The 72,089-nt window shown below is 42.3% G+C and overlaps 1 protein-coding gene and 1 pseudogene across 1 annotated transcript; both read left to right on the top strand.

Annotated features, from left to right (window-relative positions):
• Nucleotides 1-23,598: 23,598 nt before the first annotated feature.
• Nucleotides 23,599-26,292, top strand: LOC123483030 (annotated as a pseudogene).
• Nucleotides 26,293-46,304: 20,012 nt separating this feature from the next.
• On the top strand, nt 46,305-54,880 carry LOC123483029 (NLR family CARD domain-containing protein 3-like; the record flags this gene model as incomplete). Its single annotated transcript, XM_045212442.1, has 4 exons — nt 46,305-46,524; nt 46,955-48,749; nt 49,011-49,170; nt 54,302-54,880. Coding segments are annotated over 4 exons (2,691 nt in total), but the record flags the coding sequence as incomplete, so codon positions are not given.
• Between the last annotated feature and the right edge of the window lie 17,209 nt (nt 54,881-72,089).

The following is a 72,089-nucleotide window of genomic DNA, read 5'->3' as shown; positions in this document are numbered from 1 at the left end:
ATGGGTGACATTATCTGCCAAAGTAACACCTCGATCGAGCGTTCTTTTTGATTATTATTACTGTGTGAAACCTAGCAGTACTACTTATTTCTCTGAGAGTGAGGCAGATACATATTATTACTGTGTAAAACCTAGCAGTACTACTTATTTCTCTGAGAGTGAGGCAGATATATATTATGACTGTGTAAAACCTAGCAGTACTACTTATTTCTCTGAGAGTGAGGCAAATATGTAGTATTTAGCAAAAAACATGATTATTGGTCTCTCTGAAATGAAACCATCAAGTGATAGATTTTAAACAAATACATGTATTTCAATGAAACAACCCCATACCATGATTAGATAGTGAAAAAACACACCAATCTCTTTCATAATTTCTTTAAACTATAAAAGCTAATTGACCAACATTTCTGAAAATGGATATATAGCGTTTTGGAATGAAACTCTTGTTTCCCCATCTGAGCTCAGAGTACATGAGAGACGTAATGTTTGTATCTGTTGTGTTGAAGCCCAATCAAGCAGGAGAGACCAGCCTCCCCTGTACCCAGCTGTGTGTCCACGAAGAGTGACCTGTCTATGAATCTTCCTATACTGTTTAGAGAGGGAGACTTTTCTACTGAACAAAGGTAAGAAGAACTCATGGGTCATGGTCAGTGAGTTAACCAACACTGTCTCTAGTCATTTCTCCTCTCCCATTTTCCCATTTATTTTTGTTGTTTTCATAATCCATAGGCTAAACCTTTTTTCAATTTTAATAGTCCTGAAACAATATTAAACAAACACAACATTCCCTCCATGTGTGTGTGTGTGTGTGTGTGTGTGTGTGTGTGTGTGTGTGTGTGTGTGTGTGTGTGCGCACAGGAGATGTAATCTATATCCTGATTGCCTAGTCACTTTTACCCCTACCTACAGTTGAAGTCGGAAGTTTACATACACTTACGTTGGAGTCATTAAACTTGTTTTTCAACCACTCCACAAATTTCTCGTTAACAAACTATAGTTTTGGCAAGTCGTTTAGGACATCTACTTTGTGCATGACACAAGTAATTTTTCCAACAATTGTTTACAGACAGATTATTTCATTTATAATTCACTGTATCACAATTCCAGTGGGTCAGAAGTTTACTTAGCTTGGAAAATTCAGAAAATGATGTCATGGCTTTAGAAGCTTCTGATAGGCTAATTGACATCATCTGAGTCAATTGAGGTGTACCTGTGGATGTATTTCAAGGCCTACCTTCAAACTCAGTGCCTCTTTGCTTGACATCATGGGAAAATCAAAAGAAATCAGGCAAGACCTCAGAAAAAAAGGAGGAAACAGGTACAAAAGTATCTATATCCACAGTAAAAACTAGTCCTATATCGACATAACCTGAAAGGCCCCTCAGCAAGGAAGAAGCCATTGCTCCAAAACCGGCATAAAAAAGCAAGACTACGGTTTGCAACTGCACATGGGGACAAAGATTGTACTTTTTGGAGAAATGTCCTCTGGTCTGATGAAATAAAAATATAACTGTTTGGCTATAATGACCATTGTTATGTTTGGAGGAAAAAGGGGGTTGGCTTGCAAGCCAAAGAACACCATCCCAACCGTGAAGCACGGGGGTGGCAGCATCATGCTGTGGGGGTGCTTTGCTGCAGGAGGGACTGGTGCACTTCACAAAATAGATGGCATCAAGAAGAAGGAAAATGATGTGGATATATTGAAGCAACATCTCAGAAATAAATCATTCTCTCTACTATTATTCTGACATTTCACATTCTTAAGATAAAGTGGTGATCCTAGCTGACCTAAGAAAGGCATTTGTGAAAAACTGAGTTTAAATGTATTTGGCTAAGGTGTATGTAAACTTCCAACTTGAACTGTATGTAGGATCTTAATTTGAACCAGTTTGCTACAGCAGGAAAATATTCCTGCAGCAACAGGAAATGTGGATCACAATTTATGTAAATGTTTGTAAGGTTGATATATTCTTCATATTAAAAAATATAGTCTGAAACTTTAGAAGCCGTTTTAAACCTCAAATACATGTCCTGCATCGCATGGAAGTTATTCTGCAGTGGGGTGATCAAATTAAGATCCTACAACTTTTCTCAGAATTGTACTTGGTGATATGGTGCTGCTAGTGATAGACAACATTTAGAGACAGAATACAGACAGAGGAGTTTACACAAAGTTTACGTACAGCATTATACACACAGAGCTAGAGTGAGCATTGAGCTATAAGAGAATGAGCAGTGGATATACACATTTATACAACAGGTGGGTCTAATCCTGAATGCTGATTGGTTAAAACCGCATTCCAGCCGGTGTCTATTCCACAAATTACCACCGGCTAAATCTATGACATTAAATGCCTATTTACTCTGTTCCATCTGACTGCGCAATCCACTATCTCATCAGCCCACCCATATAAAAAGTATCTAGACATTATCTCACATTTCTTTTAGACTAACATTTAGTTTGCATTTACATTTGCAACATTGTTTCAATATTCAAATTTGATCTCCAGCTGTCGCATAGTAATGAACGTGTCAGGAGTCGGGATGAGACAGACTGGCAGGCAGCTTTTCTCAGCCTGTCGAAATCATGAATACAAAGAAATATCAATAGAAAACAGGTCAAACTAAACGAAGTGCAGCTAGTTTGCAGTTTTTTCATTTCACTTCACCATTTTGGACTATTTTGTGTATGTCCATTACATGAAATCCAAATAAAAATCCATTTAAATTACAGGTTGTAATGCAACAAAATAGGAAAAATGCCAAGGGGGATTAATACTTTTGCAAGGCACTGTATTTGCACAGTTTGCTTAACAAAACCCATGCCAATATATCTTACAAACACCTGCTTCTCAGGAATTATCACTTAAATACAGTACAGTGGGTATACAGGTGATTTACATAAATATATCTAAGAGAGATGAACAGAGTGCTAATGCAGTATAGTTCAGTTATTTAGTGTACAGTTCAGAGATGGCTTGATGTGGTGTGCAGCATAGAGTGTATAGTCCTTTAGTCTCTATGGACCAGATGGTAGTGTACAGCTCAGAGATGGCTTGATGTGGTGTGCAGCATAGAGTGTATAGTCCTTTAGTCTCTATGGGCCAGATGGCCAGTTGGTGAGGGCTACAGCATGGGGAAAGAAACTGTTCAGATGGGGGTCTATAACTTCCAATCACATAGGTTTACAGCAGCTGACAGTTGCAACGTCATTGTTAATAATGTAAACTGCCTTGGATTAGATAAAGACAAGCTCTTAATTTAATCATCCTGTTGCAGGATAACTAAAACGTGTTGTGTATGTAGGCTATAGCTGAGGTATAGACCTCCATCTGCATATCACTAACAAACCTCTGTTATATATTATAACCTAGCCTACTTTACATAATATAAATCTCCTACTTGTTGCAAAAATGATAATGACTGAAAACACAACCGTGGACAAACGAGTGACACATTTCAGGGCAAGGGCGGTCCATTTAAAATTCATTCATTCTTCCCTCACCCTTTGCCCTGCAAGTGTCCACTCCATCATACGTCATGATACGTCATCAGAAGTGTCCACTCATCATACGTCATGATACGTCATCAGAAGTGTCCACTTAATTTGAGGGCTGAGGGGAGAGTCTTTTAAGTGTTTGAAATGCTGCCATGGATAGTTTGCAAGCAACATTACCACATGATCAATGACATCCGAAGCTTTGTTTGATCTCATACTTTTTCGAACCATGTGTTGCAAAATGCGAGAGATCTCACTGATTTCTCCCTGGTGCCGGTGCTTTTTTCGAAGCAAAGTCTTTTTCAAATACTGACCTCTACTGGACACCTTATTTACACATTTAGTTTGATGTCTTCCAGTTTGTAGCCCCTGAATGGGAGCTCAGCAGGTAGGGACGAGGATTGGGATCAGACATCAACATAGGCACAAGATTGAATCCCTTCTATAGCTGAACATTTATTTTCTGTGGAACCACACTATCTTCCCATTGTTGTCTAAATAATGTGTTTTATTTAGTGTAGCCTATAACAATATTCTGTCTTTAGTACCCTAAATAATACCACATATGCATCGTTTTTGAAAACATAGTGAACCTGGAGGCAAAAAGCGAACCCCACATTCTAACTAAATGTTGTTTATTAGCACTCAAATATATCAATGGCATTTTCGGCACAATTCTGGTGAAAGCCCCAAAGCGTTCAGAAAGCCTCTGATTCCCATCACTAGTGGACACCCCCATGAGTGTCTTTCAGAACCCCTCCTAAAACCACCTGTTTCGTTTTGGTTGTTGTTAGTGACTCTTTGTTAGTTCCTTCTTCTGTTTGAGAGACAATGTTTTATTTATTGTTGAGGAACGTAACAATGTTCCTGTGATTAAATTAAATCACCCGACTGTTTGGATGTGTCTGTTAGTAAATGTTTTATTTCTAAGAGGTCATGAGTAAAAGAGAACAATTGACATTCTAGAATGAGTTGTCACTGTGTTCACCACAACCAACATGCTGCATCTCTGTTTAGGGGTCAGTGGTCTAAAATGAGTCTCTCTGGAGAGAGAGAGGAGGGGGGCCCTGCCTCTAAAATGAGTCTCTCTGGGGAGAGAGAGGAGGAGGGCCCTGCCTCTAAAATGAGTCTCTCTGGGGAGAGAGAGGAGGGGAGCCCTGCCTCTAAAATGCGTCTCTCTGGGGAACATGACACCAAAGCTAAGAGGTGAGATGACAATTTTATGAAGAATTTATTACATTTATTTACAAAATAAATAGCTATCTTAAGATGAATGCACTTCCTGTAAATCACTCTGGATTAGAGTATCTGCTAAATCAGGAGTTCTCAATCCAGGGTCAGCGGAGTACTGCAGGGGTTCTGCAGCACCCTGACTGGACTCGTTGCAATGGAAGACATTTGATAGAATTTTCACAACACAACCACTTTGCCTACTCTTCATTATTGCCTAATATAATGGAATGCATATTTCTTTAACCAATTCTGATGGTTGTTACAAGCGGAATTTTGACAATATTACCGTTATACCAACACACTCTTCACACCCGTTAACAACTCTAAATAGCTTTGGCATTGTAGGCATCAGGGTCCCTTGTCAATAATGTTGCCTACAACTTTGCATACAATGTTCATTTTCATCGAACACATATTTCGCCCTAGATGCCTTCAATTACCCAATTTATAGCCATGGCCAATTTAGGAAAAAAATTTAACAACGTGATGTTGCACTCCAAAGGGATAACTTGAAATAACATGATGTAGGTAATTAAATAATCAAAAGAAAAGCGTGTTTATTATACACTTAGAAAATAAGGTTCCTTATAGAACCAAAAAGGCTTCTATCACTTCCTTAATATATGGAACCACTAAAAGTTAGATATATTTTTGGGTTCAGTGAAGAAGAACCTCTAGAGTTCTGTTCAACGAAAGGTGAATGTTTTGAGGATGTGAACCCAGCAGCCCTCCAGTGGTCAGATCAAGCCCGCCCGTTTTTTCCAGCGCCCGGCCCGTGATTCGAACCAGCCACCTTTCTGCCATAGGTCCAACTCCTGCCACTGCTCCAACTCCTTAGCCGCTGGGCGAAAACCTGAGTTACTCTTCAGAAATAAGCATGAGTTAATCTGCCAAACCGAAGACAAAATGCTATGCATTCATTTATACCCATAAGTGTAAAATGCCTTAATTCTCAGCACTTATACGACCAATTTTCTACTCTGAGATACTTTGTGGATATGGGCCCAGACAGATCTCAAAATATTGTTTAAAAAAAACTTTGAATGTTTGTTTTACATATAAAAATAAATAAATGAATATTACTAATGTAAGCCACTGTAAAGACTGGGTTTAGTTTATTGTGTTGCTCTGCTCATGTCCACGTTCTGGAACTGCCCACGTCCCCGTACAGAACTGTCCGCGTCCACGTACGGTTTGGCGCCAAGCATATTGTCCAGTTACGCGCAGAGTGTGCTGAGGTGATCTTGGGGAACAACGACGGAGTTTGTTACAGTGTTGAGACGCCAAAGTTTATTGTTCAATTTCCTTTTTGGTCATAGAAAGTATGAGTGTAGCCAGATCATTTTCAGTTGCTATTCTTGTTTAATTGTGTGGTTCACCGGATTCGTCATCATCCTCGAGGGACAGACGAACGACCTGCTAGTTAGCCAAGCTAGTCGGTACAGCTAGCTAAGCTTAGCTACTCTACCAGCAGCATCCTAGTTATCCTAGCTACCACTACATCCTAACCAACTGCCTGCATTTCTTGTGGACCGATGGAGCTCCCTGGTTGTTTCTTCCACCTGTTAAATACCGTGGAGGGCTTCTCCCTCTCTCGTTGACGGATGCTGGCTTCCTACACTCCCCTCTGTCCGGTTCTCCTCTCTTCACTAGATGGACGGTAACTTTAATGTTCCAAGGACTGAACTTTTGAATATTATTTTCGGGGAGCCTCAAGTGACATTTTTTACAACGTTTATTTCTGATAAAATTAGTTCATTGCATCCGCCATGGAGCCCAGTTTCATAATATTACCTTCTGTCCCTAGTTATGAAGTAATCGCGAAAAAACAGGCCTTGTGTTTGGTCATTTTTCACCCTACCAGCTCCTATTAGTTCTATTGAGCTCCGTGGCACCGACTCGCCTTCATAACGTTCTATTCCCAGCCCATTGTTCTGCGTCACAATGCCAGCTTCACTATTGTTATCAATGAGACCTGCCTCAAGTTAACCCTGTAGGTTTACCTCAGGTAACTTATTATTAACAAGGTTATGGCTGCTTGATAGGTGTTAACCCTGTAGGTTTACCTCAGTTAACTTATTACTAACAAGGTTACAGCTACTAAGTGAGCATTAACCCTGTAGGTTTACCTCAGATAACTTATTATTTACAAGGTTACAGCTACTTGGTGAGCACAAACACTGTTCACCTGAGTACATGTTGTGGTCATTGCTTGTAGTGCAAGTGATGGAAGGCGGATAGCCATCAAACATTAAACGTTTTCTGGTCATGGTTAACCATATTTGTTTTAAGAAAAAAGTGTACAATCTAAAACAAAACGCATGTCCCTGTCCTCTTTTTCAAGATATGTCCGATTTAAACAGCCAGAAGACATTTTTTAATTAAGAAAAACCATTTTTTTGACAACTTGTTGTTTCTAAGTGGCTGCTGGGTAATTTGATATGCATCGAACTCTTTGTTTCTAGGCATCAAATTGAGCAAATGCTGCGCAGGTTCACGGAGTTGCAAACCAAATGGCTATAATGGGGTGATTGTTGTCTAATCGGGTGGTCTAGCTATTGGATTTGTAGATCTGATGCAGTTGCTACCTCAGATTATGAGCCTAGCAAGTGTCATAAATGAGTTATGTAGTACCCACATACGGCCACAAGGAGGAGCAAGAGTGCCATAAACCCATACTGTTTTTTGCCATATAAACCCTAAACCTAACAATCAATCAAATGTATTTATAAAGCCCTTTTTACACTAGCAGATGTCACAAAGTACTATACAGAAACTCTTACCCTACTTATAACCTATTTTAGCCGTAACCCTAACCCCTAATTCTAGGGTAGGGTAGCCTAGAACACTTTTAGAAACTATTTTAGTGATAATATTATCTTAGTAAATACAATTATAGTATTAAATAGCGTTTTGATTATTTTGTTGTTATTTTATTATATGTATAATTGCAAAACAGAACACTTGATAAATAAGAGACATTTGTTTTATTTTTCAAATGTGGTTTGAATTGGGTGACCTAGTAATCTCTGTGTGAAAGTCCAGCAATTGGCGTGGGGCAGGTTTGAGACTGATCTAATACACTTTATTTCTCAGCTGACTCACCAACGTCTGTACGTGAATTAATAACTTTTAATTGTTAAATAATGCCAATAGATGGCAGCATAAGACCACAAAGCATCAGTTTAAGGCTACAAGCAGCAATATGATTGACATAAAATAGCATGCAACCAAATACTATATATCCCATGATTTTCTAAAATGGTCACTCATTACTTTAGTTAGCTATATATATCGTATTAGGCCTGTGATGCTTTTGGAAGAGCAACAAAATAGTGCCTATAGCAGGTGTTGAACCCCGGGTAAATAATCACTAGTCAGATGCACTAACCTCAACCCTAGTTTACATGCATTATAGAAAATAAACGTAATATCTGATATTGGGAGTAAATAACCTCGGAATAGAAAAGACAAGAGTGCATCTTCCAGCCCGCCAATAAATTACATCAAATCAAATCAAATGTTATTTGTCACATACACGTGTTTAGCAGATGTTATAGCGGGTGTAGCGAAATGCTTGTGCTTCTAGCTCCGACAGTGCAGTAGTATTTAACAAATAATATCTAACAATTTCACAACATATACCCAATACACACAAATCTAAGTAAGGAATGGAATTGAAGAATATATACATATATGGACAAGCAATGACAGAGCGGCATGGACTAAGATACAGTAGTATATTATAGAATACAGTATATACATATGAGATGGGTAGTGCAAGATATGGAAACATTATTAAAGTGACTACTGTTCCATTCCTTAAAGTGGCCAGTGATGTCAATAGGCAGCAGCAGCCTCTAATTTGCTAGTGATGGCTATTTAACAGTCTGATGGCCTTGAGATAGAAGCTGTTTTTCATTCTCTCGGTCCCAGCTTTGATGCACCTGTACTGACCTCGCTATTGGATGATAGTGGGGTGAACAGGCAGTGGCTCGGGTGGTTCATGAATCTGACAATGAATGTACTAGGAAAATACGTTTTTCTCGACCAGAGGTGACTAAATTAATGTTCAGGCTTATTGCGTTAGCAGTGTGGAAAGGGACAGTAAAGCGTGTGCAGGAGTTTTCCTGTGAGGGGAGTGGTGGTGTATCCAGGGAGAAAACTAAACTAACCTTCTGAAATGTCATTTGTGGTCTTATGCTACATTCTATTGGAATTATTTATTAACTGCAGTAGTACTGAATAAAGTATATCCTTACTAAAGTAGTAATTACTCAGAATTTCAAAATCTGACATTTTCTAGTTCATTTTACCACTTACAACAATAAAATAACAATTTATAGCATAGCACAATGAAACTGACAAAAACCAAAAACTACATACATTTAGTTAATTATAAAAAATAAATAAAAAACGTGACATTATGATGGGTGACATTATCTGCCAAAGTAACACCTCGATCAAGCGTTCTTTTTGATTATTATTACTGTGTAAAACCTAGCAGTACTACTTTTTTCTCTGAGAGTGAGGCAGATATATTTTATTACTGTGTAAAACCTAGCAGTACTACTTATTTCTCTGAGAGTGAGGCAGATATATAGCATTTTGCAATAAAAACATGATTATTTGTCTCTCTGAAATGAAACCATCAAGTGATAGATTTTAAAAAATCACATGTCTGTCATTGAACAACAATGCCATGATTAGCTACTGAAAAATCACGCCAATCTCTTTCATAATTTCATTAAACAGTAAAAGCTAATTTACATTTCTGAAAATTGATATGAAGCATTTTGGGATGAAACTCTTGTTTCCCCATCTGAGCTCAGAGTAGATGAGAGTTGTAATGTTTGTCTCTGTTGTGTTGAAGTCCAATCAAGCAGGAGAGACCAGCCTCCCCTGTACCCAGCTGTGTGTCCATGAAGAGTGACCATTCTATGGCTCCACCTCTAAAATTTAGGTAAGAAGAACTCATGGGTCATGGTCAGTGAGTTAAACAACACTGTCTCTAGTCATTTCTCCTCTCCCATTTTACCATTTATTTTTGTTTTTTTCATAATCCATAGGCTAATCCTTTTTTTCCATTTTCATAGTTCTAAAACAATATTAAACAAACACAACATTCCCTCCATGTGTGTGTGTGTGTGTGTGTGTGTGTGTGTGTGTGTGTGTGTGTGTGTGTGTGTGTGTGTGTGTGTGTGTGCGCACAGGAGATGTAATCGATATCCTGATTGCCCTAGTCACTTTTACCCCTACATACAGTTGAAGTCGGAAGTTTACATACACTTAGGTTGGAGTCATTAAACTCGTTTTTCAACCACTCCACAAATTTCTGTTAACAAACTATAGTTTTGGCAAGTCGGTTAGGACATCTACTTTGTAATTTTTCCAACAATTGTTTACAGACAGATTATTTAACTTATAATTCACTGTATCACAATTCCAGTGGGTCAGAAGTTTACATACACTAAGTTGACTGTGCCTTTGAACAGCTTGGAAAATTCCAGAAAATGATATCTTGGCTTTAGAAGCTTCTGATAGGCTAATGGACATCATTTGAGTCAATTGGAGGAGTCCCTGTGGATGTATTTCATTGCCTACCTTCAAACTCAGTGCCTCTTTGCTTGACATCATGGGAAAATAAAAAGAAATCAGCCAAGACCTCAGACATAAAATTGTAGACCTCCACAAGTCTGGTTCATCCTTGGGAGCAATTTCCAAACACCTAAAGGTACCACGTTCATCTGTACAAACAATAGTACGCAAGTATAAACACAATGGGACCACGCTGCAGTCATACCGTTCAGGAAGGAGACGCGTTCTGTCTCCTAGAGATGAACGTGCTTGGTGCGAAAAGTGCAAATAAATCCCAGAACAACAGCAAAGGACCTTGTGAAGATGCTGGAGAAAACAGGTACAAAAGTATCTATATCCACAGTAATAACTAGTCCTATATCGACATAACCTCAAAGGCCGCTCAGCAAGGAAGAAGCCACTGCTCCAAAACCGCCATAAAAAAGCCAGACTACGGTTTGCAACTGCACATGGGGACAAAGATTTTGAATGTTTGTTTTACATATAAAAATAAATTAATGAATATTACTAATGTATAAAAAAAATAATCCTGCAACAATAGGAAATGTAAATTATTATATGCATTGTAATTCATGAACATTTTTTGTTGGACCAGCAGTTGTAATGAGATGTTGGACCAGCAGGTGTAATGAGATGTTGAACCAGCAGGTGTCCACATACTTTTGATCATGTAGTGTATGTTTGGTAAAGTAATAAAGAAGGTGTAATATTTTGGGTAGATGTTCCTAGACCAGATTATAACTATATATGGGCATATTGTAAAGTATGTGCATGAATAGACTCTTAATGATTAAAGTGGAACTGAGATGAGGAAGTGAATCAGTAGGCTCAATATTAGGAGGGTGTTCTTAATGTTTTTTACACTGTTTGTTTGTTGCTTTATGTAATGGCATATATTTAAATGCTTTATGTAATGTATTTTATCTATTGAAATATAATTTTGATATATTTTAAAATGTAATTTCATGGTGATTTATTATGTTTTTCAGAATCTCCAACCAAACTCTGAGATCAGTCTCTCCAGTACCAAGTCATCTGTCCATGAAGAGTGACATCTCTATGGATCATCCTTTCCATTTTAGTGATAAATCAGGGACCTTTGACCCCAGGTAAGTTACTGGTCAGAATTGATGATATTACTATTGAAGATGAGAATCTTCTAGATCTGAAACCAGATGTATTTTGTGTATCTGAGTATATACTGTAAAGCATCTGCTTATAATTTGTTGTTTATGTCATATATTTTTATACACTGAGTGTACAAACATTATGAACACCTGCTTTTTCCATGACATAGATTGACAAGGTGAATCCAGGTGATAACTATGATCCCTATATGATGTCACTTGTTAAATCCATTTCAATCAGTGCCAGGCGCACCGATTTGTATCAAGAACTGCAACGCTGCTGGGCTTTTCACGCTAAACAGTTTCCTGTATGTCTCAAGAATGGTCCACCACCCAAAGGACATCCAGCCAACTTGACACAACTGTGGGAATCATAGGAGTCAACATGGGCCAGCATCCCTGTGGGAACGCTTTCGACACCTTGAAGAGTCAATGCCTTGACGAGTTGATGCTGTTCTGAGGGCAGGGGGAGAGGGGGGGGGGATGCAACTCAATATTAGGAGGGTGTTCTTAATGTTTTGTACACTCAGTGTATTTTGTTGCTTTATGTAATGGTATATATTTTAATGCTTTATGTAATGTATTTTATCTATTGAAATATAATTTTGATATATTTTAAAATGTAATTTCATGGTGATTTATTATGTTTTTCAGAATCTCCAACCAAACTCTGAGATTAGTCTCTCCAGTACCCAGTCATCTGTCCATGAAGAGTGACTTCTCTATGCATCATCCTATACATTTTAGTGATGGACCAGTGACCTTTGACCCCAGGTAAGTTACTGGTCAGAATTGATGATATTACTATTGAAGAGTAGAATCAATGATACAATGATCCGTTTTGATGAACAGTTTATTTGTATTCTGGGGTAACATACTATATTGTTAAAATTCTATAGGTGTTATATTTAACAGCTCAGTCATTTAACATATGCTTTTATCCAGAGCAACATAGAAGCACAAGTAGGGTTAAGTGCCTTGCTCAAGGGCACATTAGCAGATTTTTCACCTAGTCAGCTCAGGGATTTGAACCAGCGACCTTTCAGTTACTGGCCCAATGCTCTTAATGCTAAGCTACCTGCCGTGACCAGTTGAATCAGATGTGCTAGCTCTCAAACTGCTGCGGGTCACTGTAGTGACGGGGAAACAAAGCTTCCTGAAGCAATGAGGCTTTCCAGCCAATTGTGTCAAATAGGTTAATTGCTCTGAGCTTCTTTATTCATTCACAATGCACATTAGTGACATCTGCTGGTCAGAAATAAATAACAATGTGTGATTATCAGATAGAGGTATTTTTTTTCTCCACTGATTTGATCAAAACGCTTTAGCGGTAAGTCGTTGGCTTTAATAGCCTCCAGTCAGATCACATCTTTACATCATGCTGCGTTTTCTGCCTTCAAGTGGACTATTTTTCAAAAAATGGAATCTATGGCATTATTGAGGATGTTTAAGAGAGAAGCTTATACTATACTAAATAAAACAAATTATTTGAACAACAGTGCAGAAAGTGTGGTTTCACAAAACTATTTTCAAAATAGTGTCTCTTCAACGGGATTCGAACTCATACTCCCACGTCCCAGAATGTTCCATAGTTCCCTACTCTACCAGCTAAGATACCAGTCAGGTGAAATTACTTGTAAAAAATCCTAACTAAATGTATAAGTATGATATCCAGTAGCGGTCGGTGTTTGAAAGCAGCTTAATCGAAGAAAGCAACAGAACCACGGTGAAATCAGTGGGATCTCGCATTTTGCAACACATGGTTTGAAAAAGCATGTGATCAAACGAAGCTTCGGACATCATTGATGACGTACTTCTGATAAAGTGATACACGCATCAGCACATTGATTCGAAGTTAGCTGCTTAGCGATTTCAACGCATGCCTTGGAGCTTCAGTATGAAACGTAACATCACTAGATCACTGAGGAGAGAATTGAGAACCACTGACTTAGTCAACCGTTCTCAATTGACACAAGGCCATACGTGAGTCGTTCACAAGACACCGTCACTGGCCATAGTCCTACATAACTGTGTGTATTAACAGTCATTGCATAACACAACACATTAGATAAACGTCAATGGCACTCACTCACTGTTACACAAAAAGAGCTTTGAACAAACCACTCCGCAAAATATTCTAATGAGCCACTGCCCCTACATTTTAATTATCACTAAAACGCAAATAACCCTTTTTGTGAACTGCAAAGAACCATTGAATGGCTTGAAGGGTTCTTTTGAGTCATTATGGTTCCACATAGAACCATCACCCTTCCCAAAGAACCCTTGCGGAACCCTCTTTTCTTAGTGTGTACATTCGATACTTTTGAAGATTTCTACAATCTGAGTTCATATAGTTTAGTAATACCACTGTGGACATGTTTCTACAACCTTCTGAGTTCATATAGTTTAGTAATACCACTGTGGACATGTTTCTACAACCTTCTGAGTTCATATAGTTTAGTAATACCACTGTGGACATGTTTCTACAACCTTCTGAGTTCATATTGTTTAGTAATACCACTGTGGACATGTTTCTACAATCTGAGTTCATATAGTTTAGTAATACCACTGTGGACATGTTTCTACAACCTTCTGAGTTCATATAGTTTAGTAATACCACTGTGGGCATGTTTCTACAACCTTCTGAGTTCATATAGTTCAGTATTACCACTGTGGACATGTTTCTACAACCTTCTGAGTTCATATAGTTCAGTATTACCACTGTGGGCATGTTTCTACAACCTTCTGAGTTCATATAGTTTAGTAATACCACTGTGGACATGTTTCTACAACCTTCTGAGTTCATATAGTTTAGTAATACCACTGTGGACATGTTTCTACAACCTTCTGAGTTCATATAGTTTAGTAATACCACTGTGGACATGTTTCTACAACCTTCTGAGTTCATATTGTTTAGTAATACCACTGTGGACATGTTTCTACAATCTGAGTTCATATAGTTTAGTAATACCACTGTGGACATGTTTCTACAACCTTCTGAGTTCATATAGTTTAGTAATACCACTGTGGACATGTTTCTACAACCTTCTGAGTTCATATAGTTCAGTAATACCACTGTGGACATGTTTCTACAACCTGAGTTCATATAGTTTAGTAATACCACTGTGGACATGTTTCTACAACCTTCTGAGTTCATATTGTTTAGTAATACCACTGTGGACATGTTTCTACAACCTTCTGAGTTCATATAGTTTAGTAATACCACTGTGGACATGTTTCTACAACCTTCTGAGTTCATATAGTTTAGTAATAACACTGTGGACATGTTTCTACAACCTTCTGAGTTCATATAGTTTAGTAATACCACTGTGGACATGTTTCTACAACCTTCTGAGTTCATATAGTTTAGTAATACCACTGTGGACATGTTTCTACAACATTCAGGGTTCATATAGTTTAGTAATACCACTGTGGACATGTTTCTACAACATTCAGAGTTCATATAGTTTAGTAATACCACTGTGGACATGTTTCTACAACCTTCTGAGTTCATATAGTTCAGTATTACCACTGTGGACATGTTTCTACAACCTTCTGAGTTCATATAGTTTAGTAATACCACTGTGGACATGTTTCTACAACCTTCTGAGTTCATATTGTTTAGTAATACCACTGTGGACATGTTTCTACAACCTTCTGAGTTCATATTGTTTAGTAATACCACTGTGGACATGTTTCTACAACATTCAGTGTTCATATAGTTTAGTAATACCACTGTGGACATGTTTCTACAACATTCAGAGTTCATATTGTTTAGTAATACCACTGTGGACATGTTTTTACAACCTTCTGAGTTCATATAGTTTAGTAATACCACTGTGGACATGTTTCTACAATCTGAGTTCATATTGTTTAGTAATACCACTGTGGACATGTTTCTACAACATTCAGAGTTACTATAGTTTAGTAATACCACTGTGGACATGTTTCTACAATCTGAGTTCATATTGTTTAGTTATACCACTGTGGACATGTTTCTACAACCTTCTGAGTTCATATTGTTTAGTAATACCACTGTGGACATGTTTCTACAACCTTCTGAGTTCATATAGTTTAGTAATACCACTGTGGACATGTTTCTACAACCTTCTGAGTTCATATAGTTTAGTAATACCACTGTGGACATGTTTCTACAACCTTCTGAGTTCATATAGTTTAGTAATACCACTGTGGACATGTTTCTACAACCTTCTGAGTTCATATAGTTTAGTAATACCACTGTGGACATGTTTCTACAACCTTCTGAGTTCATATAGTTTAGTAATACCACTGTGGACATGTTTCTACAACCTTCTGAGTTCATATAGTTTAGTAATACCACTGTGGACATGTTTCTACAACCTGAGTTCATATAGTTTGTTAATACCACTGTGGACATGTTTCTACAACCTTCTGAGTTCATATAGTTTAGTAATACCACTGTGGACCTTTTTCTACAACCTTCTGAGTTCATATAGTTTAGTAATACCACTGTGGACATGTTTCTACAACCTTCTGAGTTAATATTGTTTAGTAATACCACTGTGGACATGTTTCTACAATCTGAGTTCATATTGTTTAGTAATACCACTGTGGACATGTTTCTACAATCTTCTGAGTTCATATAGTTTAGTAATACCACTGTGGACATGTTTCTACAACCTTCTGAGTTCATATTGTTTAGTAATACCACTGTGGACATGTTTCTACAATCTGAGTTCATATTGTTTAGTAATACAACTGTGGACATGTTTCTACAACCTTCTGAGTTCATAAAGTTTAGTAATACCACTGTGGACATGTTTCTACAACCTTCTGAGTTCATATAGTTTAGTAATACCAATGTGGACATGTTTCTACAACCTTCTGTGTTCATATAGTTTAGTAATACCACTGTGGACATGTTTCTACAACCTTCTGAGTTCATATTGTATAGTAATACCACTGTTGACATGTTTCTACAACCTTCTGAGTTCATATAGTTTAGTAATACCACTGTGGACATGTTTCTACAATTGAGTTCATATTGTTTAGTAATAAAACTGTGGACATGTTTCTACAACCTTTTGAGTTCATATTGTTTAGTAATACCACTGTGGACATGTTTCTACAACCTTTTGAGTTCATATAGTTTAGTAATACCACTGTGGACATGTTTCTACAATCTGAGTTCATATTGTTTAGTAATACAACTGTGGACATGTTTCTACAACCTTTTGAGTTCATATTGTTTAGTAATACCACTGTGGACATGTTTCTACAACCTTTTGAGTTCATATAGTTTAGTAATACAACTGTGGACATGTTTCTACAACCTTCTGAGTTCATAAAGTTTAGTAATACAACTGTGGACATGTTTCTACAACCTTCTGAGTTCATATAGTTTAGTAATACCACTGTGGACATGTTTCTACAACCTTCTGAGTTCATATAGTTTAGTAATACCACTGTGGACATGTTTCTACAACCTTCTGAGTTCATAAAGTTTAGTAATACCACTGTGGACATGTTTCTACAATCTGAGTTCATATTGTTTAGTAATACAACGGTGGACATGTTTCTACAACCTTCTGAGTTCATATTGTTTAGTTATACCACTGTGGACATGTTTCTACAACCTTCTGAGTTCATATTGTTTAGTAATACCACTGTGGACATGTTTCTACGACCTTCTGAGTTCATATAGTTTAGTAATACCACTGTGGACATGTTTCTACAACCTGAGTTCATATAGTTTAGTAATACCACTGTTGACATGTTTCTACAACCTTCTGAGTTCATATAGTTTAGTAATACCACTGTGGACATATTTCTACAACCTTCTGAGTTCATATTGTTTAGTAATACCACTGTGGGCATGTTTCTACAACCTTCTGAGTTCATATTGTTTAGTAATACCACTGTGGACATGTTTCTACAACCTTCTGAGTTCATATTGTTTAGTAATACCACTGTTGACATGTTTCTACAACCTTCTGAGTTCATATATTTTAGTAATACCACTGTGGACATGTTTCTACAATCTGAGTTCATATTGTTTAGTAATACAACTGTGGACATGTTTCTACAACCTTTTGAGTTCACATTGTTTAGTAATACCACTGTGGACATGTTTCTACAATCTGAGTTCATATTGTTTAGTAATACCACTGTGGACATGTTTCTACAATCTTCTGAGTTCATATAGTTCAGTAATACCACTGTGGACATGTTTCTACAACCTTCTGAGTTCATATTGTATAGTAATACCACTGTTGACATGTTTCTACAACCTTCTGAGTTCATATTGTATAGTAATACCACTGTGGACATGTTTCTACAATCTGAGTTCATATAGTTTAGTAATACCACTGTGGACATGTTTCTACAACCTTCTGAGTTCATATAGTTTAGTAATACCACTGTGGACATGTTTCTACAACCTGAGTTCATATAGTTTAGTAATACCACTGTGGACATGTTTCTACAACCTGAGTTCATATAGTTTAGTAATACCACTGTGGACATGTTTCTACAACCTTCTGAGTTCATATTGTATAGTAATACCACTGTTGACATGTTTCTACAACCTTCTGAGTTCATATTGTATAGTAATACCACTGTGGACATGTTTCTACAATCTGAGTTCATATAGTTTAGTAATACCACTGTGGACATGTTTCTACAACCTTCTGAGTTCATATAGTTTAGTAATACCACTGTGGACATGTTTCTACAACCTGAGTTCATATAGTTTAGTAATACCACTGTGGACATGTTTCTACAACCTGAGTTCATATAGTTTAGTAATACCACTGTGGACATGTTTCTGCAACCTTCTGAGTTCATATAGTTTAGTAATACCACTGTGGACATGTTTCTACAACCTTCTGAGTTCATATAGTTTAGTAATACCACTGTGGACATGTTTCTACAACCTGAGTTCATATAGTTTAGTAATACCACTGTGGACATGTTTCTACAACCTTCTGAGTTCATATAGTTTAGTAATACCACTGTGGACATGTTTCTACAACCTTCTGAGTTCATATAGTTTAGTAATACCACTGTGGACATGTTTCTACTACCTGAGTTCATATAGTTTAGTAATACCACTGTGGACATGTTTCTACAACCTTCTGAGTTCATATAGTTTAGTAATACCACTGTGGACATGTTTCTACTACCTGAGTTCATATAGTTTAGTAATACCACTGTGGACATGTTTCTACAACCTTCTGAGTTCATATAGTTTAGTAATATCACTGTGGACATGTTTCTACTACCTGAGTTCATATAGTTTAGTAATACCACTGTGGACATGTTTCTGCAACCTTCTGAGTTCATATAGTTTAGTAATACCACTGTGGACATGTTTCTACAACCTTCTGAGTTCATATAGTTTAGTAATACCACTGTGGACATGTTTCTACAACCTGAGTTCATATAGTTTAGTAATACCACTGTGGACATGTTTCTACTACCTGAGTTCATATAGTTTAGTAATACCACTGTGGACATGTTTCTACAACCTGAGTTCATATAGTTTGTTAATACCACTGTGGACATGTTTCTACAACCTTCTGAGTTCATATAGTTTAGTAATACCACTGTGGACCTTTTTCTACAACCTTCTGAGTTCATATAGTTTAGTAATACCACTGTGGACATGTTTCTACAACCTTCTGAGTTAATATTGTTTAGTAATACCACTGTGGACATGTTTCTACAATCTGAGTTCATATTGTTTAGTAATACCACTGTGGACATGTTTCTACAATCTTCTGAGTTCATATAGTTTAGTAATACCACTGTGGACATGTTTCTACAACCTTCTGAGTTCATATTGTTTAGTAATACCACTGTGGACATGTTTCTACAATCTGAGTTCATATTGTTTAGTAATACAACTGTGGACATGTTTCTACAACCTTCTGAGTTCATAAAGTTTAGTAATACCACTGTGGACATGTTTCTACAACCTTCTGAGTTCATATAGTTTAGTAATACCAATGTGGACATGTTTCTACAACCTTCTGTGTTCATATAGTTTAGTAATACCACTGTGGACATGTTTCTACAACCTTCTGAGTTCATATTGTATAGTAATACCACTGTTGACATGTTTCTACAACCTTCTGAGTTCATATAGTTTAGTAATACCACTGTGGACATGTTTCTACAATTGAGTTCATATTGTTTAGTAATACAACTGTGGACATGTTTCTACAACCTTTTGAGTTCATATTGTTTAGTAATACCACTGTGGACATGTTTCTACAACCTTTTGAGTTCATATAGTTTAGTAATACCACTGTGGACATGTTTCTACAATCTGAGTTCATATTGTTTAGTAATACAACTGTGGACATGTTTCTACAACCTTTTGAGTTCATATTGTTTAGTAATACCACTGTGGACATGTTTCTACAACCTTTTGAGTTCATATAGTTTAGTAATACAACTGTGGACATGTTTCTACAACCTTCTGAGTTCATAAAGTTTAGTAATACAACTGTGGACATGTTTCTACAACCTTCTGAGTTCATATAGTTTAGTAATACCACTGTGGACATGTTTCTACAACCTTCTGAGTTCATATAGTTTAGTAATACCACTGTGGACATGTTTCTACAACCTTCTGAGTTCATAAAGTTTAGTAATACCACTGTGGACATGTTTCTACAATCTGAGTTCATATTGTTTAGTAATACAACGGTGGACATGTTTCTACAACCTTCTGAGTTCATATTGTTTAGTTATACCACTGTGGACATGTTTCTACAACCTTCTGAGTTCATATTGTTTAGTAATACCACTGTGGACATGTTTCTACGACCTTCTGAGTTCATATAGTTTAGTAATACCACTGTGGACATGTTTCTACAACCTGAGTTCATATAGTTTAGTAATACCACTGTTGACATGTTTCTACAACCTTCTGAGTTCATATAGTTTAGTAATACCACTGTGGACATATTTCTACAACCTTCTGAGTTCATATTGTTTAGTAATACCACTGTGGGCATGTTTCTACAACCTTCTGAGTTCATATTGTTTAGTAATACCACTGTGGACATGTTTCTACAACCTTCTGAGTTCATATTGTTTAGTAATACCACTGTTGACATGTTTCTACAACCTTCTGAGTTCATATATTTTAGTAATACCACTGTGGACATGTTTCTACAATCTGAGTTCATATTGTTTAGTAATACAACTGTGGACATGTTTCTACAACCTTTTGAGTTCACATTGTTTAGTAATACCACTGTGGACATGTTTCTACAATCTGAGTTCATATTGTTTAGTAATACCACTGTGGACATGTTTCTACAATCTTCTGAGTTCATATAGTTCAGTAATACCACTGTGGACATGTTTCTACAACCTTCTGAGTTCATATTGTATAGTAATACCACTGTTGACATGTTTCTACAACCTTCTGAGTTCATATTGTATAGTAATACCACTGTGGACATGTTTCTACAATCTGAGTTCATATAGTTTAGTAATACCACTGTGGACATGTTTCTACAACCTTCTGAGTTCATATAGTTTAGTAATACCACTGTGGACATGTTTCTACAACCTGAGTTCATATAGTTTAGTAATACCACTGTGGACATGTTTCTACAACCTGAGTTCATATAGTTTAGTAATACCACTGTGGACATGTTTCTACAACCTTCTGAGTTCATATTGTATAGTAATACCACTGTTGACATGTTTCTACAACCTTCTGAGTTCATATTGTATAGTAATACCACTGTGGACATGTTTCTACAATCTGAGTTCATATAGTTTAGTAATACCACTGTGGACATGTTTCTACAACCTTCTGAGTTCATATAGTTTAGTAATACCACTGTGGACATGTTTCTACAACCTGAGTTCATATAGTTTAGTAATACCACTGTGGACATGTTTCTACAACCTGAGTTCATATAGTTTAGTAATACCACTGTGGACATGTTTCTGCAACCTTCTGAGTTCATATAGTTTAGTAATACCACTGTGGACATGTTTCTACAACCTTCTGAGTTCATATAGTTTAGTAATACCACTGTGGACATGTTTCTACAACCTGAGTTCATATAGTTTAGTAATACCACTGTGGACATGTTTCTACAACCTTCTGAGTTCATATAGTTTAGTAATACCACTGTGGACATGTTTCTACTACCTGAGTTCATATAGTTTAGTAATACCACTGTGGACATGTTTCTACAACCTTCTGAGTTCATATAGTTTAGTAATACCACTGTGGACATGTTTCTACTACCTGAGTTCATATAGTTTAGTAATACCACTGTGGACATGTTTCTACAACCTTCTGAGTTCATATAGTTTAGTAATATCACTGTGGACATGTTTCTACTACCTGAGTTCATATAGTTTAGTAATACCACTGTGGACATGTTTCTGCAACCTTCTGAGTTCATATAGTTTAGTAATACCACTGTGGACATGTTTCTACAACCTTCTGAGTTCATATAGTTTAGTAATACCACTGTGGACATGTTTCTACAACCTGAGTTCATATAGTTTAGTAATACCACTGTGGACATGTTTCTACAACCTGAGTTCATATAGTTTAGTAATACCACTGTGGACATGTTTCTACAACCTTCTGAGTTCATATTGTATAGTAATACCACTGTTGACATGTTTCTACAACCTTCTGAGTTCATATTGTATAGTAATACCACTGTGGACATGTTTCTACAATCTGAGTTCATATAGTTTAGTAATACCACTGTGGACATGTTTCTACAACCTTCTGAGTTCATATAGTTTAGTAATACCACTGTGGACATGTTTCTACAACCTGAGTTCATATAGTTTAGTAATACCACTGTGGACATGTTTCTACAACCTGAGTTCATATAGTTTAGTAATACCACTGTGGACATGTTTCTGCAACCTTCTGAGTTCATATAGTTTAGTAATACCACTGTGGACATGTTTCTACAACCTTCTGAGTTCATATAGTTTAGTAATACCACTGTGGACATGTTTCTACAACCTGAGTTCATATAGTTTAGTAATACCACTGTGGACATGTTTCTACAACCTTCTGAGTTCATATAGTTTAGTAATACCACTGTGGACATGTTTCTACAACCTTCTGAGTTCATATAGTTTAGTAATACCACTGTGGACATGTTTCTACTACCTGAGTTCATATAGTTTAGTAATACCACTGTGGACATGTTTCTACAACCTTCTGAGTTCATATAGTTTAGTAATACCACTGTGGACATGTTTCTACTACCTGAGTTCATATAGTTTAGTAATACCACTGTGGACATGTTTCTACAACCTTCTGAGTTCATATAGTTTAGTAATATCACTGTGGACATGTTTCTACTACCTGAGTTCATATAGTTTAGTAATACCACTGTGGACATGTTTCTGCAACCTTCTGAGTTCATATAGTTTAGTAATACCACTGTGGACATGTTTCTACAACCTTCTGAGTTCATATAGTTTAGTAATACCACTGTGGACATGTTTCTACAACCTGAGTTCATATAGTTTAGTAATACCACTGTGGACATGTTTCTACTACCTGAGTTCATATAGTTTAGTAATACCACTGTGGACATGTTTCTACAACCTTCTGAGTTCATATAGTTTAGTAATACCACTGTGGACATGTTTCTACTACCTGAGTTCATATAGTTTAGTAATACCACTGTGGACATGTTTCTACAACCTTCTGAGTTCATATAGTTTAGTAATACCACTGTGGACATGTTTCTACAACCTTCTGAGTTCATATAGTTTAGTAATACCACTGTGGACATGTTTCTACAACCTTCTGAGTTCATATAGTTTAGTAATACCACTGTGGACATGTTTCTAATACCTGAGTTCATATAGTTTAGTAATACCACTGTGGACATGTTTCTACAACCTTCTGAGTTCATATAGTTTAGTAATACCACTGTGGACATGTTTCTACTACCTGAGTTCATATAGTTTAGTAATACCACTGTGGACATGTTTCTACAACCTTCTGAGTTCATATAGTTTAGTAATACCACTGTGGACATGTTTCTACTACCTGAGTTCATATAGTTTAGTAATACCACTGTGGACATGTTTCTACAACCTTCTGAGTTCATATAGTTTAGTAATACCACTGTGGACATGTTATTCATTCCAGAGGCTACTACCACTCAGAGAGCAGAGTATTCTGTTCCCAGCTATCTGTCTATGAACAGTATTAACATCTACAATCTCTCTCTCCTTTATCTCTGTAGTGGAAGGTCTACTCTGTTAGAGGATCAGTATTAACATCTACAATCTCTCTCTCCTTTATCTCTGTAGTGGAAGGTCTACTCTGTTAGAGGATCAGTATTAACATCTACAATCTCTCTCTCCTTTATCTCTGTAGTGGAAGGTCTACTCTGTTAAAGGATCAGTATTAACATCTACAATCTCTCTCTCTCCTTTATCTGTGTAGTGGAAGGTCTACTCTGCCAGAGGATCAGTCCAGGTGTGCAGTGTGTCAGCAGGTGCTGAGGGATCCAGTCTCTATCACCTGTGGACACAGGTTCTGCAGACAGTGCATCACCAGATACTGGGAGAAACCTGCTCCTTCAGGAGACTATGACTGTCCTCAGTGTAGAAAGAGATCCAGAACACGGCCTGTACTACAGCAGCTGAGTCAACCCAATAAAACAAGAGGCTCTGAAAACAGTAAGACCACTTGCACACGTGGGCCAAATCAATACCTTAATATGATTTACAGTAGTTAACTACAATATTATGAGATAATAGAAGTTACTGTAGTTGTGGAAGGCCCACTTTTCATCCTGTCAATGAATGTTTCTGATACACATCATTTTTCCTCTTCCCTTGTAGTGGATGACAGCCTGCAGAGAGCTATAGTAAACCATAAAGACAGTCTGAAAAGGAGGTATGAATGTGTGATAGAAGGTATGGAAAAAGCAGGGAACCAAACTCCCCTCAACAGGATTTACACAGAGCTCTACATCACAGAGGGAGAGAGTGAAGGGGTTAACAATGAACATGAGGTGTGGCAGCTAGAGACAGCATCCAGGACACCAACCTCACATGACACAGCAATCCACTGCAATGACATCTTTAAACCCTTACCAGGCCAAGAGAGAAGCATCAGAACTGTGCTGACGAAGGGCATCGCTGGCATCGGAAAAACAGTCTCTGTGCAGAAGTTCATCCTAGACTGGGCTGAAGAGAAGGCGAACCAAGATGTGGATATCATATTTGTGCTTCCTTTCCGGGAGCTGAACTTGATTAAAGATCTCCAGTACAGTCTTCTCAGACTTTTAAATGGCTTCCACCCAGAACTAGACATAGGCAATGCAAAGAAACTCACTGCCTGTAAAGCTATGTTCATCTTTGATGGTTTGGATGAAAGCAGACTTCCATTGGATTTCCAGCACAATGAAAAGGTGTCTGATGTCACACAGACATCGTCTGTCGATGTTCTGCTGACAAACCTCATCATGGGGAACCTGCTTCCCTCTGCTCTCCTATGGATAACCTCCCGACCAGCAGCAACCAATCAGATCCCCCTAAGTGTGTTGACCAGGTGACAGAGGTACGAGGGTTCAATGACCCACAGAAGGAGGAGTATTTCAGGAAGAGATTCAGTGATGAGGACCTGGCCAGCAGAATCATCTCACACATAAAGACATCAAGGAGCCTCCACATCATGTGCCACATGCCAGTGTTCTGTTGGATTTCTGCAATAGTCCTTGAACACATGTTGAGTACAGACAAGAGGAGAGATATGCCCACGACTCTGACTGAGATGTCCATACACTTCCTGCTCATTCAGACCAGCCTGAAGAACCAGAAATATCATGGAAGAGATGAGATGGATCAACAGGAGCTCATGGAGTCAGATAAGGAAATTCTTCTGAAGCTGGGGAAGCTGGCGTTTGAAAATCTGGAGAAGGGTAATCTCATGTTCTATGAAGAAGACCTGAAAGAGTGTGGCATTGATGTCAAAGAAGCCTCAGTGTACTCAGGAATGTGCACACAAATCTTTAAAGAAGAGTCTGTGTTATTTCAGAGAGTGGTGTACTGCTTTGTTCATCTGAGCATTCAGGAGTTTCTCTCAGCTGTCTACATGTACCATTGTTACACAACCAAGAACATGGATGCACTGAAGCCCTTCCTCAAGAGAAAGTCTAGAGCTGCATCTGAAGAGCTAACCTTGCATGAGCTGCTGAAGAGTACCGTGGATAAAGCCTTGGAGAGCAAGAACGGACACCTGGACCTCTTTGTCCGCTTCCTTCATGGCATGTCACTGGAGTCCAATCAGAAACTCCTACGAGGTCTGGTGACACAGACAGAAAGCAGTCCAGACAGCATCCAAAAAACAATCCGATCCCTTAAGGTGATGCAGAGGAAGAACATCTCCCCTGAGAGGTGCATCAATCTCTTCCACTGTCTGATAGAGATGAAAGACCATTCAGTACAGGAGGAAATCCAAGCGTACTTGAGGTCAGAGAAGAGATCCAAAAACCTCACACTTTCTCAGTGTTCAGCACTGGCCTACATGCTACAGATATCAGAGGAGGTTCTGGATGTGTTTGACCTGAAGGTATACAAGACATCAGAGGAGGGTGGTAGGAGACTGCTCCCAGCTGTGAGAGGCTGCAGGAAAGCTCTGTAAGTATTCATGGAAATATCCCACACCAAAATACATTGTAGTTACAGCAGCATTTTTATTGGCTGACTGGCTCTGTAAGTACTCATGTGACTATCCCTCAGACCAAACTTTACTGTATGTAAGAACAACAATATTTTCATTGGCTGACTAAACTTTCTATCAGCTGAAAAGTCTTAAACAAACTGTAATACAAACGGGTCTGAAAAGTTGTAGCATTGAGACATCTATACACAGTGTTCACATTATTAGTGCAGGGGTAACAGTGTAAGCAGGGAAAGCTAAATGTAACATTTTAATACAACCTGTCCCTCATGGTATTTACTCTGTTGACAGACTCACTGGCTGTGAACTCACAGACACATCCTGTGAACTGTTGTCCTCAGCTCTCAGTTCAAACCCCTCACACCTGAGAGAGCTGGATCTGAGTAACAATGACCTGAAGGATTCAGGAGTGAAGCTGCTCTCTGCTGGACTGGGGAATCCCCACTGTAAACTGGAGACTCTGAGGTCAGTATTCCTGTAGTTGGTCAACAAGTGATAACTGTTCACCAGATCCACATGTGTTTACCAGGCACACATAGTCCACATCATATGTGTTTGGACAGTGAAGCTTACAGTTTTACGTTTGGTGCTATGCTCCAGCATTTTGGATTTGAGATAAAACGTTTCATATTAGGTGACATTACAGAATGTCACCGTTTATTTGATGTTAATCGTGGGAGGTTAGCATGTTTTGTTGTAGCCTCTGTAACTCTCTCACTAATTAGTATTAATAATTAATTCATTATTTTTCTTAATCATGGCACCATTCAGTTACTCCTGAGTGGCGCAGTGGTCTAAGGCACTGCATCGCAGTGCTAGCTGTGCCACTAGAGATCCTGGTTCGAATCCAGGCTCTGTCGTAGCCGGCCGCGACCGGGAGACCCATGGGGCGGCGTGTAATTGGTCCAGGGTAGGGGAGGGAATGGCCGGCAGGGATGTAGCTCAGTTGATAGAGCATGGCGTTTGCAACGCCAGGGTTGTGGGTTCGTTTCCCACAGGGGGTATGAAAAAAATAAATAAGAGCGTCTGCTAAATGACTTAAATGTAATCACGATTCATTTAGTAGTGTTTAGAAACATGTTATCTACTCACTTAGACAGAAATGTACTCTAGTCATCATCCACCATTCAGTTACTATCGGGCAAAACATAACCCAAAACACAACCAAAACAAACTGCAAATGCAACCAACGAGTTTGGGACCAAATACTAAACTTTTGACTACTTTAATACACTATGAGTGAATTGGTCAGAATACTTATGACTTCTTCAAATAGGGGGACTAGATACATAAAGTGCTTTCATTTCTAAATGGTGAAACAGATATGTATAAAGATAACCTCAAATAAAAGGTGACATTATGTACTGTCACCTCATATGAAACATTTGATCTCAAATCCAAAATGTTGGAGTACAGAGCCACATTTAAAATGTTAGCTTCACTGTCAAAATAGATATGGTGTGGACTGTATACTCAATACAATCTAATCTGATACTTCACTGTCTGTCTTTTGACTGATACTGCTTTTTAAACTGCTCTGGTCAGTCTACTCAAATATTTGTACTATACATGTTTCTCTCTACAAGTAATATTATGGTAATTTCTAATAATGATACATTCATTTATGAATGGATATGGTGGGTTTCAGGACACTGATATATCTGAATATGTAGAAAAAATATACTGCCACTATTTTCACCACCAAAGAATAGCAGTCTGGTTTTAATATGATTTGACTATTTGCAGGCTGTCAGGCTGTCTAGTCACAGAGGAAGGCTGTGCTTCTCTGGTCTCAGCTCTGAAGTCAAATCCCTCACACCTGAGAGGCTGGACCTGAGTAACAATGACCTGAAGGATTCAGGAGTGAAGCTGCTCTCTGCTGGACTGGGGAATCCCCACTGTAAACTGGAGACTCTGAGGTCAGTATTCCTGTAGTTGGTCAACAAGTGATAACTGTTGACCAGATCCACATGTGTTTACCAGGCACACATAGTCCACACCATATGTGTTCAGACAGTGAAGCTTACAGTTTTACATTTGGTGCTATGCTCCAGCATTTTGGATTTCAGATATAATGTTTCATATTAGGCAACAGTACAGAATGTCACCTTTTATTTGATGTTAATGGTGAGAGGTTAGCATGTTTTGTTGTGGCCTCTGTAACATTCTCACTCAGTATTATTCATGATTCATTCATGATTGTTCTTCATCATGGCATCATCAGGATTCATTTAGTAGTGTTTAGAAACATGTTATCTACTCACTTAGACAGAAAATTACTCCAGTCATCATCCACCATTCAGTTACTATTGGACAAAACATAACCCAAAACACAACCAAAACAAACTGCAAATGCAACCAATGAGTTTGGGACCAAATACTCAACTTTTGACTACTTTAATACACTATAAGTGAATTGGTCAGAATACGTTTGACTTCTTCAAATGGGGGACTAGATACATAAAGTGCTTTCATTTCTAAACGGTGAAACAGATATGTATGAAAATACCCTCAAATAAAAGGTGACATTATATACTGTCACCTCATATGAAACATTTGATCTGAAATCCAAAATGCTGGAGTACAGAGCCACATTTAAAATGTAAGCTTCACTGTCAAAATAGATATGGTGTGGACTGTATACTCAATACAATCTAAATCTCATACCTCACTGTCTGTCTTTTGACTGATACTGCTTTTAAACTGCTCTGGTCAGTCTACTCAAATATTTGTACTATACATTTTTCTATCTACAAGCAGTACTTTGATAATTTGTCATTTCTAATAATGATACATTAATATATGCATAGATATGGCAGGTTTCAGGACACTGATATATCTGAAAATGTATAAAAAAATATACTGCCACAATTTTGACCACCAAAGAATAGCAGTGTGGTTTTAATATGATTTGACTCTTTGCAGGCTGTCAGGCTGTCTAGTCACAGAGGAAGGCTGTGCTTCTCTGGTCTAAGCTCTGAAGTCAAACCCCTCACACCTGAGAGAGCTGGACCTGAGCTACAATCACCCAGGAGACTCAGGAGTCAGACTGCTCTCTGCTGGACTGCAGGATCCACACTGCAGACTGGAGAAACTCAAGTATGTAGAGGGTTTATGTCAATGTTCATATCAGACATGTTGGAGTTATCAGGCTAGTTAAGAAAAACATTCTGACCACCACTTGGACTAAGTTATATAAAGACTGTGTGTGTGTCCAGTGTGTGTGTGTGTGTCCAGTGTGTGTGTGTGTCCAGTGTGTGTGTGTGTCCAGTGTGTGTGTGTGTGTCCAGTGTGTGTGTGTGTCCTGTGTCTGTGTGTGTCCAGTGTGTGTGTGTGTGTGTGTCGTGTGTGTGTGTGTTTGTCCAGTGTGTGTGTGTGTGTGTGTGTGTGTGTATATCCAGTGTGTGTGTGTGCACGTCTATCAGTACACACACTGGACACACACACACACACTGGACAAACACACACACTGGACACACACACACACTCACACTGGACACACACACACACACACACTAGACATACATACAAACTGGACACACACACAATGGACACACACACACACTGGACGAACATACACACACACACACACACACACACACACACACACTGGACACACACGCACACACACACACACTGGGCACACACACACACACACACACCAACACACACACACACACACTGGACACACACACCGGACACACACACAAACACAAACACACACTGGACACACACACAAACACACACACACTGGACACACACTGGACACACACAAACACACATTCTTACTCACACTGGACACATACACACACACACACACACACACACACTGGACACACAAACACAAACACTGGACACACACATATACTGGACACACACACACACTGGACAAACACACACACACTAGACACACACACATACAATAGACACACACACACACACACTAGACATACACCACACACTGGACAGACACACACACACATACACACACTGGACACACACACACAATGGACACACATACAAACACTGGACAAACACACACACACACACACACACACTGGACACACACAAACATACACTGGAAACACACACACACATACTGGACACACAAACACACACACTTGACATACACACACACACTGTGTGTGTGTGTGTGTGTCTGTGTGTGTGTGAGAGTTCAGGTGTATCCCTCAATGACTGTCTGTTCTTCTGCTTACCGCTACAGTGTGGAACATGGTGGAGAGTACACAATGAAACCTGGACTTAGAAAATGTGAGTGTTGACTGCTGTGAAGAATATGACTAAGAATAAGTCTTAATTCAAGTGAAGTCAAAGTCAAAGACCACCATCATTACTTACTTGGTCATATTAAATATCAGCTGTAGTTCTACAGAAGCACAAATCAGGGACACCAAAGTTTACAAAGAGTTGCTTTGACAATGTGTGTGTCTGTGTGTGTGTGGCGTGTTCCTGTTACATTAGAAATTTGTGTGTTCAGGATGTGTGTGTGTGTGTGTGTGTGTAATTAATGGGAATAAGTGTGTTTTATATTACCATACAGTATAACATATGATCATTCAACAAGTCTCAAGTTACCTTAACTTCTCCTTTTGATACCTAGAAACATCTACATGAAATGAATTAGTGAAAAGTGAGTTAACATTCTAATGTGAATGATGATGATTTCTAATATTGTGTCTGGTTTCATCCATCAGATGTCTGTGATCTCACACTGGACCTAAACACAGTAAACAGATTCCTCTCTCTGTCTGAGGAGAACAGAAAGGTGACATGGAGGAGAGAGGAGCAGCCGTATCCTGATCACCCAGAGAGATTTCAGGACTGGGAACAGGTGCTGTGTAGAGAGGGTCTGACTGGACGCTGTTACTGGGAGGTAGAGTGGAGTGGGAGAGGGGCTGGTATAGGAGTGACATATAAAGGAATCAGCAGGAGAGGATGGGGTGATGACTGTAGGATTGGATACAATGACAAGTCCTGGAGTCTGTTCTGCTCTGACAACCGTTACTCTGCCTGTCACAATAATAAGTCCACTACCATAGACGTCCCCTCCTCCAGCCCCCACAGAGTAGGAGTGTATCTGGACTGGCCAGCCGGCACTCTGTCCTTCTACAGAGTCTCCTCTGACACACTGACCCACCTGAACACATTCCACTCCACATTCACTGAGCCCCTCTATCCAGGGTTTAGGGTTGACTCCTCAGTGTCCCTATGTTAAATACACACTGGACACACACACACTGGACACTGTACACACACACACACACACACACACACACAAACACACTGGGAACACACACACACACACACACACTGGACACACACTGGACACACACACACACACACTGGGAACACACACACACAAACACACTGGGAACACACACACACACACACACACTGGACACACGCACACACTGGACACACACACACTGGACACACACACACTGGGAACACACAAACACACTGGGAACATACACACACAAACACACTAAACACACACACACAAACACTGTACACACAAACACACACACACTGAACACACACACTGGACACAAACAAACACACACACACACACACACTGGACAAACACAAACACTGGACACACACACACACTGGACACACACACACACACTGGACACACACACACTGGACACACACACACACTGGACACACACTGGACACACACACACACTGGACACACAAACACACACACACACACACTGGACAAACACACACACACACACTGGACACACACACACTGGACACACTCACACTGGACCAACACACACACACACACACTGGACACACACACACACACACACACACACACACACACACTGGACACACTCACACACTGGACACACTCACACACTGGACACACACACATTGGACACACACACACACTGGGAACACACACACACTGGACACACTGGGAACACACACACAAACACACTAAACACACACACACACACACTGGACAAACACACACACTGGACAAACACACACACTGGACAAACACACACAATGGACACACTCACACTGGACACACTCACACTGGACACACACACACACTGGACACCCACACGCAGGACAAACACACACACACACACACACCGGACACACACACACACACACATACACTGGACACACACACACACACACACACACACTGGACACACACACACACACTGGACACACACACACACACACACTGGACACACACTCACACACACACACTGGACATACACACACACTGGACACACACACACACACACACACACACTGGACACACACACACTGGACACACACACAATGGACACACACACACTGGACACACACAAACACACACTGGATACACACACACACTGAACACACACACACTGAACACACACACACACACACACTGGACACACACACACACTGAACACACACACACTGGACACACACACACACACACACACACACACTGGAGACACACACACACACACTGGAGACACACACACACACACTGGACACACACACACACACTGGACACACAGTGGACACACACTGGACACACACAGGACACACACACACACACACACTGGACATACACACACACTGGTCACACACACACACACACACACTGGACACACACACTGGATACACACACACATACTGGACACACACACACACTGGACACATTTCCATGTGTTGGATTTTGATGAAAGGACATCCCATATAGCCTACTGGACAGGACTTTGCTATGGCATCTTCTGTTTGGGTGTCTCAGGTCAGGTCTGAGCCATGATCAGAATGTGTCTCTGTGTCTATTTCCAGCCCTGCCATTTCTACCTGTCCTGATCTAGTGTTTCACCCCTGACCTCCTCACACCGTCTCACTGTCCATGTCTGCTTTTAGCTCCCACCTCTACTTCACTGTGTTATAATGGACCTTATGCTTGTTATGTCACCTCTGTAACCAGTTATCAAACATACTGACCTTTCTGACCCTATCCCATGGCCCTACCTTCTAGAAATGAACATTTAAATTCCTCTTAGTTTTGTTTTGTGTCCATTTACTTATGCATTTGTTGTATATTGGGGTTGTGCTGCAGAGCATCATGGGGGTTTGGATGTGTTGAGATGATCACGTTCCAGATAAATTGTTGAACTGATTACTGTCTCCTGTCTCATCATTATTGAATTGTTATACAGACGTGGTTATGAAACCCACAAGACATAACAAAAGATTGGTGATGAGTAAGTCTGAATCTACAGGAACTATTCTGTCTGGAAGAAGTGGGTTTTTACAACTGTTTAAAACTGTTATTTTCTGTGGTACAGTCTAGGCTAATGTTAGCACAGTGTATTGATAGCAGAGGCACGTGCATAGTCTAGCTAGCTAAGAAAGAGAGTTAACCAGTGGTGTAAAGTACTTAGGTAAAAATACTTTAAAGTACTACTTAAGTAGTTTTTTGGGGGTATCTGTACTTGACTTTACTATTCATATTTTTGACAACTTTTACTTTTACTTCACTACATTCCTAAAGAAAATAATTTACTTTTTACTCCATACATTTTCCCTGACACCCAAAAGTACTCGTTACATTTTGAATGCTTAGCAGGACAGAAAATGGTCCAATTCACGCACTTATCAAGAGAACATCCCTACTGCCTCTCATCTGGCAGACTCACTAAACACAAATGCTTTGTTTGTAAATTGTCTGAGTGTTGGAGTGTGCCTCTGGCTGAACGTACATTTTAAAAACAAGAAAATTGTCTGGTTTTGCTTTATGTAAGGAATTTGAAATGATTTATACTTGTACTTTTACTTTTGATACTTTAGTATATTATTAGTATATTGTATATATATATATATATATATATATATATATATATATATATATATATATATATATATATATATATTAAATATATAATGTGTAAAACTAGCAGTGTAAATGTTATACAATAAGAGTTTACTGAAAATAATAAGTAATTAAGTGAATAATGGAACAAATGTAGTGAATATGTCTGTTTGTAAATGAAATCTAGGCTATACAGTTATTGTAATATGTAAAATAAACATATATTTCTAGGATTTATCTTTCCTGGTTGTTATTTCTCAGTGTCTCAGGATAGAAAATGAAGTTATGCGCCCCATTTTGTGTTTCCTGACGCCTGTAATGATCTGCTAAATATTGATTGGTTGACACCCCATCTGTAGTGTCACGGATCCCCCCGGTACCGCTGCTCATTCCGTTCACCAGCTCCGGAGGTCTACGTCACCGGCTTTCTAGGCGCCACTGACATGGATCATTACCACCAACCCCGGACTGTCTTGTCTCATTACCCCCTGGTTCCCATTCCCCCTGATTAGTATGTGTATATATTGGCCCTCTGTTCCCCATTCCCCCTGATTAGTATGTGTATATATATTCTCGCCATCACGGTTGACAACTCCGCTGTGTCCTCCTCCCAGAGTGCGAAGAGCCTAGGCGTGACCCTGGACAACACCCTGTCGTTCTCCGCCAACATCAAGGCGGTGACCCGCTCCTGCAGGTTCATGCTCTACAACATTCGGAGAGTACGACCCTGCCTTACACAGGAAGCGGCACAGGTCCTAATCCAGGCACTTGTCATCTCCCGTCTGGACTACTGCAACTCGCTGTTGGCTGGCCTCCCTGCCTGCGCCATTAAACCCCTACAACTCATCCAGAATGCCGCAGCCCGTCTGGTGTTCAACCTTCCCAAGTTCTCTCACGTCACCCCCCTCCTCCGCACACTCCACTGGCTTCCAGTTGAAGCTCGCATCCGCTACAAGACCATGGTGCTTGCCTATGGAGCAGTGAGGGGAACGGCACCTCTGTACCTTCAGGCTCTGATCAGTCCCTACACCCAAACGAGGGCATTGCGCTCATCCACCTCTGGCCTGCTGGCTCCCTTCCTCTGCGGAAGCATAGTTCCCGCTCAGCCCAGTCAAAACTGTTCGCTGCTCTGGCACCCCAATGGTGGAACAAGCTCCCTCACGACGCCAGGACAGCGGAGTCACTCACCACCTTCCGGAGACATTTGAAACCCCACCTCTTTAAGGAATACCTGGGATAGGATGAAGGAATTCTTCTACCCCCCCAATTGTAAAGTGGTTATCCCACTGGCTATAGGGTGAACGCACCAATTTGTGAGTCGCTCTGGCTAAGAGCGTCTGCTAAATGACGTTAATGTGCCCTTGAGCAAGGCACTTAACCCTAATTGCTCCTGTAAGTTGCTCTGGATAAGAGCGTCTGCTAAATGACTAAAATGTAAATGTAAATGTATATATGGGCCCTCTGTTCCCCATTCCCCCTGATTAGTATGTGTATATATGGGCCCTCTGTTCCCCATTCCCCCTGATTAGTATGTGTATATATGGGCCCTCTGTTCCCCATTCCCCCTGATTAGTATGTGTATATATGTGCCCTCTGTTCCCATTCCCCCTGATTAGTATGTGTATATATGGGCCCTCTGTTCCCCATTCCCCCTGATTAGTATGTGTATATATGGGCCCTCTGTTCCCCATTCCCCCTGATTAGTATGTGTATATATGGGCCCTCTGTTCCCCATTCCCCCTGATTAGTATGTGTATATATGTGCCCTCTGTTCCCCATTGTCCTTGTCCATTATTGTCCCATGTCCGTTGGTCTCCTGAGTATTGTGCTCTTGTTATTACGGTTCTCGTCCCGTGTATTGTATAGAGGTTTACACCTCGCTCTTTTGTTTGGATTACATCCCTGTGTTATATATATATATACGTGTTTGGGTTACAGCCCTGTGTTATATATATATATATATATATATATATATATATATATATATATATATATCGTGTTTGGGTTACAGCCCTGTGTTATATATATATATATATATATATATATATATATAAATATATATACGTGATTGGGTTACAGCCCTGTGTTATATATATATATAAATATATACGTGTTTGTTTTGGGCTTCGTCCCCGTTGTTGTTCATGACGTACCTTGTGTTGGGTGGAGAAAATAAAACCCCTATTACCTATTCCTGCGCCTGTCTTCAAATCCTTATACAACGTGACATGTAGATTGTGTGATTTGATTGGATAACGAGTATTTGTTGACCTACGTCTTCGGATATTCAATTGACACATGAGCATTCGCGCTGAGTTTCCACCTTCGAGAAACAGAAAGGAGCAAAAAGTCGCTGGTTGTATTTGATTAACGTTTATGGAAAAAGTCTGGATTTCAGACGACTCACACATATTGGCCTCTATCACCAGCATGAACCACATTGTCTAACTACCTGTGGACTTAATGGGTGTGGGAAAACAAATGGATGTTTCAGCGGCTATCGGTCACACATCTACCAAAACCACAGAGCTTTTAAGAGCCAACTTAGATGAGAATTGCCCTCATGATGAATTTGAGACGGGGACTGATCCCATTGAAGATGACATGAGTGATGTAGAGAGTCTGCCAGAGGCTGAATATGTTCAAGCCACAGAGATCAACACTGAGCAGCTAATTGAAGGTCTCAAAATCAATATCTGTCTTTTAATTTTGAAAATCAGGAATCAGCATCCCAGTTACGGTACAGAATAGCATTGTTGAGGACCTCAGAACCATTTTGGATGCATTTATGACACACTACAGTGATCCCCTCAGGTTTCATCTTACAAATAAGCAAATAAACGTGGTTGAACATGACGATCTCAGGGACATGCTCAACAACTCTGCAGTATTTGAGGAATGCATTAGATGCATAAGCTCTGAGTGGATGCTGGAGCATTACCGTGTGAAAGAATTGGGCATGGTCCGGCCAATTGAAGTACCACTGAGCAACAAAGAAGGTTATAAAACAAGGTGATTTCAATACAGCTACATAGTACCCAGGCTATATGAATATAAAGAGACATGAGACAAAACAATCATAATGAATAAGATTACATGAACAGGGGGACCTGATCCTAGGTCAGCACTCCTCCTCTGAGACACTTCCCAGGAGTCACCAGGACCAAGAAACCGAACACTTACTATTGTAAAGTCAAGTTACAGCAGGTTTTTACTGCCATCTAGTGGAAGATACAAATAAAACACTTTATTATCAGGGTGTGGAGACTGCTGAGTGAAACAGAAAGTAAATGTGTTATTTTGTACAGGATCCATTTTGAGACGACAGAGCAGAAAACACTATATGGAGAGAACAAAAAAATAAAGTGAGTATTTCTAAGTATTTCTGAACAATAATCTGTTTTAAAGGACATAGTATGTGAGTGAATACCTGGAATGCGATATTACTAGTTAGTAGAACTGCTACTTGAGCTGAGTTGCTGACAGACAGCAGTTTTCAAAGTGGAAACTAATCAGTAGGCCTTAGTGTTATCAGGTAGGCTATTATCATTGTCATTATGGAGACACCTATTTTACAACCCTTATTCCATGAAACATATTAACGCTGTAGAACTGATGCGCATCAAGAAATAAGGTGACAAATCACAGGAAAACTACTTTAGGCGCTCTAGAGCACGTTAGATACATTCTGTCGGAGGTGGTTTAAACTGCATTCTAATGTCGACTTTGCTTATGGAAAACCATATCATGCGAAGGTTTTTACACATGCTCAGTTCTTGGGTCTCTCAAGTGGAAATTAGAAATGAAAGTTATGGAACTTCCTCATGTGCTTCTGTTATGAGAAAAACTCCACAATGAAACTGACATTAAATGTGGAGAATGATAGATCTGTTGGCCATCAAGTAGCCTATTCATTGTTATGCCTGTCTAGGCCACTGTAGCCTGCCATTTTATACTATAAATATGTTGAAATGACTGGAGTCGTTGCAAATCATTTTGGGCCACTTGTGTAGCCAACCTGGAGCTGGCAAACAGATGTAATAAATAGCCTTTAACTTCAGTTTATTGTTGTTGTAGCCTTGTGTTATTATGTAATTAATAATGGCCGTGTTTAGTTAATTCAATTGGAAGTTATCAAGTGTCACCATGGTCACAGTTCTATCGCAATTGCTGATCAGATGTTAGAATGCATTAGATTGAAGGTAACAGTCAGCCAGATTAGGCTACAGGTAAAGAAATAACCTGGCTGTTGTTGACAAGCATGGGCCTTTTCAGTTCGTATCCATATTATTAATATTTCATTCATTGATTGAAATTACGACCCCATTCTCAGTAGCCTATTCCAGCAGGCTACTGGGCAACAGAAGCACTTCCTACCTCAACATCGTCTTGCTGTTCATGTTAAATAAATTAATCTGTCAATTTGAACTAAGCAAGCTGCTAAATCATTCAGCTTACATCTTGCCTACATCTTGCCCAGGCTACTGGAGGCTGTCTGAAATAAGATGTAGGCCTATCAGGGAAAAATATTTTGGGCTAGTTTTCAGGCCTTGTGGGCGGGTTTGGGCTCGAAAAAGTAATTGCATTAAATAACCTGACTGTTTCGATATGTCTGTTAGTAAATATTTTATTTCTAAGAGATCATGAATATATATATCATGAGTAAAAGAGAATAATGTACATTCAATAATTAGTTGTCACTGTGTTAACCACAACCAACATGCTGTATCTCTGTTTAGGGGTCAGTGGTCTAAAATTAGTTTCTCTGGGGACAGAGAGGAGGGGGTCCCTGCCTCTAAAATGAGTCTCTCTGGGGAGAGAGAGGAGGGGGGCCCTGCCTCTAAAATGAGTCTCTCTGGGGAGAGAGAGGAGGGGGTCCCTGCCTCTAAAATGAGTCTCTCTGGGGAGAGAGAGGAGGTGGGCCCTGCCTCTAAAATGAGTCTCTCTGGGGAGAGAGAGGAGGGGGTCCCTGCCTCTAAAATGAGTCTCTCTGGGGAGAGAGAGGAGGGGGGCCCTGCCTCTAAAATGAGTCTCTCTGGGGAACATGACACCAAAACTAAGAGGTGAGCTGAAAATATTGTTTAAGAATTTATATTCGAAAATGCTATATAGGAGAAAAGAAAATCACATTTGTGATTTTTCATCTGTAATGAATACTAATGGGTACCTTCAATATAACTATTGTAGATTTGAGATGTGATTTAAAACCATTGTTTAGCTGGAATGTAATGTTCGTATCCTGTATATTTGACTGTGATACGTGGTCGTCTCACCTAGCTACCTTAAGATGAATGCATTTACAGATGCCATATCTTTGTTTGACCCAGTTTCTCACAGCAGAAACCTAATCCTGCAGCAATAGCAAATGTGTATTTTTCGGTGGATTATAATTAAGGGATATTTTCTGTAGGGGTTTATACATTTTTCATCAGGGAAAATCAAGTCTGACATTTTAAAGTGGAAATTACACACTTTAGACACCTTTATAAAGCCTTGTAGTGGTTTGATAATTTCTTTAAACAATAAAAGCTAATTGACCAACATTTCTGAAAATGGATATATAGCGTTTTGGAATGAAACTCTTGTTTCCCCATCTGAGCTCAGAGTAGATGAGAGATGTAATGTTTGTCTCTGTTGTGTTGAAGCCCAATCAAGCAGGAGAGACCAGCCTCCCCTGTACCCAGCTGTGTGTCCATGAAGAGTGACCGGTCTATGGAACTTCCTATATGGTTTAGAGAGGGAGACTTTTCTACTGAACAAAGGTAAGAAGAACTCATGGGTCATGGTCAGTGGGTTAAACAACACTGTCTCTAGTCATGTCTCCTCTCCCATTTTCCTATTTATTTTTGTTGTTTTCATAATCCATAGGCTAATCCTTTTTTCCATTTTCATAGTCCTGAAACAATATTAAACAAACACAACATTCCCTGTGTGTGTGTGTGTGTGTGTGTGTGTGTGTGTGTGTGTGTGTGTGTGTGTGTGTGTGTCAGTGAGTGTGTGTGTGTGCACTCCCTGGATGAGGAGATGTAATCTCTATCCTGATTGCCTTGTCACTTTTACCCCTACCTACATGTACATATTACCTCAACTACCTGGTACCCCTGCACATTGACTCAGTAGTGGTACTCCTTGTATATAGTCTAGTTATTACCTCAACTACCTGGTACCCTGCACATTGACTCAGTACTGGTACTCCTTATAGCCTCATTATTGTTATATCATTATGTTACTATTTCCTTTTTTTATTTAGCTAATTTTTCTTAAGTTTTAACTGCATTGTTGGGAAAGGGCTCGTTAGTAAGCATTTCACGGTAAAGTGTACAGCTGTTGTATTCAGCGCATGTGAGAAATACAATTTGATTTGAAGGTCATTGGCAGAAACACATCATTGGCTCTAACGGTCGTCTCATGCCGAACAGCGCATGTTCGGATGTCGAAGCACTGTGGCTAGGAAAAACTCCCTAGAAAGGCAGGAACCTAGGAAGAAACCTAGAGAGGAACCAGGCTCTGAGGGGTGGCCAGTCCTCTTCTGGCTGTGCCGGGTGGAGATTATAACAGTACATGGCCATTAAGGCCAGATCATTCTTCAAGATGTTCAAATGTTCATAGATGACCAGCAGGGTCAAATAATAATCACAGTGGTTATAGAGGTTGCAACAGGTCAGCATCTCAGGAGTAAATTTCAGTTGCCTTTTCATAGTCGATCATTCAGAGGTTGAGACAGCAGGTGTGTGTGTGTGGGTGTGTGTGTGTGGGTGTGTGTGTGGGTGTGTGTGTGTGGGTGTGTGTGTGTGTGTGTGTGTGTGTGTGTGTGTGTGTGTGTGTGTGTGTGTGTGTGTGTGTGTGTGTGTGTGTGTGTGTGTGTGTGTGTGTGTGTGTGTGTGAGAGAGATTAGGCAACAGGTAAAAAAAGAAATTACCTGGCTGTTGTTGACAAGCATTGTCCTAATCAGTTCATATCCATATTATTAATATTTGATTCATTGATTGAAATTATGACCCCATTCTCAGTAGCTTATTCCAGCAGGTTACTTGGTAACAGAAGCACTTCCTACCTCAAAATTAGTTAAATAAATTAATCTGTCAATTTGAACTAAGCATCATTTTATACGTCGCTTGTTTGCATCAATTGCAAAGACATTTGCAACTTTGTATTTGTAGTCAACTTTGTTCTGAATTTATCGGCGGTAACAGAGAGACGGATAAACCATGTGATTCTATGTTTAGCGGAGATCTTCTGTGTATAAAGTGACGCGGGAGGGCAAAAAAGCATCTAACGACGCACTCAGCTGTTCTACAAGTGGTCTGAGGCAGGTGTTAGAATATGAGCGTTTTCAAGTGCAACGTTAATAACGATGGTTTTGGGAAACAGCTCAGAGATTTAACAATGCTCCTACGAAGGTTCTAATGATGAACTTAGCCTTAAGATGCTTTTGGGATACCAGGCCCTGGACAAAAACATCTGCTAAATGTTTTACATACAGATCTCATATTACTGGATTAATTTTTTTAAACAATTTTTAATATTGATGTTACAAATGTATCATGTGTACAGTTCTTTATAAAACATTTTTTTATTTGTTACATTTGACTGTGTACAACCTAGCAGTACTACTTATTTCTCTGAGAGTGAGGCAGATGTACATTCAAGAATTAGTTGTCACTGTGTTAACAACAACCAACATGCTGCATCTCTGTTTAGGGGTTAGTGGTCTAAAATGAGTCTGTCTGGGAGAGAGAGGAGGGGGGCCCTGCCAACATGCTGTATCTCTGTTTAGGGGTTAGTGGTCTAAAATGAGTCTGTCTGGGAGAGAGAGGACCAATTTTCTACTCTGAGACTCTTTGTGGATACGGGCCCAGATCTCAAAATATTGTTTTAAAAAACGATTAATTTTTGTTTTACATAATAAAAAATGAATATTAGTACGCGTACGGTTTGGCGCCAAGCATATTGTCCAGTTACCCGCAGAGTGGGCTGAGGTGATGTTGGGGAACAACGACGGAGTTCGTTACAGTGTTGAGACACCGAAGTTTATTGTTCAATTTGCTTTTTTGCGTAATGTTCAGTGACAGTATGAGTGTAGCCAGATCCTTTTCACTCGCTATCCTTGTTTAATTGTGTGGTTCACCGGATTCGTCATCATCCTCGAGGGACAGACGAATGACCTGCTAGCTAGCCAAGCTAGTCGGTACAGCTAGCTAAGCTAGCTACTCTACCAGCAGCATCCTAGTTATCCTGGCTACCACTACATCATCACCGGCTGCCTGCATTTCTTGTGGACCGATGGAGCTCCCTGGTTGTTTCTTCCACCTGTTAAATACCGTGGAGGGCTTCTCCCTCTCTCATTGACGGATGCTGGCTACGCTCCCTCTGGCCGGTTCTCCTCTCTTCACTAGATGGACGGTAACTTTAGTGTTTAACCCCTCTGTGTCCAAGGACTGAACTTTTGAATATTATTTTCGGGGCACCTCAAGTTACATTTTTTTACAACGTTTATTTCTGATAAATTTAGTTCATTGCATCCGCCATGGAGCCCAGTTTCATAATATTACCTTCTGTCCCTGGTTATGAAGTAATCGCGAAACAACAGGCCTTATTTTAGGGCATTTTTCACCCTACCAGCTCCTATTAGTTCTATTGAGCTCCGTGACACCGACTCGCCTTCAGAACGTTCTATTCCCAGCCCATTGTTCTGCATCACAATGCCAGCTTCACTATTGTTATCAATGAGACCTGCCTGCGTTAACCCTGTTGGTTTACCTCAGGTAACTTATTATTAACAAGGTTACGGCTACTTGGTGAGCGTTAACCCTGTAGGTTTACCTCAGGTAACTTATTATTAACAAGGTTACGGCTACTTGGTGAGCGTTAACCCTGTAGGTTTACCTCAGGTAACTGATTATTAACAAGGTTACGGCTACTTTGTGACCGCGCTCACTGTTCGCCTAAGTACATGTTGTGGTCACCAATAGTGAGGTGATCCACAGTCTAAGAAGTGATTGCTGGCGCATAGCCATCAAACATTAAACATTTTCTGGTTATGGTTAACCATATTTAGTTTAAGAAAAAAGTGTACAATCTAAACAAAACGAATGTCCCTGTCCTCTTTTTCAAGATGTGGCCGATTTAAACAGCCAGAAGACATTTTTAAATTAAGAAATAACAATGTTTTTGACGACTTGTTGTTTCTAAATGGCTGCTGGGTAATTTGATATGCATCGAAATCTTCGTTCGTAGGCAACAAAATTGAGCGAATGCTGCGCAGGTTCACTGAGTTGCAAACCAAATGGGTATAATGGGGTGATTGTTGTCTAATCGGGTGGTCTAGCTAATGGATTTGTAGATCTGACACAGTTGCTACCTCAGATTATGAGCCTAGCAAGTGTCATTAATGAAATATTTAGTACCTTTTGCCTTAAAACCCCACATTAGTTTTTATTTTCATAAAATAGCATGCAACCAAAGACTATATGTCCCATGATTTTCAAAAATGGTCACTCATTACTTTAGTTAGCTATATATATCGTATTAGGCCTGTGATGCTTTTGGAAGAGCAACTAAATAGTGAAAAAACAGGCCTTATGTTTGGGCATTTTTCACCCTACCATTTCTTATTAGTTCTATTGAACTCCATGACACCGACTCGCCTTCAGAACGTTCTATTCCCAGCCCATTGTTCTGCGTCACAATGCCAGCTTCACTATTGTTATCAATGAGACCTGCCTGCGTTGACCCTGTAGGTTTACCTCAGGTAACTTATTATTAACAAGGTTAAGGCTACTTGGTGAGCGTTAACCCTGTAGGTTTACCTCAGGTAACTTATTATTAACAAGGTTACGGCTACTTGGTGAGCGCTAACCCTCTAGGTTTACCTCAGGTAACTTATTATTAACAAGGTTACGGCTACTTGGTGAGCGCTAACCCTGTAGGTTTACCTCAGGTAACTTATTATTAACAAGGTTACGGCTACTTGGTGAGCGCTAACCCTGTAGGTTTACCTCAGGTAACTTATTATTTACAAGGTTACGGCTACTTGGTGAGCGTTAACCCTGTAGGTTTACCTCAGGTAACTTATTATTAACAAGGTTACGGCTACTTGGTGAGCGTTAACCCTGTAGGTTTACCTCAGGTAACTGATTATTAACAAGGTTACGGCTACTTTGTGAGCGTTAACCCTGTAGGTTTACCTCAGGTAACTTATTATTAACAAGGTTACGGCTACTTTGTGAGCGCGCCCACCAATAAATTACATCATGCGGTAACATTTTCAGTCGTTACTCTTGCTTTAGCAGTGTGGAAAGGGACAGTAAAAAGCGTGTGCAGGAGTTTTCCTGTGAGGGGGAGTGGTGGTGTATCCAGGGAGAAAACTAAACTAACCTTCTGAAATGTCATTCATGGTCTTATGCTGCCATCTATTGGAATGATTTAGTAACTGCAGTAGTACTGAATAAAGTATATCCTTACTAAAGTAGTAATTACTCAGAATTACAAAATATGACATTTTCTAGTTCATTTTACCACTTACGACCATAAAATAACCATTTATAGTATAACAAACAATGAAACTGACATAAACCAAAAACACCATACATTTAGTTAACTATATATATTTTAAAAAACTATTTATTTAGATGGGTGACATTATCTGCCACTGTAGATAAAGAAGAGCTCTCCAGTAGGTGTACCAAAACATTCAAAGGCCATTTTCTCAAAATTGAGGTTACAAGTTTATCATCTTTCAAAGCAGAATAACTTTCCCATTGTTCCTCAACTGTAGTGTATGATATACCTTTTTCTAGCTGAGTCTCTACTTTTATCCATTGTAAAAAACACCATTTCAAATGTTGCTACATAAGACCGAATCGAGCCGGTCGGTCACATTTGACTGTGTAAAACCTAGCAGTACTACTTATTTCTCTGAGAGTGAGGCAGATATATTATTACTGTGTAAAACCTAGCAGTACTACTTATTTCTCTGATAGTGAGACAGATATATATTATTACTGTGTAAAACCTAGCAGTACTACTTATTTCTCTGAGCGTGAGGCAGATATATATTATTACTGTGTAAAACCTAGCAGTACTACTTATTTCTCTGAGAGTGAGGCAGATATATATTATTACTGTGTAAAACCTAGCAGTACTACTTATTTCTCTGAGAGTGAGGCAGATATATATATTATTACTGTGTAAAACCTAGCAGTACTACTTATTTCTCTGAGAGTGAGGCAGATATATTTTTACTGTGTAAAACCTAGCAGTACTACTTATTTCTCTGAGAGTGAGGCAGATATATATTATTACTGTGTAAAACCTAGCAGTACTACTTATTTCTCTGATAGTGAGACAGATATATATTATTACTGTGTAAAACCTAGCAGTACTACATATTTCTCTGAGAGTGAGGCAGATATATAGCATTATGCAAAAAAACATGATTATTTGTCTCTCTGAAATGACACCATCAAGTGATAGATTTAAACAAATACATGTCTGTCATTGAACAATCACATGCCATGATTAACTAGTGAAAAAACACACCAATCTCTTTCATAATTTCTTTAAACTATAAAAGCTAATTTACGAAAATTTCTGAAAATGGATATATAGCGTTTTGGAATGAAACTCTTCTTATGTTTCCCCATCTGAGCTCAGAGTAGATGAGAGACGTAATGTTTGTCTCTGTTGTGTTGAAGTCCAATCAAGCAGGAGAGACCAGCCTCCCCTGTACCCAGCTGTGTGTCCATGAAGAGTGACAAGTCTATGGAAGCTCCTATATTCTTCAGAGAGGGAGACTTTTCTAGTGAACAAAGGTAAGAAGAACTCATGGGTCATGGTCAGTGATTTAAACAACACTGTCTCTAGTCATTTCTCCTCTCCCATTTTCCCATTTCTTTTGGTTTTTTTCATAATCCATAGGCTAATCCTTTTTTCCATTTTCATAGTCCTGAATCAATATTAAACTAACACAACATTCCCTCCCTGTGTGTGTGTGTGTGTGTGTGTGTGTGTGTACTCCCTGGATGAGGAGATGTAATCTCATGTTTTGTCCACAGAAACCAACAGGAGAGATCAGAGTCAGAGATTCTCAGTGGTCGGTCTTCCCAGAGTCATCAAACAGACCTGGCCTCCATATTCAGTGTATGTGGTCCTGTTATGTACATTTGTTTTTGTTTACCTCAAGTAAAGTTGTTCTGTCAATCATTCATTAATGTGTTAATGAGAAAGCATTTAGTCTCTTGCTTAACTTATTTACTTGATTTATTTCAGTTGCTTGAAGAGAATATTATGACATTTGTGAAGAACGAGCTGAAGATGTTCAAGAGGATTCTTAGTCCAGAACTCCCAGAAGGCTTTGAGAGTCAGAAGCAGGATAAGGAAGTGGTGGATGCTGAAGATGAGAAGCAGGAGAGCAGTGCCAGAGAGGGGGCTCTGAAGATCACACTGCACGTCCTGAGGAAAATGAACCAGAATGAGCTTGCTGACACACTGGAGAAAAGTAAGAGCTGTCTGCCTCATGTTGAATGCTGTTTTAGAACATTTAAAAGCTGTAGCTAAAGTACAGCTAAAGTAGCTGTGTAACTCAATGATATTGTAGCAGCCTTAACACAACACCTAGTGACCTCATCAAGTAGCAGCAGGGATGTGTTGGAGAAAGAGAGAGAAAGAGAGAGAGAGAGAGAGAGAGAGAGAAGAGAGAGAGAGAGAGAGAGAGAGAGAGAGAGAGAGAGAGAGAGAGAGAGAGAGAGAGAGAATACCAATTATATAATATAATCAGTCACACCAGTCTGTAATGCATTATGAAAACATTTATACAGTCAGTTAAGCGAAGAAATGATTATAATTTAAAATGTTATAACGGTCCTAGAATACTGTAGGCACTAAAACAGACGTAATATTAATATCCCCTGTGTTATTTCTAGATTCAGATGAGCTTGCTGTGATTTGCCAACGTGAACTCAAATCTAATCTAAAGAAGAAGTTTCAATGTGTATTTGAGGGGATCGCTAAACAAGGAAACCCAACACTTCTCAATAAGATCTACACAGAGCTCTACATCACAGAGGGTGGAACAGGAGAGGTCAATAATGAACATGAGCTGAGACAGATTGAGACAACAACCAGGAAACAAGCAAGACCAGAGACTGCAGTCAAATGTAACGACATCTTCAAACCCTTAACTGGACAAGACAAACTTATCAGAACTGTGCTGACAAAGGGAGTCGCTGGCATTGGAAAAACAGTCTCTGTGCAGAAGTTCATTCTGGACTGGGCTGAAGGTAAAGCAAATCAGGATGTCCAATTTGTATTTTCATTCCCTTTTCGGGAGCTGAATTTGATGAAAAAGGAAAAACACACTTTGATTGAACTTCTCAATCACTTCTCAATGGAAACCAAAGAATTAAGAATCTCCAACTACGACAAGTACAAATTTCTGTTCATCTTTGATGGTCTGGATGAGTGCCGACTGCCCCTAGACTTCCAGAAGAACAAGATCTGTTGTGACGTCACAAAGTCAACCTCAGTGGATGTTCTGCTGACAAATCTCATCAAGGGAAATCTGCTTCCCTCTGCTCTCCTCTGGATAACTACCCAACCTGCAGCAGCCAATAAGATCCCTTCAGGGTGTGTTGACCAGGTGACAGAGGTACGAGGGTTCAATGACCCACAGAAGGAGGAGTACTTCAGGAAGAGATTCAGTGATGAGGACCTGGCCAGCAGAATCATTTCACACATAAAGACATCAAGGAGCCTCCACATCATGTGCCACATTCCAGTCTTCTGTTGGATTTCTGCAATAGTCCTTGAACACATGCTGAAACATAAGAGAGAAGAGATGCCCAAGACTCTGACTGAGATGTTCATACACCTTGTGGTGTTTCATACCAAACAGAAGAATGAAAAGTATCTTGGGAAAGAAGAGACAGGTCCACACTGGAATAAAGAGAGCATTCTGTCACTGGGAAAACTGGCTTTTCAACAGCTTATGAATGGCAATCTGATTTTCTATGAAGAAGACCTGAAAGAGGCTGGAATTGATGTCAATGAAGCCTCTGTGTACTCAGGATTGTGCACACAGCTCTTTAAAGATGAATGTGGGCTGTACCAGGAAAAGGTGTACTGCTTCGTGCATCTGAGCATTCAGGAGTTTCTGGCTGCTGTATATGTGTTCCTCTCATTCATCAACAACAATGAGAATCTAATGGATGAACCTCAATCAAAGTCAAGGAACTTTTCTTCGCTGTTCAGAGACTACAAGCCTGAAGTCACTGTCTACAAGAGTGCTGTGGATAAAGCCTTACTAAGTGAGACAGGAAACCTGGACCTGTTCCTCCGCTTCCTTCTGGGCCTCTCACTGGAGTCCAATCAGAAACACTTACGAGGTGTACTGACAAAGACAAGAAGCAGCTCACAGAGCCATAAAGAAACAGTCAAGTACATCAAGGAGAAGATCAGGGAGAATCCCTCTCCAGAGAGGTGCATCAATCTGTTCCACTGTCTGAATGAACTGAAGGACCATTCTCTAGTGGAGGAGATCCAAAGCTACCTGAGCTCAGGAAGTCTCTCAGAAGCCAAACTGTCACCTGCACAGTGGTCAGCTCTGGTCTTTGTGTTGCTGACTTCTGAAAAGGAGCTGGATGTGTTTGACCTGAAGAAATACTCCAGATCAGAGGAAGGTCTTCTGAGGCTGCTGCCAGTGGTCAAAGCCTCCAGAGCTGCTCTGTGAGTACATAAAATGACATTTAAGTACTAATCATCAGGAAGAAATATTCAGTTTAGAGAAATATATGTATTTTTGAAAAACATATTGAATCAATGCATTGATGTTCACATTAGTATAACAATATGAACATACAATTCTAGGAGACAGAAGATGAATCTATATGTTGTTGAAGAGAATAAACCAAATGCATCTGCCATTGTCCTTCTACACTACTGGTGTTAAATTAACAGTTTGTGAAATCATGATGATCTCTTTGTCAGGCTGTCAGGCTGTGGAGTCACAGAGAAAGCCTGTGCTTCTCTGGTCTCAGCTCTGAAGTCAAACCCCTCACACCTGAGAGAGCTGGACCTGAGTAACAATGACCTGAAGGATTCAGGAGTGAAGCTGCTCTCTGCTGTCCTGGGGAATCCCCACTGTAAACTGGAGACTCTGAGGTCAGTATTCCTGTAGTTGGTCAACAAGTGATAACTGTTCACCAGATCCACATGTGTTTACCAGGCACACATAGTCCACACCATATGTGTTTGGACAGTGAAGCTTACAGTTTTACATTTGGTGCTATGCTCCAGCATTTTGGATTTGAGGTAGAATGTTTCATATTAGGCAACAGTACAGAATGTCACCTTTTATTTGAGGTTAATGGTGAGATGTTAGCATGTTTTGTTGTAGCCTCTGTAACTTTCTCACTCATTATTATTCATGATTCATTCATGATTTTTCTTAATCATGGCATCATCAGGATTCATTTAGTAGTGTTTAGAAACATGTTATCTACTCACTTAGACAGAAAATTACTCCAGTCATCATCCACCATTCAGTTACTATTGGACAAAACATAACCCAAAACAAACTGCAAATGCAACCAATGAGTTTACAACCAAATACTCTACTTTTGAATACTTTAGTACACTATAAGTGAAATGGTCAGAATACTTATGACTTCTTCAAATGGGGGGACTAGATACATAAAGTGCTTTCATTTCTAAACGGTGAAACAGATATGTATTAAAATACCCTCAAATAAAAGGTGACATTATATACTGTCACATCATATGAAACATTTGATCTGAAATCCAAAATGCTGGAGTACAGAGCTACATTTAAAATGTTAGCTTCACTCTCAAAATAGATATAGTGTGGACTGTATACTCAATACAATCTAAATCTGATACCTCACTGTCTGTCTTTGGACTGATACTGCTTTTTAAACTGCTCTGGTCAGTCTACTCAAATATTCGTACTATAAATTTTTCTATCTACAAGCAATACTTTGATAATTTGTCATTTCTAATAATGATACATTCATTTATGAAAGATGTTTCAGGACACTGATGTATCTTAATATGTAGAAAAAATATACTGCCACTATTTTCACCACCAAAGAATAGCAGTGTGATTTTAATATGATTTGACTCTTTGCAGGCTGTCAGGCTGTCTAGTCACAGAGGAAGGCTGTGCTTCTCTGGTCTCAGCTCTGAAGTCAAACCCCTCACACCTGAGAGAGCTGGACCTGAGCTACAATCACCCAGGAGACTCAGGAGTCAGACTGCTCTCTGCTGGACTGGAGGATCCACACTGCAGACTGGAGAAACTCAAGTATGTAGAGGGTTTATGTCAATGTTCATATCAGACATGTTGGAGTTATCAGGCTAGTTAAGACAAACATTCTGACCACCACTTGGACTAAGTTATATAAAGACTGTGTGTGTGTGTGTGTGAGTGTGTGTGTGTGTCCAGTGTGTGTGTGTGGGTCCAGTGTGTGTGTGTGTGTGTGTGTGTGTGTCCGTGTGTGTGTGTGTGTCCAGTGTGTGTGTGTGTCCAGTGTGTGTCCTGTGTGTGTTTGTGTTTGTGTTTGTGTCCGGTGTGTGTGTCTGTGTGTGTGTCGTGTGTCGTGTGTGTGTGTTTTTGTCCAGTGTGTGTGTGTGTGTGTGTGTGTCAGTGTGTGTGTATGCACGTGTATCAGCACACACACTGGACACACACACACACACTGGACACACATACACACTGGACACAAACACACACACACTGGACACATACACACAAAGGACACACACACACACAAAGGACCACACACACACACACACACACTGGACAAACACACACACTGGACACACACACACTCACACTGGACACACACACACACACACTAGACACGCACACACACTGGACAAACACACACACACTAGACAAACACACACACACTGGACACACACACACACTGGACAAACACACACACACACACACTGGACACACACACACACACACACTGGACACACACGCACAGACACACACTGGACACACACACAAACACACACACACTGGACACATACATACAAAGGACACACACACACACACAAACACACACTGGACACACACACAAACACACACACACACTGGACACACACTGGACACACACAGACTTACTCACACTGGACACACACACACACGCACACACACACACACTCTGGACACACAAACACAAACACTGGACACACACATACACTGGACACACACACACACTGGACAAACACACACACACACACTAGACACACACACACATACACTACACACACACACAAACACACTATAGACATACACACACACTGGACACACACACACACACACACACACACACTGGAAACACACACACACACACACACACTGGACACACACACACTGGACAAACACACACACACACACACTGGACACACACACTGGACACACACACACACACTGGACACACACACACACACTTGACATACACACACACACTGGACAGACACAAACACACACACACACACACTGGACACACACACACTCACACTGGACACACACACACACACACTAGACACACACACACACTGGACAAACACACACACACTAGACAAACACACACACACTGGACACACACACACACTGGACAAACACACACACACACACACTGGACACACACACACACACACACTGGACACACACGCACACACACACACTGGACACACACACAAACACACACACACTGGACACATACATACAAAGGACACACACACACACACAAACACACACTGGACACACACACAAACACACACACACACACACACACTGGACACACACTGGACACACACAGACTTACTCACACACGCACACACACACACACTCTGGACACACAAACACAAACACTTGACACACACATACACTGGACACACACACACACTGGACAAACACACACACACACACTAGACACACACACACATACACTAGACACACACACAAACACACTATAGACATACACACACACTGGACACACACACACACACACACACACACACTGGAAACACACACACACACACACTGGACACACACACACTGGACAAACACACACACACACACACACTGGACACACACACTGGACACACACACACACTGGACACACACACACACACTGGACACACACACACACTTGACATACACACTCACACTGGACAGACACAAACACACACACACACACTGGACACACACACACACACACACTGGACACACACGCACACACACACACTGGACACACACACAAACACACACACACTGGATACATACATACAAAGGACACACACACACACACACAAACACACACTGGACACACACACACTGGACACACACTGGACACACACAGACTTACTCACACTGGACACACACACACTGGACACACACTGGACACACACAGACTTACTCACACTGGACACACACACACACGCACACACACACACACTCTGGACACACAAACACAAACACTGGACACACACATACACTGGACACACACACACACTGGACAAACACACACACACACACTAGACACACACACACATACACTAGACACACACACAAACACACTATAGACATACACACACACTGGACACACACACACACACACACACACACACACTGGAAACACACACACACACACACACACACTGGACACACACACACTGGACAAACACACACACACACTGGACACAAACACTGGACACACACACACACACTGGACACACACACACACACTTGACATACACACACACACTGGACAGACACAAACACACACACACACACACACTGGACACACACACACTCACACTGGACACACACACACACACACTAGATACACACACACACTGGACAAACACACACACACTAGACAAACACACACACACTGGACACACACAAACACTGGACAAACACACACACACACACACTGGACACACACACACACACACACTGGACACACACGCACACACACACACTGGACACACACAAACACACACACACTGGACACATACATACAAAGGACACACACACACACACAAACACACACTGGACACACACACAAACACACACACACACTGGACACACACTGGACACACACAGACTTACTCACACACGCACACACACACACACTCTGGACACACAAACACAAACACTGGACACACACATACACTGGACACACACACACACTGGACAAACACACACACACACACTAGACACACACACACATACACTAGACACACACACAAACACACTATAGACATACACACACACTGGACACACACACACACACACACACACACTGGAAACACACACACACACACACACACACTGGACACACACACACTGGACAAACACACACACACACACACACTGGACACACACACTGGACACACACACACACACTGGACACACACACACACTTGACATACACACACACACTGGACAGACACAAACACACACACACACACACTGGACACACACTGGACACACACTGGACACACACACTGGACACACACACTGTGTGTGTCCAGTGTGTGTGTGTGTGCGTGTGTGTGTGTGTGTGAGTTCAGGTGTATCCCTCAATGACTGTCTGTTCTTCTGCTTACCGCTACAGTGTGGAACATGGTGGAGAGTACACAATGAAACCTGGACTTAGAAAATGTGAGTGTTGACTGCTGTGAAGAATATGACTAAGAATAAGTCTTAATTCAAGTGAAGTCAAAGTCAAAGACCACCATCATTACTTACTTGGTCATATTAAATAGCTGTAGTTCTACAGAAGCACAAATCAGGGACACCAAAGTTTACAAAGAGTTGCTTTGACAATGTGTGTGTCTGTGTGTGTGTGTGTGTGTGTGTGGCGTGTTTGTGTTACTTTAGAAATGTGTGTGTGTGTGTGTGTGTGTTCATGCATGCATGAAGGTGTGTGTGTGTGTTCAGTGTGTGTGTGTTCAGGATGATGATGATGATTTGTAATATTGTGTGTGTGTGTGTGTTCAGGATGTGTGTGTGTGTGTGTGTGTGTGTGTAATTAATGGGAATAAGTGTGTTTTATATTACCATACAGTATAACATATGATCATTCAACAAGTCTCAAGTTACCTTAACTTCTCCTTTTGATACCTAGAAACATCTACATTAAATTAATTAGTGAAAAGTGAGTTAACATTCTAATGTGAATGATGATGATTTCTAATATTGTGTCTGGTTTCATCCATCAGATGTCTGTGATCTCACACTGGACCCAAACACAGTAAACAGACTCCTCTCTCTGTCTGAGGAGAACAGAAAGGTGACATGTAGGAGAGAGGAGCAGCTGTATCCTGATCACCCAGAGAGATTTGAGGACTGGAGACAGGTGCTGTGTAGAGAGGGTCTGACTGGGTGCTGTTACTGGGAGGTAGAGTGGAGTGGGGGAGGGGCTGATATAGGAGTGGCATATAAAGGAATCAGCAGGAGAGGAAGGCTTGAGGACTGTTGTCTTGGATACAATGACAAGTCCTGGAGTCTGATCTGCTCTGACAACAGTTACATTGCCTGTCACAATGATAATCTCACTACCATAGACGTCCCCTCCTCCAGCTCCCACAGAGTAGGAGTGTATCTGGACTGGCCAGCCGGCACTCTGTCCTTCTACATAGTCTCCTCTGACACACTGACCCACCTGAACACATTCCACTCCACATTCACTGAGCCCCTCTATCCAGGGTTTAATGTTTTGTATGATGGGGACTCAGTTTCCCTGTAAATAATAATAATAACCATGGTAACACTGACACACACACACACACACACACTGGACACACACACACACACACACTGGACACACACACACACTGGACAAACACACACTGGACACACACACACACTGGACACACACACACACTGGACACACACACACTGGACACACACACACACACACACACACTGGACACACACACACACACACACACTGGACACACACACACACACACACACACACTGGATACACACACACACACACACACTGGACACACACGCACACACAGTGGACACACACACACACACACACACACACACTGGACACACACATACGCACTCTGCACACACACACACACACACACACACATATACTGGACACACACACACACACACACTCAACACACACACACTGGACACACACACTGCACACACACACACACACACACACACACACACACTGGGCAAACACACACAATGGACACACACACACTGGACACACACACACAGGACACACACATGCAGGACAAACACACACACACACACACACACACACACACACACTTAACACACACTGGACACACACACTAAACACACACACACTGAACACACACACACACACACACACACACACACACACACTGGACACACATACATACACTAGACACACACACACTGAACACATACACACACACTGAACACACATACATACACTAGACACACACACACACACACACTGAACACACACACACACACACACACACACAATGGACACACACACACACGCACACTGAACTCACACACACACTGAACACACATACTTACACTAGACACACACACACACACTGAACACACACACACACTGAACACTGAACACATACACACACTGAACACATACACACTGGACACACACACACACACTGAACACACACACACACAATGGACACACACACACACACACTGAACTCACACACACACTGAACACACACACATACACTAGACACACACACTGAACACATACACACACACTGGACACACATACATACACTAGACACACACACACTGAACACATACACACACTGGACACACACACACACACAATGGACACACACACACACAATGGACACACACACACACACTGAACACATATACATACACTGGACACACACACACCCACTGGACACACACACACACAATGGACACACACACACACACTGAACTCACACACACACACTGAACACACATACATACACTGGACACACACAAACCCACTGGACACACACACACATACACTAGACACACACACACACACTGAACACATACACACACACTGAACACACATACATACACTAGACACACACACACACACTGAACACATACACACACTGGACACACACACACACAATGGACACACACACACAATGGACACACACACACACACACTGAACACATATACATACACTGGACACACACACACACACAATGGACACACACACTGAACTCACACACACACACTGAACACATACACACACACTAGACACACACACACTGAACACATACATACACTTGACACACACACACCCACTGGACACACACACACACAATGGACACACACACACACACTGAACTCACACACACACTGAACACACATACATACACTAGACACACACACACTGAACACATACACACACTGGACACACACACACTCACTGGACACACACACACACACACTGGACACACACATACAAACACACACACTGGACACACACACACACACACACACACACCTGGACACACATACTGGACACACACACACACACACTGGACACACATCCACACACACACACACACACACTGGACATACACACACACTGGACACACACACACACACACACACTGGATTCACACACACACACACTGGACACACACACATGCTGGACACACACACACACACACACACACACATATACTGGACACACACAAACTGGACACACACACACTGGACACAAACACTGAACACACACACACACACTGAACACACACACACACTGAACAAACACACACACTGAACACACACACACACTGTACACACATACATACACTAGACACACACACACACTGGACACACACACACACAATGGACACACACACACACAGGACACACACACACATACTGGACACACACACACACACACACTGGACACACAAACACAAACACACACACTGAACACATTTCTATTTGTAGGATTTTGATGAAAGGAAATCCCATATAGCCTACTGGACAGGACTTTGCTATGGCATCTTCTGTTTGGGTGTCTCAGGTCAGGTCTGAGCCATGATCAGAATGTGTCTATTTCCAGCCCTGCCATTTCTACCTGTCCTGATCTAGTGTTTCACCCCTGACCTCCTCACACCGTCTCACTGTCCATGTCTGTTTTTAGCTCCCACCTCTACTTCACTGTGTTATAATGGACCTTATGCTTGTTATGTCACCTCTGTAACCAGTTATCAAACATACTGACCTTTCTGACCCAATCCCATGGCCCTACTTTCTACAACTGAACATTTAAATTCCTCTATGAGTTTTGTTTAGTGTCCATTTACTTATTTATGTATTTGTTGTATATTGGGGTTGTGCTGCAGAGCATCATGGGGGTTTGTATGTGTTGAGATGATCACGTTCCAGATAAATGGTTGAACTGATTCCTGTCTCCTGTCTCATCATTATTGAATTGTTATATAGACGTGGTTATGAAACCCACGAGACATAACAAAAGATTGGTGATGAGTAAGTCTGAATCTACAGGAACTATTCTGTCTGGAAGAAGTGGGTTTTTACAACTGTTTAAAACTGTTATTTTCTGTGGTACAGAATAGGCTAATGTTAGCACAGTTTATTGATAGCAGAGGCAAGTGCATAGTCTAGCTAGCTAAGAAAGAGAGTTAACCAGTGGTGTAAAGTACTTAAGTAAAAATACTTTAAAGTACTACTTAAGTAGTTTTTTGGGGGTATCTGTACTTGACTTTACTATTTATATTTTTGACAACTTTTACTTTTACTTCACTACATTCCTAAAGAAAATAATGTACTTTTTACTCCATACATTTTCCCTGACACCCAAAAGTACTCGTTACATTTTGAATGCTTAGCAGGACAGAAAATGGTCCAATTCACACCCTTATCAAGAGAACATCCCTACTGCCTCTGATCTGGGGGACTCACTAAACACAAATGCTTTGTTTGTAAATTGTCTGAGTGTTGGAGTGTGCCTTGGCTGAACGTACATTTTAAAAACAAGAAAATTGTCTGGTTTGCTTTATGTAAGGAATTTGAAATGATTTATACTTGTACTTTTACTTTTGATACTTTAGTATATTTTAGCAATTACATTTACTTTTGATTCTTAAGTATATTTAAAACCAAATACTTTTAGACTTTTACTCAAGTAGTATTTTACTGGGTGACTTTCACTTTTAGTTGAGTCATTTTCTATTAAGGGATCTTTACTTTTACTCAAGTATGACAATTGGGTACTTTTTCCACCACTGGAGTTAACATCGTCATAGACGGCAGAAAAGGACTCGAGACGGACATCGGAGTGGGAAAACAACGTGATTAAAAAGGAGGAATATACAGTGATTAAAGGAAAGGACATTTATTCAACTGTGAAGACAAACCTTTTAGTTAAATCTGCTAAATGAGCGAATTTAGGAGGAAACGTCAGTGAGTGAAGTGAATGAAAATCACGTGACTGAGGAAAATATTGCTTTGGTTGAGGACAATATTGAAGTGAGTGACAATCAGGAGCTTATTGAGAAACAAAAAATTATTGGAATTGTTGGAAACATTGGACAGTTTGATAAAAGTATTGAACAGTGGAGCTCATATACAGAACGGTTTGAATATTTTGTTTTTGTAAATGACATGGATGAGGACAACATTGTGCCTACATGTTTTAGTGTAATGGGGCCAAAGACATTTAATTTACTAGGCAGCCTGCTACAGCCAGACAGAACAGGTAATAAGACCAGGGGACATTGTTTTGGAAAGTGATACCCTCTGTCTTAACTGCTGTAGTGGATATCATCATACTTTGTTCCCCAAAACTGTTATCACTTAATGATAATTCACCACTATCATTACAGAAAATAAGTTTAATGTTGTCAGGTTTGACAGCAGCTAAAAATATGTTGTCAACCACCACGCCTCATTGGATCAGCACTTTTATAGATACAGTTGAAGTCGGAAGTTTGCATACACCTTAGCCAAATACATTTAAACTCAGTTTATCACAATTCCTGACATTTAATCCTAGTAGAAATTCCCCGTCTTAGGTCAGTTAGGATCACCACTTTATTTTAAGAATGTGAAATGTCAGAATAATAGTAGAGAGCATGATTTATTTCAGCTTTTATTTCTTTCATCACATTCCCAGTGGGTCAGAAGTTTACATACACTTAAATAGTATTTGGTAGCATTGCCTTTAAATTGTTTAACTTGGGTCAAACATTTCGGGTAGCCTTCCACAAGCTTCCCACAATAAGTTGGGTAAATTTGGGCCATTCCTCCTGACAGAGCTGGTGTAACTGAGTCAGGTTTGTAGGCCTCCTTGCTCGCACACGCTTTTTCAGTTCTGCCCACACATTTTCTATAGGATTGAGGTCAGGGCTTTGTGATGGCCACTCCAATACCTTGACTTTGTTGTCCTTAAGCCATTTTGCCACAACTTTGGAAGTATGCTTGGGGTCATTGTCCATTTGGAAGACCCATTTGCGACCAAGCTTTAACTTCCTGACTAATGTCTTGAGATGTTGCTTCATTATATCCACATAATTTTCCTTCCTCTTGATGCCATCTATTTTGTGAAGTGCACCAGTCCCTACTGCAGCAAAGCACCCCCACAGCATGATGCTGCCACCCCTGTTCTTCACGGTTGGGATGGTGTTCTTCGGCTTGCAAGCGTTCCCCTTTTTCCTCCAAACATAACGATGGTCATTATGGCCAAACAGTTCTATTTTGTTTCATCAGACTAGAGGACATTTCTCCAAAAAGTATGATCTTTGTCCCCATGTGCAGTTGCAAACCTTAGTCTGGCTTTTTTATGGCTGTTTTGGAGCTGTGGCTTCTTCCTTGCTGAACGGCCTTTCAGGTTATGTCGATATAGGACTCGTTTTACCTGTTTCCTCCAGCATCTTCACAAGGTCCTTTGCTGTTGTTCTGGGATTGATTTGCACTTTTTGCACCAAAGTACGTTCATCTCTAGGAGACAGAATGCGTCTCCTTCCTGAGCGGTATGACGGCTGCATGGTCCCATGGGGTTTATACTTGAGCACTATTGTTTGTACAGATGAACGTGGTACCTTCAGGCATTTGGAAATTGCTCCCAAGGATGAACCAGACTTGTGGAGGTCTACAATTATTTTTCTGAGGTCTTGGCTGATTATTTGTTTTGATTTCCCCATGATGTCAAACAAAGAGGCACTGAGTTTGAAGGTAGGCTTTGAAATACATCCACAGGGACACCTCCAATTGAGTCAAACTACGTCAATTAGCCTATCAGAAGCTTCTAAAGCCATGACATAATTTTCTGGAATTTTCCAAGCTGTTTAAAGGCACAGTCAACTTAGTGTATGTAAACTTCTGACCCACTGGAATTGTGATGCAGTGAATTATAAGTGAAATAATCTGTCTGTAAACAATGACTTGTGTCATAAACAAAGTATATGTCCTAACCGACTTGCCAAAACTATAGTTAATTAACAAGAATGTGGAGTGGTTGAAAAATGAGTTTAAATGACTCCAACCTAAGTGTATATAAACTTCTAACTTCAACGGTAGATATAGATTTATATATATATACCATCACCCAGCAGGGTTAGGGTTAGGACAACTGTCTATAATATAGATATAGATGGATATACAGTGGGGAGAACAAGTATTTGATACACTGCCGATTTTGCAGGTTTTCCTACTTACAAAGCATGTAGAGGTCTGAAATTGTTATCATAGGTACACTTCAACTGTGAGAGACTGAATCTAAAACAAAAATCCAGAAAATCACATTGTATGATTTTTAAGTAATTAATTTGCATTTTATTGCATGACATAAGTATTTGATACATCAGAAAAGCAGAACTTAATATTTGGTACAGAAACCTTTGTTTGCAATTACAGAGATCATATGTTTCCTGTAGGTCTTGACCAGGTTTGCACACACTGCAGAAGGGATTTTGGCCCACTTCTCCATACAGACCTTCTCCAGATCCTTCAGGTTTCGGGGCTTTCGCTGGGCAATACGGACTTTCAGCTCCCTCCAAAAATGTTCTAGTGGGTTCAGGTCTGGAGACTGGCTAGGCCACTCCAGGACCTTGAGATGCTTCTTACGGAGCCACTCCTTAGTTGCCCTGGCTGTGTGTTTCGGGTTGTTGTCATGCTGGAAGACCCAGCCACGACCCATCTTCAATGCTCTTACTGAGGGAAGGAGGTTGTTGGCCAAGATCTCGCGATACATAGCCCCATCCATTCTCCCCTCAATACGGTGCAGTCATCCTGTCCCCTTTGCAGAAAAGCATCCCCAAAGAATGATGTTTCCACCTCCATGCTTCACGGTTGGGATGGTGTTCTTGGGGTTGTACTCATCCTTCTTCTTCCTCCAAACACGGCGAGTGGAGTTTAGACCAAAAAGCTCTATTTTTGTCTCATCAGACCACATGACCTTCTCCCATTCCTCCTCTGGATCATCCAGATGGTCATCGGCAAACTTCAGACGGGCCTGGACATGCGCTGGCTTGAGCAGGGGGACCTTGCATGCACTGCAGGATTGTAATCCATGACGGCGTAGTGTGTCACTAATGGTTTTCTTTGAGACTGTGGTCCCAGCTTTCTTCAGGTCATTGACCAGGTCCTGCTGTGTAGTTCTGGGCTGATCCCTCACCTTCCTCATGATCATTGATGCCCCACGAGGTGAGATCTTGCATGGAGCCCCAGACCGAGGGTGACTGACCGTCATCTTGAACTTCTTCCATTTTCTAATAATTGCACCAACAGTTGTTGCCTTCTCACCAAGCTGCTTGCCTATTGTCCTGTAGCCCTTCCCAGCCTTGTGCAGGTCTACAATTTTATCCCTGATGTCCTTACACAGCTCTCTGGTCTTGGCCATTGTGGAGAGGTTGGAGTTTGTTTGATTGAGCGTGTGGACAGGTGTCTTTTATACAGGTAACGAGTTCAAACAGGTGCAGTTAATACAGGTAATGAGTGGAGAACAGGAGGGCTTCTTAATGAAAAACTAACAGGTCTGTGAGAGCCGGAATTCTTACTGGTTGGTAGGTGATCAAATACTTATGTCAAGCAATATAATGCAAATTAATTACATAAAAATCATACAATGTGATTTTCTGGATTTTTGTTTTAGATTCTGTCTCTCACAGTTGAAGTGTACCTATGATAAAAAATTACAGACCTCTACATGCTTTGTAAGTAGGAAAACCTGCAAAATCGGCAGTGTATCAAATACTTGTTCTCCCCATTGTACATACACATACACATCCTTTTTAGAAAGATATTTCCCTTTATTACTTTCCAACCCCATCACATCTTCCCTAATTGGAATAAACTAGTGAACAACAACGCTTAGGCCTCTACTTCCAGCTTATACATACTATATACATTTTATGGACACAGTCAATTTTACAATAATTTTATTTTGTTTGTTTTTTCTCCTGAACTTCTTCTACTCTCAACCTCTCCGATCATTTTCATGATGTCCATCCGGTTTGCTTCTATATGCCATATCTTTCTAACTGTGCTCTTTCACAAAAGCTCCCTACCTACAACCTATATACTTATTATGGACACAGTATGCTTACATTATTAGTTATCTTGTTGTTATTGCTTGTTGTTAGTTGTTATTAAACTCCATTCAACACCACCCATCTATCTCTTAACACCATCCATATTGGATTTCTATTTGCCATATATGTTTCAACTGTACTGTGATGTTTTACAAAAGTTCTGAACCTTTCTATTCTCATTGTTTCTACAGATTGTGAATTGAAAATAAACATTTTTGCTAAAAGTATTATTATATTATTGATTGATTGACTATGACTTTTCAGATCACCCAGTAATGCTATCTGCAGGGTTAGCTCCAGGTAAATATTGCAATCCTTTAGCCATTCCTGGACCTGTGTCCAAAAACAAGCTACAAATGGACAGTACCAAAACAAATGATCTAATGATTCTGTCTCTTCGCAGCAAAATCTGCAGAGCTGGGAAGATTGTATCCCCCGTATAAATAACATTATATTGGTAGCAAGAATTTAATATAATAATTTAAATTGAAAAATTCTAAGTTTTGAATCCGGAGTCGTTTTGCATATCAGTTCATAAACACTATGCCATGGAATTGGTACGTCAAAAATCTCTTCCCAACTATTTTGCAATCTATATGGGACGGCTGTCAATCTTTTGGTCCTTAAATGAAACTGGTATACTTTTTTATTTATCACAGTTTTCTTTAACCAATGATGTTCTTTAATGCAAGGCCGACAGACAAGTTCCTTACTTTCTCCCCCTTCCACTTTCCTCTTCCATTTTTGCGGTAACGCTGCAATTATTTGGTTGCTGTCATGGGCCTCTCACTCCACCGGGTTACCACCTTAATTTTCTTCCACTCTGCTCACCACTCTCTCTACTCAGCCTAACTAGCTCCACCTGTCCCTGCTCTGCTCTGCTCTAATTACTCTGCCAGCTGCGCTGCATTACCCACTACCTCTCCCAGTATTTAAGGCCCTGTCTTTCAGCTCTCCGGTGTCAGATCGTCTGCAAAGCTCACACCCGGAACCTGTTTGCTCGCCGCTTCTGGCTCACCCTGGTTTTGTGACCCCCGGACCTGCCTGTTTTTTGGATACTCTTCTGCCTCAGGAGATCCAGACCTGCTTCTGCCATTACGACTCCTGACTACTCTTCAATCCCGGTAACTCTGACCAGCCTTCTGCCTTGCTACTACGTATTTTGGATTTCCCTTGAACTGTACTGCTGCCTGGTTTCATTCCGCCCTGTTGTGTCTGTGTCTCCCCCAGGACTTCTGGACCACCCACCACCGGCTTCATAGGGCCGCATCGCTGCCACTGGGGGGGCACAGACCCAGCGCATTGGACGGGATCCCTGTTACCCCTGGAGCCTTCATTCACTCCCTACTTCCCTTTTCCCTTAAGTTTAATAAACTTTCTGGTGTGGCATAATTGTGGTCCTCTGGTCGTCTGTCTGAATCCTGACAGTACGATCTGACCATTATGGACTCAGCGCACACTTTCCCCCGACATGGAAACCGATGAGCATGAGCAGCAGTTCCAGCAGCAGCAACAACAACTCGCCATGATCATTCAACTCCTCACCAACCTTACCCCAGCCAGTCTGCCCACCAGCCCAGCCCCCCGAGTTACCTGCCCCGGTCATTGCAGCCGCTGCTCGGAACCCAAGATTGAAACCCCGAGCGGTTCAACGGCGATTCAACCCAGGTCCGGCCATTCCTGACTAGCTGCCGACTTCAGTTCTCCTTGCAGCCAAGGACCTTCGCCACGGAGGGCTAAAGTTGGGTATGCCATCACTCACCTGACGGGCCGAGCTCGACTCTGGGGAACAGCAGAGTTCGAACGTCAAACCCCCGCATGTGCAACCTTCGACCTGTTTGCTGAGGAGATGCTGAAGGTGTTCGACCTGGATTCACCCACCGCAGAGGCGTCTCTGCTGTTCAGTATTCGACAAGGCAGACGTACAGTCGCAGACCATTCCATCGACTTCCGAACCCTGGCTAGACGTAAGTTCTTGGAACACACCATCGTTGGTGGACGCGTTCTTCCATAGTTTGGCTGACTATATCAAGGAACGAGTTGGTCTCCATGAACTGCCTTCCACTCTTGATGAAGCCATCGCACTGACTGTCAGGATCGACAGAAGGATACAGACCCGTCGTCGTGAGAGGGGGCGCCAAGGTCCACCTACTACCGGCATTCGGAGAGATCCGACTGGGCTCCTGTCATCTACTGCCACTCACCCAGGTCAGCTTGATCAGTCTGAGCCTATGGAGATTGGGCGAGCCTCCCCTCACTCCTGCAGAGCGCCAGCGCCGCTTCACCTCAAACCTCTGCCTCTATTGTGGAGGTGATGGACATCGTGTGGTAACCTGCCCTTTAAAGGGCCGAAGCTCACCGGGCGTAGGGGGAGTCCGGTTGAGTTCAATGACCATCCAGTCCTCCGACCGCAAACCCCTGCTGCAAGTTCACCTCCGCCTCTCTGACTCAACTCACACCCTGGCTGCTCTGGTGGATTCTGGCGCCGAAGCCAACATAATGGACATCAAGCTGGCACGCCAACTGGGACTGGAGAACCTCCGTTTGACACCTCCTATTCATGCCCGGGCACTGGACGGACACTTACTCGGATCGGTCACTCATGTCACGGCCCCGGGTCTCGATGGGTCTGTCCGAAACCATCAAGAAACTATCCAGTTTCACCTGCTCCCCTCTCCAGGCCAACCCCTCATCCTGGGTTACCCATGGCTCCGCCGGCACAACCCTCAGCTCGACTGGGTGACCGGGGTGATCAGGGAGTGGGGAGAGGACTGCCACCGAACCTGCCTGCTTGCTGCCGCACTACCCCCTCGGCCAGTACCTACTAACTCCGCTCCTTACCTCTCCAATGTCCCAGAATGCTACCATGGTCTCAGAGAGGTGTTTAACAAAGCAAGAGCCACATCTCTGCCCCCTCACCGACCGTACGACTGTGCCATCGACCTCCTCCCTGGAACAGCTCCTCCAAGGGGTCGTCTTTATTCGTTGTCTGCTCCTGAAAGAAAGTCCATGGAGGACTACATCAATGGCTCTCTGTCCGCGGGATTAATCCGTTCATCTTCATCTCCTGCTGGTGCTGGCTTCTTCTTTGTGGGGAAGAAGGACGGATCTCTTCGCCCCTGCATCGACTACAGGGGACTCAACGACATCACAGTGAAAAACCGTTACCCTCTGCCTCTGCTCACCTCTGCTTTTGAGTTGCTCCAGGGAGCCACTGTTTTTACCAAGTTGGATCTCAGAAACGCTTACCACCTAGTGCGGATCCGGGAGGGAGATGAATGGAAAACCGCATTCAATACACCAACAGGCTACTACGAGTATCTGGTTATGCCTTTTGGCCTCACCAATGCTCCTGCTGTGTTCCAGGCTCTAGTGAATGATGTACTGCGGGACATGTTAAACAAGTTTGTCTTCGTTTACCTGGATGACATCTTAATTTACTCCAGAAACCTGTCTGAACACACCCGCCATGTCCAGCAAGTCCTTCATCGTCTTCTGGAGAATTCCCTCTACGCCAAGGCAGAGAAATGTGAGTTTCACGTCAAGACAGTGGCCTTCCTGGGGTACATAGTGGCAGAGGGAAGTATCCAAATGGATCCTGCCAAAGTATCAGCAGTCACTTCATGGCCAGTTCCGGAGAACAGAAAGAAGCTGCAACAGTTTCTGGGGTTTGCTAACTTCTATAGGAAGTTTATCCGGAACTACAGTACCGTTGCTGCCCCTCTCACTGCTCTAACCAGCACCAAGCAACCCTTCACCTGGACCCCCAGCAGCCGACAAAGCCTTCAGTACCCTCAAGGTGAGGTTCACCTCCGCTCCCATCCTCCAGATGCCTGATGTGGACCGGCAATTCATTGTGGAGGTGGACGCCTCGGATGTGGGAGTTGGTGCTGTGATTTCTCAGTGGGCTGCGGAGGATAGGAAGCTCCATCCCTGTGCCTTTTTCTCACGTCGGTTGTCCCCCCTCTGAGTGCAATTACGACATAGGGAACCGTGAGCTGCTGGCTGTGAAGCTTGCCTTGGAGGAGTGGCGTCACTGGCTGGAGGGGTCCACCATTCCATTTCTCGTTTGGACCGATCATAAGAACTTGGAGTACATCCATGCCGGCCAAACGGTTGAACTCCAGGCAGTCCCGCTGGGCCCTGTTCTTCACCAGGTTTAATTTCACTCTGTCATACCGGCCTGGATCACGCAACACCAAGCCAGACGCCCTCTCCCGTCAATTCCAGAAGGATGACACCCCCTCCAAGGACCCTGTGTCGATTCTGCCAAGTCCCTGCATCGTTGCAGCTCTGACCTGGGCTGTTGAGGAACAGGTGCTGGAGGCTCTCCGTAACCAGCCAGGTCCCAGCACTTGCCCAGCTGACCGCCTTTTTGTCCCCGAAGACCTGAGGTCCCAGGTCATTCAGTGGGGACATGACTCCCCGCCTAGCTTGTCACCCTGGCTCCACCCGCACTTACAACCTGCTCGCCCAGAGGTTCTGGTGGCCCTCTCTGAGGAAGGATGTACGGGAATTCGTCCAAGCCTGCCCCATCTGCAACCAACACAAGTCGTCCTGCCAGCCCCCAGCCGGATTGCTGCAGCCCCTGCCTGTGCCCAGACGTCCCTGGTCTCACATCGCCCTTGACTTTGTCACGGGGCTGCCCCCCTTCAAGTGGCATGACCGTCATTCTCACCATCGTTGACCGTTTCAGCAAGATGGCACACTTCATTCCCTCCCCAAGCTCCCAACCGCCAAGGAGACCGCCCAGGTGGTCCTGGAACACGTCTTCCGGATCCACGGACTGCCAAAGGATGTTGTTTCTGACCGTGGTCCACAATTCTCCTCCGCTTTTTGGAAGAGTTCTGTCACCTGCTGGGAGCCACAGTCAGTCTGACTTCCGGATTCCATCCCCAATCCAATGGGCAGTCAGAGCGGGCTAATCAGGAGCTCGAAGGCACTGCGATGCATGACTTCACGCAACCCCCACTCCTGGTCGCAGCAATTGACATGGGTGGAGTACGCACACAATTCTCTGACCTGCTCTGCCATCGGTATGTCCCCTTTCCAATGTGTTTATGGATACCAGCCTCCTCTATTTGCCAGCCAGGAGGAGGAGGTTACTTGCCCATCTGCACTTGCTTTTGCCCGTCGATGTCGCCGCACCTGGTCACAAGCCCGAGCCACACTCCTCAGGTCCGTTTGCCAGCTACACTACCGGGGCCAACCGTCGGAGAATTCCTGCTCCCACCTACCATGTTGGTCAAAGGGGTGTGGTTGTCATCGAAGAACCTGCCACTCAGGGTGGAGTCGCAGAAGCTGGCACCTCGGTTCATTGGCCCATTCCCTATCATAAGAGTGATTAGCCCAACTGCTGTCCGGCTCCAACTGCCTAATTCCCTGAGGGTGCACCCCACGTTCCATGTGTCTAAGATTAAGCCCATCCATGAGAGTCCGCTGGTCCCTGCTGCGCCTGGTCCTCCTCCTCCACGGCTCGTCGATGGTGGTCTGGTTTACACCGTCCGCCGCCTGCTTCGGTCCAGACGGAGGGGTAGGGGTCTCCAGTACCTCATTGACTGGGAGGGCTATGGACCTGAGGAAAGGACCTGGGTGCCAGCTAGTCGGATTGTGGATAGGACTCTCATCACCGCTTTCCACCAACGCATCCTGATCAACCTGCAATCCGTGAGGGCCGCCCCAGAGGGTCCCCTAACCGTCCGGCCCGCTCGGCTTCCTGTCCTGTGCCTGATCCTGTCTCGGACCTGTCCCATCTCCCGACCACGGCCCTCCCGGCTTCCTCCGAGGATGAGGACGTTCACTCGGACCGTTCGGAGGAGTTCTAGCCCTCCTCCGGCTCCCCTCCTCCCGCCCGGCGTGGTGTTGCTCTTGGGACTTCTGGGGCCGTCCCTTGGGGGGTTCTGTCATGGGCCTCTCACTCCACCGGGTTACCACCTTAATTTTCTTCCACTCTGCTCACCACTCTCTCTACTCAGCCTAACTAGCTCCACCTGTCCCTGCTCTGCTCTGCTCTAATTACTCTGCCAGCTGCGCTGCATTACCCACTACCTCTCCCAGTATTTAAGGCCCTGTCTTTCAGCTCTCCGGTGTCAGATCGTCTGCAAAGCTCACACCCGGAACCTGTTTGCTCGCGCTTCTGGCTCACCCTGGTTTTGTGACCCCCGGACCTGCCTGTTTTTGGATACTCTTCTGCCTCAGGAGATCCAGACCTGCTTCTGCCATTACGACTCCTGACTACTCTTCAATCCCGGTAACTCTGACCAGCCTTCTGCCTTGCTACTACGTATTTTGGATTTCCCTTGAACTGTACTGCTGCCTGGTTTCATTCCGCCCTGTTGTGTCTGTGTCTCCCCCCCAGGACTTCTGGACCACCCACCACCGCTTCATAGGGACGCGCTGCCACTGGGGGGCACAGACCCAAGCGCATTGGACGGGATCCCTGTTACCCCTGGAGCCTTCATTCACTCCCTACTTCCCTTTTCCCTTAAGTTTAATAAACTTTCTGGTGTGACGCAATTGTGGTCCTCTGGTCGTCTGTCTGAATCCTGACAGTTGCAATTTTGGGTAGAGCAGACATTTCCATATATTTTTGTTAGCTGCATGTGTGGTGATGCAGTTTGTTAGGGACTCTTTCTATACTGATGCGGCGGGGGAGACTTCTCTGTGGAAGCCGAGGTGCCGATGTCACATGACAAGGGTTCCCTCTACCTAGAGATCGTAGACGTGCAAGGATCTTATCTGAGGCAGGCGCTTCAGTCTGTGGGCTGCGCAAAGTTTTGGACTGAGCATATTATTGCAGAAAAATTCCCAAACAGACACGAGTAAATCCAGCTTCTCTCATATGAAAACGAACACTGTTCCTCCCTGTCAAATGGGAATCACTGCAGGTTGCCCTGATTACCTGCCAAACTTTTCTGCTCTCTCCAAATCTTAAAAGTGCAATTTCTTCCATTTGAAGGCAAACACTTGTGTGTTTCTTATGTTAAAAATAAATGGTGTAAGACAGGAAAGAATGAAATGAAATAAATATAGAACGGAATGTGATTCTGCTCAGTTGAAATATGCATAAAAGGTTTCCTAAGTGTAGATGAAGACTAAAGATAAAGCTATGGATGTGGAATGTAATGCAGGTCAACTGTGTTAGAAGTTATTTCCTGTCTTACACTATTTACTTTTAACATCAGAAACACACAAGTGTTTCCCTTCAAATGGAAGAAATTGTACGTTCACTAAATATACAGTTAAATAACGCTGACTGACACCCAATAGCTTCAGGATGCTGAGCACTAATGCTAGCTTATTAGAAGTCTATGATCGTCTTGTCTGTTCCATCCCCTCTCCCTCCCCCCTCTCCCTCTCCCTCTCCCTCCCCCTCTCAGCAGGTTTGACCCATCCCCCCTCCCTCCCTCCCTCCCTCCCTCCCTCCCTCCCTCCCTCCCTCCCCCTCTCCCTCCCTCCCTCCCTCCCTCCCTCCACCTCTCCCTTTCCCCTCTCAGCAGGTTTGACCCCAACCCCACTCCCTCCCTCCCTCCCTCCCCCTCTCAGGAGGTTTGACTCCATCCTGTCCCCTCCCTCCCTCCCTCCCTCCTCCTCCCTCCCTCCCCCTGTCCCTCCCTCCCCCTGTCCCTCCCTCCCTCCCCTGTCCCTCCCTCCCTCCCTCCCTCCCTCCCTCCCCCTCTCCCTCCCTCCCCTCTCCTTCCCCCCTCTCAGCAGGTTTGACCCAACCCCACTCCCCTCCCTCCCTCCCTCCCCTCTCCCTCCCCCCTCTCAGCAGGTTTGACCCAACCCCCCTCCCTCCTCCCTCCCTCCCTCCTCCCTCCCTCACCCTCTCCCTCCTCTCAGGAGGTTTGACCCATCCCCTGTCCCTCCTCCCTCCCTCCCTCCCTCCCTCCCTCCCTCCTCCCTCCCTCCTCCCCCTCCCTCCCCCTGTCCCTCCCTCCCCTGTCCCTCCTCCCTCCCCCTGTCCCTCCTCCCTCCCTCCCTCCCTCCTCCCCCTCTCCCTCGCTCCCCCCTCTCCCTTCCCCCTTGTCAGCAGGTTTGACCCAACCCCACTCCCCTCCCTCCCTCCCTCCCTCCCTCCCCTGTCCCTCCTCCCCCTTGTCCCTCCCTCCCTCCCCTGTCCCTCCTCCCTCCCTCCCTCCCTCCCTCCCTCCCTCCCCCTCTCAGCAGGTTTGACCCAACCTCACTCCCCTCCCTCCCTCCCTCCTCCCTCCCTCCCTCCCTCACCCTCTCCCCCCCCCTCTCAGCAGGTTTGACCCATCCCCTGTCCCTCCCTCCCTCCCTCCTCCCTCCCTCCCTCCTCCCTCCCTCCCTCCCTCCCTCCTCCCTCCCTCCCTCCCTCCCTCCCTCCCCCTCTAAGCAGGTTTGACCCTAGCCCCCCTCCCTCCCTCCCTCCCTCTCACCCTCTCCCTCCCCCTCTCAGCAGGTTTGACCCATCCCCTCTCCCCTCCCCCCTCCTTCCCTCCCCCTCCTCCCTCCCTCCCTCCCCTCTCCTCCCCCTCTCAGCAGGTTTGACCCATCCCCTCTTCCCTCCCTCCCTCCCTCCCTCCCTGCCCCTCTCCCTCCCCCTCTCAGCAGGTTTGACCCATCCCTCTCCCCTCCCCCCTCCTTCCCTCCCCCCTCCCTCCCTCCCTCCCTCCCCCTCTCCCTCCCCCCTCTCAGCAGGTTTGACCCATCCCTCCCTCCCTCCCTCCCTCCTCCCTCCCTCCCTCCCTCCCTCCCTCCCTCCCCTCTCCCTCCCCTCTCAGCAGGTTTGACCCCATCCCTACTCCTCTCCCATCCCTACTCCTCCCTCCCTCCTCCCTCCCTCCCTCCCTCCCTCCCTCCCTCCCTCCTCCCTCCCTCCCTCCCTCCCTCCCTCCCTCCCTCCCATCCCTCTCAGCAGGTTTGACCCATCCCCCTCTCCCTCCCTCCTCCCTCCCTCCCTCCCTCCCTCCTCCCTCCTCCCTCCCTCCCTCCCTCCTCCCTCCCTCCCTCCCTCCCTCCCTCCCTCCCTCCTCCTCCCTCCCCTCCCTCCCTCCCTTCCTCCCCCTCTCACGGTGTGACCCATCCCCCTACTCTCCCCTCCCTCCCCCTCCCCTCTCAGCAGGTGTGACCCATCCCCACTACTCTCCCTCCCTCCCTTCCTCCCCCTCTCTCCGCAGGTGTGACCCATCTCCACTACTCTCCCCTCCCATCCCTACTCCTCCCTCCCTCCCTCCTCCCTCCCCCCCATCCCTCCCTCCTCCCCCCTCTCAGCAGGTTTGACCCATCCCCACTCCTCTCTCCCTCCCTCCCCCACCTCCCTGAATCAGGTAAATGTAACATATTATAAGGGGAGGGTTTGGCCGGGGTAGGCAGTCATTGTAAATAAGGAGTTGTTCTTAACTGACTTGCCGAGTTAAATACATTTTAAAAAGTAGATTGTGCTGATTTACTGGTACACTGAACCA

This window comes from Coregonus clupeaformis, unplaced genomic scaffold, assembly GCF_020615455.1.
Source record: "Coregonus clupeaformis isolate EN_2021a unplaced genomic scaffold, ASM2061545v1 scaf0014, whole genome shotgun sequence".
Taxonomy (NCBI): domain Eukaryota; kingdom Metazoa; phylum Chordata; class Actinopteri; order Salmoniformes; family Salmonidae; genus Coregonus; species Coregonus clupeaformis.
This window is presented reverse-complemented; position numbering and strand designations above follow the sequence as displayed.